Below are 69,809 nucleotides of genomic sequence, written 5' to 3'. Positions count from 1 at the left end.
CAAGGGTTTCGCGATCCGGGGGACAGTCTCCATCTACTTGGCGAGATCGATCTCGTAGCTCTAGAGCCGAGGCTTGGAGGGATCGTCGGGGTTCCAGGCTTCCAGTGGTAGATGGAGAAGGTCCTCATCCGCTTCGGCTGGGCGGACGGGGGCTCGGATTGGGAGGAGTGGGCCTACGCCGGGACCAGCCGCGCTGCCGTGGACGAGGCGGCGATGGGGAGCGGTGGACGGGTCGGGAGAAGGCAGCGGGCGGCGGCGATGGGGAGCGGCGGACGGGTCGGGAGAAGGCAGCGGGCGGCGGCGATAGGGAGCGGCGGATGGGTCGGGACTCGGGAGAAGCCAGCGGGCGTCGGGCCGGCGGCAATGGGGAATGGCAGATGGGTCGGGAGAAGCCGAGAAGGCAGCGGGCGAAAAAGGTCCTCTTTTATTTTAAGTATTTTATTTTTGGTTATTTACAGTAATATTTAGTTAAACGGGTAAGCATAAATCAACCCGACCTGTTTAATCGACCTGTTTAATAAACAGGTTAAATGGGTCGGGTCGGGTGACCTGTTTATTAAACAGGTCGGATTCAGGTTGTAATTTTTGACCTGTTTAATAAACAGGTCAGGTTCAGATTTATACTTTTCTGACCCGTTTAATATCTGACCCGACCCGTTTATGCCTGACCCGACCCGATTGCCACCCCTATGTGGCAGCAACCTAGTAGTAGGTTCAGGGCCGGTTCAACCTTTAGGCGACTGAAGCAGTCGCTTAAGGCCCTGGCCTAAAGACTCTTAGCTATAAATGCAATGAGGCTCCCAAAAGACTCTTAGCTATGTATATATTAAGGCTCCCAAGCCTAAAGATTCTTAGCTATAAATGCAGCATTGAGGCCTCCAAATCTAAAGACTCTTAGCTATAAATGCATTGTCCAAGCTTCAAGACTTTTAGCTATAAATACATTGAAGCCTTCAAATAATTTTCAAATATATTTATTATTATTATTAGTGAGTTCGTCTTAGGCCCCAAATGCATTAAGCCGCTCCTGAGTAGGTTGGCCGTGGTCATAACCATAAAAGCATTATATTCTTCTTTAGGTATTCAGAGAAATATGTGGCTTACAAGGAAAGAACTCTGGAGGCTACCTCTGAGATAATCTGCTGTGCCTTCCAAGAGACAAATAGCTCTACCTCGACATCAGCTGCAGAGGATCTTGTTCAAGATCTAACACAAATTATTCCATGAACTCTTTCTAGTTCGCTAATACTAGTGTTTGCCATTGCATGGTACAACGCCATGAGGGTAGGCTCTCCAACAAAAAGTCATGCTGGCCAAACACATAAGTGAGCAATAGGCCTGCCTCCTGCACTATTCGTGCACCATCTATGGAAAGCATTTAATAACGATATACACATCCACCAGGGTTCTATAACCAATAATCTTCTATACTTAAACTGTTACAGAAGATATCAGGTTCTTAGTCCATGTGAGACTCTCAGTCAGACTGCTCTTTGGCCTATTAACATGAAGATATTGTTCAGTCTACATTCGAGCAGGGCAGCAGAAGCTTAACCCTTGTTTCATCTGTTTGACAAGAATTAGCTATTTATACTTTATCATCAGTTTCAACAAGTAGGCTTAGTAATTAATGTATACATAAACAATCATAGAGCAATCTAGGAATCAAGAAATGAGTATGGATCTCTTAGGCAGAAATTAATTCAACAGATTAATCTTTTCATTTTCAATGAATACAGTGTCTACTGTTACATTAATGACATCATTGTTGGTGGTTTCTAGAGTAATTTACATAATTTCCGCCATGAACACTAATTAGGACATGATATTTTTTTTCCCCCTGCCACTCAAATAATTGATTGCTTAGAATGAAGAATCAGTGTTTTTGCTACTAGCCTGATTCCAGCGTACTGCTCATAAGCATACGTCTCTACACAGAAATAGGCATCTACACAAGTTCCTGGAACAAATAAGGAATCAAGCGCGACGTCATCATACTTGGCGAACACAAGCTTCAGCATGTTTCCAGACAGCTTCTGGTATATCTCTGTTGAGTAGGTAGCAGCATCACCATTTGCCACTATGGGTATGCTATAAACAGACAAACGATAGACAAATCAGCAACTCCAAATACTGTCAAAAAATAATAATAATAAAAATAACAGTATACGAGAACTAGAGGTTATAATCAAATGCAGTCCCACATAACTGATAAAGCATGGAGAAACAAAGCACTGTTTAGCAGAAATGGATAGATGCCATAACAGCACAATGGAATTTAGGCGCCTAAAACCATGAGTTGCAATACAGGACATGCTTCCACCGGCTGTTTCATGTGGCTGGTATGAACAGAAAAAAGGGAAAAGGCCAGCTTTACCAGTTTTGAAATTACAATATGCTTGGACGACTTGTTTAGCCTAGAGTACGAATACTTGGATGAGATGCTGAAATACGTAGTCTCTCTCTCTCTCTCTCTCTCTCTCTCTCTCTCTCTCTCATATATATATATAAAAAATAAATCCCTGATGGTTGAAAAGCAGAGGCCCTAAAAAGGTTAAATAGAAGTGCAAAATCAGTTATCCAGAAGCTTTCTTATCCCACCACTTTATGTTAGAAATAAAAGGTGAAAAAACAATAAGATGCAAAAATTACAGAAACTTACTGCAATCGAATGCTATTAGAATTTGGGTAGCCATCCTTCCTTATTACAGGTTTCCACTCAGACCTGCTACTAGAATTCTGAGATGATTTTTGGGCAAGAAGGTCACAGGCCTCCAAAACCTTGCATAGACTTTCTGGGATATCAACCACTATATTCAGTTTTGGCCGGCCAGCATGGTCCATAAATTTTCTACTTGGCCCAAATTGGACTCTCAGTCCCATGCAACAAAGCTGTAGAGGGCCATCTCTGTGTTGTATAAGTAATTTGTGATCACAATGACTGGAAGGGACTATGGATGCACTGATATCCTGCACTGAGACTTCATCAGGCTCTAGAAATCCAGCGAAACTGTTGCAACCCTCAGAAGCAGGAATAATGGTGCAGAACATCTCAGGTGTCTTGATAGAAAATACATCTGGGAGACTTGCCTCCTGCAGGAACTTCAGAAGTCAGCGTACCAAACCAATAAAAAGACATCTCAGTCATGCAGTTGTATGAGTCGCATGCTTCAACAAAATTAAATTTCATCAAGAAGATAGAAGTGCCAAGTAAAGGAGAAGACAGAAAGACAGTTTTAATGTTCCCAGAGCAAAAATAGTGCTCATGCCTAGATGCAAATATACAATCTGGGAATTTTTAAATTAATGATCCGCCTCATTCATCAGAATCCAATAATAGTGTAGATCATCAATTTGCATAAGCAGCCACAAATTTTTAGCAATAGCCACTTCAGTTTGCCTTAAGAACATTAAAGCCATTCCCCCACAGAGAGAGAGAGAGAGAGAGAGCATTATACCTTACAATCATCCAAATCATTTTGTCTATAATGTACTTTAAGAAAAAAAATGTCTCGATCATAAAAAAGATTGTATAAATGATGCATATTCTTAGATGCAATGTTACAAACCAAAAGGGTAAAGAAAAAAATAAAAAAAACAATGGGGAAACCACTCCCTAAGAATTGCTTAGATGATCATATACAACGTGACATGAAGACAGTTTGTTTTATAACAGTCATCATGATGGGAATAATGATTGCATTACCTAAAAGCAGTGTTGACCGTTGACACTAGAATCATGCCAATGTCAATATTTTTTTAGGTTCCTGTGCATGTATATCCTCATGAATTTCCAATTTTGCATGGATACCTTTCCAAAAATACTATTTGTAGATATATCCTTCAGAACCTTTCTATTTGCATGTATATCCTATCATGGTCCATTGATTGCATCAGCTTAACTAGGGTTTGACAGAGTTAAAATTTAACAAGACTTGCAATTTGATTGTCTTTCCCTTGGTCTAAAATGACGAATACTCAACTTTTTTATGGTTGGGTCAGGGGCATTTGAGTCCTTATTGTTAAATAACTGGTCTCTAACAATGTTGGACAGCAGGCTAACTGCACGGGCAGGCATGTAAATAGAGAGGGTTTTGAAGGGTATACCAGCAAATAGTGTTTTTGCAAAGGTATCCACACAAAATCAGATATTCATGAGGGTTTACATGCGAAAAACACTTTTCTATACTTTCTTTGATCTTCAAAATATAATACAATGTAAATTATTTTATGTAATTTTGAATATGTTAGAGAATGAAAATTGGTAAGAGAATCTTAATAGATTTAAGACTCCTTGAAAATGGAATTTGAATTCCAGTTAGCTAGGACATAGTATTTACTAGGAGAATCGAGATCGATTTTCATTTGGAGTTCTACAAGAATTCAGCATGTGCATAGCATATAGATATACAATAATGCAGCCTTCATCCAAAATAAGGACAACTGAGAGAGCCTTATGACCATGGAGATGAAAGATAGGTGAGGAATATTATTAGTTCCTATATCATTACCAAATTTGTTTAAAAGGGGGAAAAAACAAAGAGAGAACTTTGCAAATCTCAAGCTTCAGATAGAGTAGCTGCTGTACATGGAGAATCATGCAACAAAGTGTCATTCATGAACATTCTTAGAAAACATATTTTTATATCATTGCCAAATTATATTTAAAAAGAATCTCATGATTTCTAAGATTCAGATAGAATAGCTCCAACAAGTGGAGATCAATGCAAGAAACCTCTTGCACTTGAGGAAAGACTAGTATTTTAAAAGGTTTTATGCTTACCAAGAACAACACTGTAGCACAGCACTTGAGAACTTCGATATTCATTCGGACATCATCTAAGCTCCTGGAGAGAAAGGTCAAATAAAAAACTATCATTTTAGGATTATAGTAAAATTAATTGCCTAAAATTGAGCCAAAAGGACACATAGAAGTTCATAACCAATGAACCAATAAAACTCGTACAAATGATACATACACGAGTGTACACACACATGGAAACTATTATGCATTAACATTCATATACATCAACTAGTCTTACAGGTTTCATGGCAGGCCCTTTTCCAGCCAGTTACCTTGATCAAGAATTTGGCAATATTTCTCAAAGGGATGACACAAGGCTGATAGCAGCTCATAAATTGTAATCAAACTTATTCCGGTTATAACAGTTAGCTTGACCCCATATAAATGGAAAACAATGCAGACAAGGTTGTCTGGAAAGAAACATGAGGCTCTATCTTGTAAATTTTCTGTAGTTACGTTAATAAAAATGAACTTGTATGGATAATTTGACAACTATAGAAGGGAAAAAAAAAGTTGAATGATATAAAAGACAAAAACAAGCGCTCCATATAAATTCCAAGCAATTAAACAATAACAAATCTTGTAAGAATTGTAGCAAGTTGCATTGTTGATAGACCATAATAGATTTACTCGAAAGAGAATTGAAGAGTTTATAATTCTGACAACCTTGAAAAGGTTGTATTGTACATGCAGCTCATCTCCACCTTTTGCTCTCGAAGTTTATCTCATTAAATCCTAGAAGTGTTTGGGTTCCATGTCAAACCTTCCTAATTAAATCTCTCCTTCCACCTACTCCGCCTCCTTTTCTTTCCATTCTCCTGCCATCCTCATCCACTTTTCCCCCTCATTCTCCTTTCCCTTTATCCTCCTTTTCCTCCTTGCTGCCCCCACCTAGGCACCTGCAAACTACTTAGGTGCTATGCAGTATCCCAACCACTAGCACATCACACTGCTTTTAGATGCTTAGATCCTTCACATGTATTAGATCCACTGTCCTCCGTGGAGCCTCTTTGAAGCACCAGCCACATGCTCAAAATCTGGAGCCTCTTTGAAGCACCAGCCGCATGCTCAAAATCTTCTTGATTTTCCACTAATCTATCCTCAGTGCAAGTTTTATGCTACATGGCAGATGCCAACAAAACCTATCCCTCATTGCTTTAGCATTTATCCACACAATAATTCTAATTCTATTTACCCTCATTCTACAAGCTTGCACTTATTCTAATCCATACATCAATGCATACTTCAATGTTTTCTGATAATTATAATAGTTCAAATAATGGAGGCATATCCTGATCATACGCAAGGAAAGCATCTCTCCACTTCATTCATCACCTGTCGAGCTGCAGCAAGAAAGTTCCCTTTCCTGTTTTCTTTTGATAGACCCATCTAGACAAGACTTTAAAGTCAACATTATCATGATGCAAGAAATTACACCAAAGAATAAATGGAACGCAAGATAAACATTTGTTTCACATAGCGCAAATATGTAAATTGAAGCCGTATCTGTGCTAGAGCGTACCTGTGCTTCTGTTGACCAAGACCAAAATAAGATGCCAAACTAGCCAACTGCAGAGAAAATGTTTGCTGCTGGTTATCTAGAGCCCCAGGTTGAATCAAAAGCAGTCCTAAGTAAGCCTCTTATTTTCAGGATTGTGCATTTACCCAAGTCTTTTGAATTATATAATACAGATTCAAAAATGGAATGAAGTCTCCCGAAGCCTGTTCAAAAGACCATTGCCCAAAAGAAAAAAAATCCTTCTTTTCAATCCAAATTTGAAATGTTAACTTGGTTGACTAGCTGTGGGACAGTGGGAGCAGCAGAATGTTCGATGTCTCACTCGATAAAAGCAGGAAGCCAAGAAAGCATATTTTTTGAGTGTGTGGAAGAACCATAGCCCATTTGCCCTTACCTTCATGTCGCCGGCCCTCCTCCCAAACCTCTGGGCCAGCAACGGGAGGGTGTCAATGATCCCCTTGGGCTCCGGCGGAGCTCGTCCAATCTCCGCAAACGCCTCCCTTATCACCGCACAGTCAAACCCCGCGATGTTGTGCCCCGCCCACACCCGCCCTGCCCATCAAATGTTCGACAAAAGAACCACTAACAAAAACCCCAAACTTCGGAGCAAGGAAAGCACAAGATAAAGGGATACCGTGGAGGATAGCGAAGACCTGGTCGGCGACCTCGGGGAAGGAGGGCGCCGAGGCCACGGTCTCCGGGTTTATGCCGTTGCAGCGGACGGAGGTGGAGGCGATGGCGGACGGGTCGGCCGGGCGGATGAGGGTGGAGTAGCTCCGCACCTCCACCAGTTGCCGCGGTGACACCAGGATCGCCCCGAACTCCAGCAGCGAATATCCTATCCCACCCCCCCGCCCCGGCAACGTCGTCTCCACGTCGAAGAACGCTATCTCTTCTCTTCCCCCTCCTCCCTCCATCTCCATCCAATTTGCGGGCTCGGCGTCGGTATACCTTATCCGGCTCCTCCTCCATAGATACGATATCCCCCCTCGAGTTGCTTTGCTTGTCCCCGAAGTATTCCATAGTGCTACCCTTTGGGGAACCTTTTTTCTGGCGAATCGGCGGCCGCTTCCGGCGGTAAAAGAGGCACGGTCTCATGCGAGGTTTAGTCATGTTTGGAAAGCTTAGGGTGTCAAAAAAGTAATTTCCAACTCTTCAAAAATATTTTTAGATAAAAAAAATATTTGGTAAAAATTTTAAAAAGTTTCTGCTCAGATCAAACATTCTCCTGATAGGATGGAGGCCCAGTGGGGGCTGCTACGCGGGATAGGCTTGTTCCTTCCTCTTCCTTCCCTTTTTTTGCTTAGCAAAAAAAAAAAAAAAGAAGCTGTTTTAGCTTTTTCAAAAAGCTGAAAATAGCTTTTTGGAAGAAGATCTATTTTGGAGCCTTCCGAAAATGCTGTTTTTAGCTTTGTCGGAAAGCTGTTTTTTTACCAAAATATCCCCATTTAAATCTTACTTTTTTTTCTCCCAAAACTTTCATCCCGCCTCTTTCTCTCTCACCCATCCCCCTCCCTCTCTATCTTCCTCTTCCTCTCAACACCACCGCCTCTATTCCTTCTTCCTTTTTTTTTTTCTTTTTTCTTTTGTTTTGGGAGCTCGTGGCTGCCCACGGTGGCAACCACCACGCCGGCCACCACCCGTGGCCGGCCACCCCTCCGCAGGTAGGTGCGATGCCACCCGTGGCACGCCGCCGGCCTGTGGAGCGGTCGGGCTCGGCCGTGGGGTGGTCGGGCCTCCGCTATTTGTGAGATCGCGGCGTCCCAGTCGCAGGACTGGGGAGAAGAGCCGCAGCAAAGCCCCCATGGTGGCCAGTCGTGGGGCTTCATTGCATCACGGCCACTGCTAGGCCCCCTCCTGCAGCCGCTGGCCTCGCGGGAGGATAAGAAAGGAAAAGAACGGAAGAGAGGAAGGAAGGAGAAGAAGGGAAGGAAAAAGAAAAGAAAAAGAAAAGGAAAAAAAGAAGAAAATGAAAGAAAAAAAAAGAAGAAAAGGAAAGAAAAAAAGAGAAGAAAAAAATAAATAAATAAGGGAAGAGAGGAAGGAAGGAGAATAAGAGAAGAAAAAAAAGAAAAAGAAAGAAAAAGAAGAAAGGAAAGGAAAAAAAAAGGGGAAGAAAAAAAAAGAAAAGGAAAGAAAAAAAATAAATACACAAATAAATATATATATGAATGAACGAATAAATAAATAAATAAAATAAATAAGATAATAAATAAATATATTTCAATGAAATAAAATAATAAATAAATAACTAAATAAAATAAATAAAAAGGAAAATAATGAGTGAGTGGCAAATAATCTAATCTAAATAAATAAATAAATAAAAATATTAGTAATTATTTAACCAATTTTATTACCTAGCTAGAAAATTTATTAGAGAAATAAATGGTCATCAGAATGGTGAAAAATTAATTTACACTAATAATTATAATATTTTATACATTTATTATTGTATTATACTATAAATATAATATTATATTATATCATAATACATTGATATGTTATGTTAAATAATTTAATATTATATTAAATTATTATCCTATAATACATAATGTTATAATACTATATTATAATAATATTACATTACACTACATTAATATTATACTATATCATATATTTATGTATTAATACATATTATATTTTATTATGTTTTGTTGTATAATACTAGCAATGTCTTTTATGGTCATTTTGTCACACAAAAGTACTTTTTCAGTTTGTTTACCAAATATATGTTAAAGTGCCACAACACTTTAGAAATATAGTTACCAAACAGCAAACAGCTTTTTATAAATGCTCTACTTCAGAGAGCTCTACTTCTAAAAGCTCTACTGCCAATAGCTCCCCCAAACAGGATCTTAAGCTTTTTGGACATCAAATTCCGAGCTGATTCGAGCATTGCGGAGCAATCCTCGAATCCTACCAACTATTTGTCGGTGTCGACGTCCAGAGCCAAGTTTCTAAAACTCTTCAACATGCAAGACATGGAATGAAAAATATAGTTTAGAAAAAATCAATTTGGAATGTACAATAACATCTTGAATTATTCATGAATAAGCACTAAAATCAATGAATAATATTACAAGAATTCTTGATCAATTTTTTCATTGAAAATATCTCAGAGAATCATTCAAAAAGAATAATTCAACAAACTTTCAATACCTAAAAGTATACCTACCTTAACTATGTAATTATTCTAATATGCAAAGAGTAGCCACTTGATTCTGGATAAGATCTAATCACAAGTAGGTGACATAAAAGGTTAGTAAAGCAAAAGAAAGCATGAGATCATATTAGAATAATTCAAGTGAGAAAATGACAATTTGATAGCGACAAAAATTTACGTGAAAGAAAAAATCTTCTCTTTTCATCACAAACAAAAGCTACTTATCGAACACCCAACTTATCGTCACTCTAGGGCACCTTATAGGTTGGAAAAGAAGCGTTGACTACAACGTTTCGAAACTTGTTATTTTGTAATATTGGATATATTGGTACTATATAAATCATTCATTTAAATAAAAATAGATAAATTTAAAATTTTTTTTAAGCATAACATAGGTAAACAATTACGTCACTTACGCCCATTCCGAATGTCAGAAGTCGTACCCAGCATGGAGAATATTAAACGGAATTGCGACTCGGACTGGTACGTCGCACAGCGGGTGCCGACTTCTCGCCCCCCTCGCGACTCAAATCGCGACGAAGCGTGAGCACGAAGTTTGGGTTGCAGATCTAGATCCGCGGACTGGGTCCCGAGACGCGTCCTCGAGGCAAAAGAGAAGGGCAGAGAGATTAGAGGATCATGAGGCCGAGAAAGTAGCAGTCGCATAGGATCCGCGATCGATCCGATTCCGATACGCTACGAGAGAGAGAGGGGTCGGGGGGAGAGAGATGAGCAGCGGCGGGGAGGAGGCGAGCGGGGCGGCGTCGTCGTCGTCGTCGTCGTCGTCGGCGAAGCGGAGGGAGAAGGCGAGGGTGAGCCGGACGTCGCTGATCCTGTGGCACACCCACCAGAACGATGCGTCGGCGGTGCGGAAGCTCCTGGAGGAAGACCCCGGCCTCGTCAACGCCCGCGACTACGACAACCGTACCCCGCTCCACGTCGCTTCCCTCCACGGCTGGATCGACGTCGCCAAGTGCCTCCTCGAATTCGGAGCCGACGTCAACGCCCAGGACCGCTGGAAGAACACGGTCGGTCGCCGGTTATCCATCCTTCCGTACTTCCTATATTTCAATTCATTATCGTGATTTCTCGTCATATCTCTGGTCTTCATCAATGCTTCTGCTGCATTTGGATTCATCATCTTGTTCTCATTAGATGGTTTTGGACAGTCAATTTTAATGCATAATGCGTTCCGATATCAGTAGAAGAATAGGCATGATTAGTATAAACAATCCTCATATCGAGAATTGAAAGGCATATGATGACACTCCTGTGTGCTGAGGCAGTGCTGGGAGATGTTTTCTATCATATTGCTTGCTTATGCTCCTACGATAAAAATGTCATATAAGTTTTTCTTCTTATGTATCAGTATCCTTACATGGTAGAATGAATGATTATTAAGTGAAAAGTCTAGGTCTAAATTTTGCAAAAATAACACGTAGATTTTTTTTTCTTTCTTTTTTGTTTTGGGTAGAATTTGCTTCTGTTTGTCTAGCAGACTGGCAGGGTAACTAATCAATGGACGTTCAGTTTAGAGAGAACTTTTACATCGAGACCATTTTTATGGAAAGCGAAGGGAAAAGTAAAATCAATTATGGTAATTATTGAAATTTAACTGAAATTCATTTAGAAATTAGAACATTTAACTTCAAACTTTTTTGGGAAAGAAGACACCATAAAAGTTCTCAAGGTATTAATTCCTTGTGCTTCATAGCAACCAAACAAATATTCTTCCTGATTTTCATATTGAAGAAATACATGCTGCTTTTGACCATTCTCCATATGTGCACAAATTGTAAGTCATTATGTTTGATGCTTGATTTCTAATTTTTTGGATATAACTTGACTGTTGTTTTAGAAGGCTTCCTATCATCTTCTTTTCCAGTTATGCAGTACTTAGTTTTAAATTGCCTATATGTGTCTCATGCTTTAAATTGTAATTTGTTCTTCACAGCCACTGGCTGATGCTGAAGGAGCTAAAAAACACAACATGATCGAGCTGTTAATATCATATGGCGGCTTGTCTTTTGTAAGTTCTCTTGTCATGTTGGATAGGATTGAAGCCCAATTAGTGTTACATCACTGGATATGTGTATACTATATGTCTGTGTCTTACAATAACTAATTGTGATGCTATTATAAAAGGCCTTTGTTGTTTCTTCTGCAATGGAGGAATTGATGTCTAGATAACATATACTTATTTAAGTTTTGTTACTAAAGAATTTATGGTCTGTTTTGCTCTTGAAACGAGGTTCAGCCTTGGGTGGTATGTGGCTATTAATTGAATTCATTTTTGGCTGTGAGAACCTGGCCTGAAACTTTGTTACATTGATTACTAAATACAGTAAATAGCATCTTACCTGTCCTCCCTGTTGTATATGATGTGTCTATCCCATATCATTTCACTTTTTTTTTAAAAATTTTATGTGTACTTTATCAAGTATATTCTTTTCAGCTGTTTTAAGCTTTTCAAGTAATAAATAACCATTTGGCTAGTTTTTGTATTGCCTTTCTCTAGTGCTCATCATCTTCTTCTATTTTGATTGATTGTCATACAATTTCTATATTTTTATATCTTTTCATGAGGATAAGGAGGGGCTTTTTAACAGGAGCAGAACTGAATTTATATAATATTTCTAGCTCTCAGAGTTGTAGGTCTAACCAATAACGCTCCTGTTGTGGGAATAAATGGTCCGAACTTAGTCCCACATCGACTAGATAACGGAGATGTCTGTTCCTTAAATGGAGGGGGGCTACCCCTTTCTCTTCAGAGGCGCATTTTGCGGGGCAAAACCGTGCGTTGGGAAGAAACTATGAAACCCCCTTCAAAGCAGACAATACTTCTGAGGAGAAGTAGTCGCTTTCGCTGTCTAAGCCCAGTGGGGACTGAGCTCTGGGGTTCGGAGGGATACCCTCCGACCTCATCAATGGTGCTTTCGTTGAGAGCCCTTGACCCCGACACAGACCCATCCGCTTGGGGGCTATGTTGTGGGAATAAAAGATCCGAACTTAGTCCCACATCGACTAGATAGCTGAGAGGTCTGCTTCTTAAATGGAGGGGGGCTATCCCTTTCTCTTCAGAGGCACCTTTTGCGGAGCAAAATCGTGCATTGGGAAGAGACTATGAAACCCCCTCCGAAGCGGACAATATCTCTGAAGAGAAGCAGTCACTTCCGCTGTCTAAGCCCAGTGGGGACTGAGCTCTGGGGTTCGGGGGGATACCCTCCGACTTCATTAGCTCCTTTCAATGCATTAATCCCAAAAGAGGTTTTAATCTCCCTTGGCATAGGACTGACTGGCATTTCATGTACTTTGTATTGAAATTTGAAAAAAAATATATTAATAGAGAACTTAAATGATCCTTTTCAATTAAAAACTAAAAAGTGATTTAACGGGTGCCATGTCAACCTAGTGCTAGGTGCTGGTACTAGCCCAGCACGATATGAGCGAATCTATAGTGGTTGCACTTAAACCATGTTTGATATTCATCATCTATTTTAAAAGTGCTCACATCAGTATTCTTTTTTCAACATCTCTTTTACTTCCATATTTACGTAGAATTTTTTCCAAGATGAGCTGCATATTTGGAAATAACTAGTCCTAAGATATGCAAACTGAACACAAGCGAGACTTGTTTCAGACCAATCTTTCAAACTTGTAAACATTATTTAGTGCCAATTTGTACCGGGCTGTATAGGGCATACTGTATTAACTTGGTATAGCATTGATATAGTATGGAGGTATGGTATGCCTATATATCTACACATGGCATGGGTGTTGTGCAGACTCCATTAGTGTACCATGTATTGATACAGGTGTGTACTATAGTATCAGCAGGGCACCTATATGGTACCCAATGTAGAGACCTAAACATTCCTTGTAAAAACTTTTCATCCTTCTCCAATAATCCTTTTTTGTACATAACTAGTGTTTATTGGTGTTTCTATTTTGTTCACCTAAATTAGAATCATCATGAAGGTGCTTGTATCTCCTTTCCTAATAGCTTCTTTGTTAAGCCTTATGACGTTATTTTGTTTTCCTTTTCTATGATAAAAAGAATTCAGTTCCACTTTTAACTGTCATTTTGTTGGAAATGATGGACCCTAAGTGTTTTTTCCTTTCAAACAAAAAAGTGTTCCCTAAGAACAAAATAAGTCAATTTTCCTCTCTGCCAAATACATGCTATATGTGCAAGGCCATAGTTTTATTATTTCTAGGCTGTATATAGTGTTATTTGTTGTGTGCAAAAACATGGTGTGCCATTATAATAACAATTTCACACCAGATTATAACTGACACCTTGTAACAACGGCGATGACCAAATTCAACCATTTTAGATACTTCCAAACTATGAATTTGACATTTTATATTTAAAATAATTCCTAGTATGAGCTCTTCATACAATGATAAAAATTATATATCATCCTCACTAGCATCCCAGCTAGTGGTTGACTATGAAAGAAATCCTCCAAGCAAAGGTCAGTGAATTGATTAAGTTCTTACGATTGGTTGTTAACTTGATGCCCACCCTCGAAGATTTTTTTTGCCAAAGCATTGGCATAGGAAACTTTGGACAAAAAAGAGCAGTCATGAAACCTATAAAGATAATTGGTGGTCATGTAGTTTAAACTATTACAGCAAAGAGAAATTGATGCTTCCAAGTTAGAAGATCGAGCCTTGTTAGCAAGAAGGTGAAGAACTTTGTGAAAGAGGATAACTTTTCAACACTCTATGTCATGGTTTTAGTTGAATATATTTTCAGTTTGATATGGGTTTTGAGTTAAGTTTATTGCTATGTTTGGTTACCAAGATAAGGGCCGGAATGGACTGTGAATTCGTGTTTGGACCCAATGTTAGAGTAGGGTAACCTTTTGCATGCAATTTTGAACATTGGTTGAAAAAATCATGCATATTTTATATTCATGATCACTAAACAGTATTGAGTATCTATCACACGTCGGTCTTAAAGCCAGAAAAGAGTTCATGAGTGCTCTATTCCATTTTGATTCCAATTTTGATAATCCTATGAATGAAACATAACAAAAGAGATCAAGGAGCCTTTTTCATAAATATTGTCTATTTGGTTGATTAAAGCCTAAGATTAGATGCTCTGGATGGTCTACTGAATCTATATTGATCCAAATTTTTAGTTATAGTTCCAAGCCAACAATATGAGGGCTACTAAAGGAGTGGCTGACCACCATATGAAGCCCTACTATAGAGTGTTTCCACCACTCTTTGGGCGCAACAAGGGACCGGATGACTGTTTCTTAGGGCTGGCTATCGGAGGTACATCTCTAATTGGCCTTCCCTTTTGGCTGTGTCTAAAAGCTTTTAACCACCCCCTTGTATCAGACCAATGCTTGTGAGTTGCACTAATCCCCTTGCACCACATGGAAAAGGGAACTTTCATGTGTGTGAAGTAAGTGCCAGATGGCATCACTCCTTTTCTTTGTTTCCTTTTTTGTTTTAGGAAAAAGTAAGGAGAGAGTTTTTTGATAGCTTCAAGCTTAATGAAAGTCTGAGAGATGTTTTAGGGTTTTAAAAGGGGTCTCTATGTTGTAATACTGATTGTTACTCCTAGAAAATATATTCATACTTCTCGTCTTTTCTCCTCTTTAGAAGATTGGTGCATCAATTTTAGGCTGTGGATTGTGGGCCCTTGTTGTGGAATCAACTTGGACTTCAGAAATCAAAAAAGATCCAGAAATCATCTTTCCTTTTCATATCCAAAGTCAATTTTGGATTCATACAAATGTAGGTTGATTGCTTTCGATCAACTCTACACCTGCAATCCTCACATATTCCTGTAGACTTGGATAGATTGGGAGTGAAGATGACAAGGTTCGATAGATGGAACTAAGTTCTCATCAAGTTTGCGATATGACTAAAATGATAGGAGGACCAAAATAAGTTGTTGTAAATTCCAACAGGTGTTACATGAGCGTGTTGGTGTAAGAATGTAACCTTAGAAGTTAGCTTGTTGAGAGTGCGATGCTTTTTTTTCTTCTTTTTTTTTTTTGGGGGGGGGGGGGGGGTGGGGGGGGGGGGGTGGGGGGGTGGGGGGTGGAAGGGCAGAGTAATGTATTTAATTTATTTTAGAAAATGTACAAGCAGAGTTATCTATGTATACAAAATCATTAAGTTGTCTAGGGAGGGTCTCAGACCAAAACCAACAGCCCCCATGCTCTCCAGCAAAACAAGCCAAAAAATTGGCTGGTTGATTGGCCTGTCTGAAAATGTGTGAAACCCAAAACTCCTGTAGCTGTGACACCATGTGCCATATATCAAGAGTACATGGGTGGGCCTATGCAATGGAAGTTGGCTGCATTGTATCCATTTAACCATCATGAGGGAGTCTCCCTCCAACCAAAATCTGAGGGGTCATAGTTGCGAATTGCGATATTGCCAATGTCATAGCCTCCCACGTGGGACACAGATCAGCCATAGAGATCGTTATACCCAAAATTGGGCAAGCTCCAACTGTGTGAACCTTGCCTTGGTGGTCTGGGACTAAGTAACCCACACCTGCTACCTTGTTGCATTGCCTGAAGGAAGCGCCAAAATTGATCTTCAAAACCCTGGTGAGAGGGGTGGACCAAGGAAAGATGGTTTTTTTAGAAGCCCTGAGCTTGTGCATGTGTGTTTTAACTTTTCAGTAAGAAACTGTACCCCCACCATTGTTTGCGGCTTTACGCCATCTCAAATTCGTATGAACCTAAAAAAAATCCTCATATAAGTGACTTGATACATAATTTTTACCTTCTAGGTAGTTTAATTTTTTTAAATCATTATGGGTGGCACTGTTGATAGTTTACGAAAATACATGTATTATGATGCAAATACATAATGAAGTAGAGAAGGAAATGAAGGTCATACTAATATTTGATAATCCAATGATGAATTTATAGTCCTTGATGATCAAACCTTCATCGTTTTTTTAGTTTTGTAAAGGACTGTCAATCTCCAGAAACAAAAGTTACTGCATTCAGGTGAAGGTTTGTGAAGAAATCTGTTTAAGATAGCAATTAAATCCAAGGGCAGAGATTGGCAAAGGAACATCCATTGTTTCATGATAGAGATTCAAACCTATTGTTAGAGAATCATGAAAGAGATTTCAGGTCAGTTGTTATGTAACTGGGGAAGGTAGTTTTGCAAGTGCTTTTTACTATATATAATCCAATGATGGCGTTCAATGGTTTTGTGCAGATGATTTAGTTGTTCAATGGTTTTGCACATATGTACAGTGACTCTATACGATTCAGATAACTACAGCAGTAACTTTAGCAAATGCAAACTAGTTGTTGAATATATAGTTCATTACTTCATTTGCTTTCATTGTCTCAGACTAACAAAAGCTACTGGCTTCTCCATGTATGATGCTCAATTTCATATTGTTATATGATGATTTCATGAAGTCTGCATTCCTTTTGCAGTAGTATATTATTTAATTTTTTTTATTGTTTAAGCTTTTATAAGTAACTTTTTACCTGGATACATACTGCAGGGACAAAATGGGAGCCATTTTGAACCGAAGCCTGTTCCACCTCCTCTTCCTAACAAGTGTGACTGGGAAATAGAACCCTCTGAGTTGGATTTCTCGACTTCAACCTTAATTGGAAAGGTTTTTCTCTGCTATTAATGTTTCTGATATTTCATCATGTACCAGCTAATGAATCTTGTACGTTAATTTATTATTCAGATTTCAGATTAGTTGGAAGAAGCTGAAAACTTGAGTCTGAAATGTTCTGAAGGTTTCGGGTTCCCTTCATGTTTCTGAATCAATTGAATGCTGGAAGCTTGTTATCAGCTATTAAGCAGTATCTTTAACTTTTTATTGCCCAGAATCATATATACAGTTGTTGTTCATAGAGGCTAAGAACTTGCCTTTGCAAAAGGCTTAACCTGCATTTCTCAACTATCTGCTACTTGAGAGCACATTTTTGTTGTTGAATATGAATGCATCAGTTTACTCCTGTATGTACCATGCATATTGTCTCTCTAGTATTCTGTATTAATCACTGCAGGACTGGGCTTCCAGGTCCACAGAAGATTCTTAATATAAAACCATGAGATGTCATCAATGTTTATCATTTACATTTGGAACTTCAAAGCTCAGACTATGTCTGAAGGTTGATACCAACTAAGTCATTTTTCGAAACACTACCTTGCAGAATTCCAAACCATGCAATTGTTATGATCTGAACATTCTTCTTGTTAAGCAACTAAAACTCTGGGCATGTTGATGCTGGAAGAAATCCACTAGTTCCTTAGCAACCATCAAATGTGGATGTGTTTAGGAGTTTGAAATGAGTGCAATAAAGCAAAACCAGAAGAATAAAGGATCAAACGTTGAAGGTCCAGTTAAATTTATGGCTCACCATTATGATCATTATCATAAATGGCCTTGATAAGAGTTCAGACTGAAACAGGAATTTGGGAGAAATATTTGCTTGTACGCTGGATATTTGCCTGCCTTTTTGTGAGCTATTGGTATTTGTTATTTATTTATGCTTCAAGCTCCATATAGGTTCGCCGACCTTACAACACTTCACCATAATGGTCCATCAAAATGTGATTTGCAAAAAGTGATATTCGAGATATCATAAGTCAAGAATTATTTGAAGTCCTAGAAGAATCATGACATGACAGATTTGCCAAATGTGAAGTACCACTGAAACAAGATGTTATTGTGATGGCAAAGCAAAAGGAATTGCTCAAACTAGTCACAAAACACCTATGTCCCAAAGTGTTAGCACTTGTGGAAACCCAAAATTTGCAGTTTGTAGTTAACAATAGTCATTTAAGGAATGCGGAGTTGATGTTGCTTTGAATCATAAGATTCTGCTGTATGCTTGGCTGGATCATTACTTTGTTTCACAAATGGTTAAAACTTTTCTATGGAAAATTATTTTTTCAATGAACTTGTGATATCTAGGCATAGTGCATATGCTCCAATATGAACTTATTTTCCTCTTAGAAACATCTATTAAGCAACAAGTCATTCCGGTTACCTTAAATCAAATTAGTTTTTGGGAACTTTATGATGTTTTAATTTTCAAGTCTATCCTTGTTTTCTTTTAGTAATAATAGCTCATGATTGCAGGGTTCATTTGGTGAAATTTTAAAAGCTTATTGGCGTGGAACGCCAGTGGCAGTCAAACGCATTCTTCCATCTCTATCAGATGATAGATTGGTGATGTAAGGCATTTTATTGCTTTGTTCATATTCTGACATACACAATTTTGATCTCATAATTTCATGGCCCTTTTTGTTAAATGCATAAATTGCAGAATTTGTTTCTTTGGGATATAAATACTCAAACTTTTGAATCACTATTCAACTTAGTATATTCAGTTAGCTTAATAATAGTATGTTATTCTTTAAAACATTTGTAATTGAAAAGATTCACAACTATGATACACCCTCAATGTACCTGCATTATCCTCCAAAATAATATAGATATATCTCATCTTTTGTTAATTTTTCCCTAAATTATTCACTCTTTTGTAGAAAAAATTGAATTTTCAATTATGAACTTATTCAAAATCTTTTTTTACATGGTTCTATTGTCAAGAATTTTTTCATATTTTATTGAAAGGAAAACTATGTAAGCAACACTAATTGTGAACTAGTGTAAATGGGTAAAAGTTGATTTAGATTTTGGATATAGATTAATCAAGTTCTTTATTTTTTTCTGGATGTTAGCAAATTCTGAAATGATATAATAAAAGCTTTAGAAATTCTTAATGCGACAAACTTTGCCATAGAGGCATCACTTCAATATGCAACTTTTGTTGTTCTTGTTTCCAAGAATGAGGATGTAGTGGAACTAAAGCACCAGAAATTTATTAGTTTGTTCAATGGGATCTCATTACATGAGGTGGAATTGACCCCATGGAAACAGCATATCCTTATAGTCTTGTGCTTTCATGATTCAGGCAAGATTTCAGGCATGAGGTTAAGTTACTAGTGAAGTTGCGCCATCCTAATATTGTTCAGTTCCTTGGAGCAGTCACTGAAAGGAAACCTTTGATGCTAATAACAGAATATCTGCGAGGGGTATGAATGATGCAGTCTGTTTAAAGCTAGTCTGCTGTTGGTAATATTCTCTTGTTTCTGAAGCAATGCTTTGTGTCTATTTTGTTTCAGGGTGATCTTCACCAGTTCTTGAAAGAAAAGGGGTCACTTAGTCCATTAATGGCTGTTAATTTTGCACTAGATATTGCCAGGTAAATAAGATTTTCTTTTCTTAGTATTTGCTATTCATTTCATATTCATTGAAGCATTAACAGAAGTGCTGCTCTCTTTTAACGAGATAGAAGGCAATGGCAAATATGAATGACAAATCCACTATATAGGCTTAAATACTCTTTATTATGCACACTCTTATGTTAGCTTCAACTCTAGCAGTGTTTGCAAGTACAAAGCAAGAATAGTGTTAGCAGATCTTCTAGACTCATTTATTCATATCATAGAGCAATTCTGTTTTGATATTGTTGGTTTCTTTCTTTCTTATCCATCCTTTTTGGTCAGGGGCGGCTCAATGCATTTGGCGGCCTAAGGCGAACTTTCTAAGAGAGGCCTTTTTTTTAAATAATAATAATAATAATAATAAATTTTAATAAGTGCAAAATATTTTAAAAATTTATTTAAAAATAATCCGTCTAGCTTTTTGAGATGCAAAATTGCTAATCAAACTTTTGTACTCAAGATTCATTAAAATACTATTTTCTATCGATAATATAGCTAATCCATTTAATCTTTCTTGTGACATAGTTGACCGCAAATAAGATTTTATCAACTTTAATTTTGAAAAACTTCTTTCAGCAGAAGCAACTGTTACAGGTATTGTTAACAATATTCTGTAAGCAATGCATGCATTTGGAAAAGAATCTGTTTTTTTAATAAAACTTAAAGTATCAATAGGGGTACAAGTTTCTATTTGTAAAATTTCTTTTAAAACGTTTAACTCTGAAAATAGATCAAGACCATCAATATCAGAATATTCACCATGCTTTAAATAGTTTTCAAGATTAAGACAACACCTTTTCAAATTCTCTTCATTCAAAGATTTTAACTTTCTAAAATTAAACAAAAAACCAAAAAAATCTTCATATATGGTGAATTGTTCAAACCTACTTTGAATTGAAGAAATAGCTTGATCTACTACATATAAAAAGTAATCAATTCTAAAAGATTCTTCAGCTGATCTTATTGTCTCATCATCAGTATTTTCATCAAATTGTTTTTTTCTACGGATCACACGTTTTTCACGAAATGTAGGTTCTATTTCCATTTCATTTGCAATTTCTTTATATGAATTCAAAGCATTCATAAATCCATTTTCTCTATAACTTTTTAAATAAGAAAGAAGACCTTTTAATTGATCTATAGCAACATCAATATGCATGTCTTCAGATTGTAAATTCTTACTAACTGAGTTAACAGCAAACAATATATCGTACCAAATATTCATGCCTAATAAGAATTCAAAATTTTCAATCTCATATGTAGCTAAACATATGGCTTCACTCTTTATTTTAGGATCTTCACTAGTTTCCGCTAATTGAATTAAGGCATCTCTTATTTTAGGAGCTTGATGTTTAATTGCTTTGACACTTTCAATACGACTTTTCCAACGTGTTTGTGATAAAGGTTTAAGAGTTAATGTAGATACATTATCTTGTAAAATTTTCCATCGTTTTGTAGAAGAAGAAAATAAGGTATAAATTCGTTGTATTACTCCAAAAAAAGATATAGCCTTAGGACATGAGTTAGCAGTATCACATAATACTAAATTCAAGTTATGACATCCACATGGTGTGTAAAATGCTCTAGGATTTATATCTAATAATCTTTTTTGTACACCTTGATGTTTTCCTTTCATATTAGATCCATTGTCATACCCTTGTCCTCTTATATCATTAACCTCAAGTTTATGTTTTTCTATTATATTTATAAGTTCATTAAAAAGGCCCTTTCCAGAGGTATCATCTACTTCTAAAAATTCTAAAAAATATTCTTCTACTTTTACTGGACTTGTTGAAGTATCTACACATCTTAAAACTAGGGTCATTTGTTCCTGATGGCTTGCATCAGGAGTGCAATCAAGTATTACAGAAAAGTATTTTGCTTCTTTAATCTTTTTAATTATTATAGCTTTAATTTCAGACGCTAATATTTGAATCAATTCATTTTGAATATTATGACCTAAATAATGATTGTGAATTTCACCATGTTGAATGCGTCGAACATGTTCTTGCATTACTGGATCAAATTCTGCAATCGTTTCAATAAAACTTAGAAAATTTCCGTTATTGCTTTGATAGATCTTTTCATTCTTTCCTCGAAATGCTAAATTATTTTTTGCAAGATTTTTTACAACAGCAATAATTCTCAATAAAACTTTTTTCCAATGATCCTTCTCTTGGTTTATTTGTTCTTGGAGACTTTTATCAATTGTCTTATTTTTTATCAATCCACCTATTCATGCTAATGATATGCTCATTAGTTGTTTCATGACTTTTAAGCTTGATACCTAGATTTTTCCAATCCCTACTTCCTTCATTGACTAATTGACTCGTGCTAGACTTTGAATCAAATAATTTACAACAAAAACAATATACCCTATCCAAATCCTTTGAATACACTAACCATCTTCTATCATATTTTTCGCCATTAGGTAACTTACGAATATAATGTATAGTAGAAAAGTGTCTATTATTTTCATCCCTAGAAAAATGAAGATCATAATCTCTAATTGGACCTCTTTCTACTAATAGATCTCTCAACTTTGTATCAATATTTTTCCATTGACCAGGATCATATATAGAAATAGAACTAGTTTCATTAAATTCTACACTATCCTTATTTATCCTATCTTCATCTAATTTCTTATTGTGTTCTTCACTAGATATTGTTTGGTTGTCAATCTCAATTTGTTCCGTTCTTTTTATATCATCTTCTAACTCTATTTCGTTTTGAGTTGAACTTGATGTAGTGTTTTGTTTATTTGTGACAATAAATCTATCTAAAGCACCTTTTTGAGATTGAATGAGTTTTTCGATTTTTCTTTTCTTTTTGAGTTTTTCATACCCACATTCAAATTTTCTATTAGACATTTGAATCCAAAAATAATATTATCAAACCAAACAATTAAGACAATCACTACAAACAAATCAAAATAGAATAGAGTTGAAAATGATAAAACCCGAAATGCCAATAGAAGGGGTGCCGGACTCGACGACGAACTCCAGTCCCAACAAGCGGTGCCGGACTCGACGACGAACTCTGAACTCAAATCCCAACAAGCGGTGCCGAACTCAATTTTAATGGAGACCCTAGACATGAAAAACTATTATCAATTTTTAAGAATAGACATAAAATTTATTTTCAAGAATCCGACAATAAAAATTTTGATAGCATTGAAATATAAATAGTAAAGTGGAAATGGGTGCCGGGCTGCCGGCTGCCGGCACAGTTCCGGCAGCCGGCACATTCTGCCCAAAAAATAAATCCCCCGTTCCCCACTCCCCGGACGGCCAGACCCAGACTGCCAGACACCCAGGGGCGGAGCCGCGGAAACAAAGGGGAAAACGGAAAACAGGGGCGGAGCCGCGGAAACAGGGGCGGAGCCGCGGAACGGAAACAGGGGCGGAGCTGGACTGCTGGAGAAGCCAGAAGGAGAAGGAGAACTCACCTGAAACAGGGGCGGAGCCGCGGAACGGAAACAGGGGCGGAGCTGGACTGCGGAGCCGCGGAGGGCCGAGAACGAGAAGGAGACCTGGAGAAGAGACGCCGGCGTCAAGTCTCAAGAACCGATTTATCGAGATTCGAGGAACGGGAAGCCGGGAAGGAAGAGGAAGAACTGTTGAGTGACTTGAGGATTAGGGATTTAAGAACTCAAGGATGAAGAAGAAGACGCCGTCCACTTTGGTTATTTGGGATTTAAGAAGCAAGAAGACGGTGGCGTGCCAGGCGGATGGTTGGATGGAGAAGACGGGCTACCTAGTTGGCTACGCTAGGGCTTGGGCTAGTTGGCTACGCTAGGGCTTGTTGCCGTTGGCCTGGATGCCGGTTGCGGAGGACCGTTGGTCGCTGGCTCGCTGCCCGCTGGTCGCTGGAGCCTGGAGGAGGAGCTCGCTGGGCGGAGGCCGGAGGCGGAGGCCTTCCTTTGGTCCGAGGCCCTAGGCGACCGCCTCGATCGCCTAGGGCTCGGGCCGGCACTGTTTTTGGTAGAGGTGGAGAAAACTGTCTCCAAAATGTATTAAAGAAAATGTTAATCCAGTCTTGCCTAGGGATCATCCAAGTGCTTAATGTTTTCACAAGAATAGTTTTGTATTCATTTGATCTATTTTGAAAACAGATTCCTATTTCCGAGGATTGTTTGTTTATTTGGTTGTGCTGACAGCTTACAGCAGCACCTACGTAGACAGGTGGCTTCTTATGCACTTTTTCTTGGCTTTATGTGTCTACAGGGGCATGGCTTATCTTCATAACGAGCCCAATGTTATAATCCACCGAGATTTAAAGCCTAGGTAACTTCAGTCTGTGATTATTACATGCTGTTGTTTTGATTGAATATAGAGCTGATTTAAATTAATTTGCTTCAGGAATGTCCTCTTGGTGAACTCCAACGCAGACCATTTGAAGGTTGGAGATTTTGGACTTAGTAAGCTGATCAGAGTACAGAACTCTCATGATGTGTACAAGATGACCGGAGAAACTGGAAGCTGTAAGTTCTACACCTGTTTATCAGATTAAATAAATTATGAATTTTGGGCTGATTTTCATGTTGCTTTTTGAGAACTGAAGATCGATATATGGCTCCTGAAGTATTCAAGCACAGGAAATATGATAAGAAAGTCGATGTTTTCTCCTTTGCTATGATACTATATGAGGTAAGTTGCCTTGGAAATAACAATTGACTGGCAAGTATTTAGACTCCATACTTTTTACATATCTGTGCTTTTCTGCTGCAGATGCTTGAAGGAGATCCCCCATTCTCAAATTATGAACCATATGAAGCTGCAAAATACGTGGCAGGCGGACACCGTCCAACATGTCGAGCGAAAGGATATGTTCAAGAATTGAGAGAGTAAGTACAAAGTTTAGCTATTGAACAGCATAGGTGTCCCTCAACAACTAGTTACTGATTTTTTTTTAATTCCACCAGTCGTTTTGTAACCCTCGACCTTTGATCATTTTCCTCAGCTAACATTCTCAATGCATCATGTGACATTTAAGTTTTGGGTTATCAAATTCTGTAGGTTGACAGACCAATGTTGGGCTGCTGATATGAACCAGAGGCCTTCTTTTCTAGAGATACTCAAGAGGCTTGAAAGAATCAAGGAGAAGCTGTAGAGCATCACTGGCACATTTTGTAACTCAGTTTCTCAGATTATGTTTTTCTCTTGCATCATTGGGCATGCTACCTTGATTGGTATGGGAATTCATTATGCAGTATACTCAGAAAGTTTATCACATGATACATTAGAAAATTGACCGATGAACACCTGGCCATGGGCCATTTGTTGCAAAACAATGTAATTTGTTCCTCCTCTTTTCTCCAGCCTTTTTTTTTCTTTCCAATTTTCACTTATTTCTGGTTGGCATTGTTGTTGGAAGTTGATCAAGGTAGCTATTGAGCCCTTTCTATCATTGCTCACATTGCAATATAACCAAGAATAGGCCATCAAATTTGCTGTCTGTAAAGTTACTTTCTAAAATTTGCGAGGTTGTTTTCTGTATGAGACATTCCTTTTGTACATTGAGATCTTGAATGTTACCAAACAAATGTTAGTTTGCTTGCAGTGTTGTGCTGATCTGTAAACGGGACATTGTACTATATTAATATGGTTTGCATATGTGTCGATCTCTTTGCAGCTTTCGACAATTCTACATTATAACAGTTCCAAATCACATCCTTCATTATACTATACAATTATGGACTCGCTTGTTTTCTGGTGTAAAAATGTCACGCCTAATCAGCTTTTGTGAATCTGTGAAAAGTCAGTGATCCATTTCTTATGCAGCAGGACGATGTTCTAACTGTGCTACCCAAAAAGAAATCGAGCAGTTCCACTGGCCAGAAAGAATGCAAGTAGTTCCACTTGTTGTACAAGACACTGTGACTTCTGCCCAGATTCACCTCTACCTGCAACGTTTTTTTCAGTGGAAACTTCATATGCTTATCATAATCGGCCTTTATACCTAATCCACATCCTCGAAGACACAGGTAACTCCTTAGTCCTGGCTTGGTTAAATCAATAACATTCAAAAGAAAAATAACATAGTTGTAGTTGATGAAATGAAACTAACAAGTTGAGATTAGATTAAAATCATTGCCAAAACTTCAGGCTTAAACCAGGATTTTAGTTTAGGAATCCAATAGAAATATATTGCGAAGAAAGGCTCTCAGCGAGGGTGACTTCCATTTTAAGAGCCTAGAGATATTCAGTGCATTGAGTCTGTAACCTCCTATTATATCCCAGGCTTTCTCAGAACAATTCTATAAAAACGCTTGGCTTCCCAGATCAGCTAGCTAGCTTGATGACTTGGATATCTATTATTCAAAGCCATATCACTGCATTAGGACTATTAGAATATTTCTAGCAACAAGTTAATCAGGATAGAAACAAGGCCATCAATTCTAACAACAATGGCAAAAATTATCAACAAAGTATTCCAGGAACCCACATGGCATGATCAAGGGGCTCCCAAGGAATGCTACCGAAAAGACCTGCATTTTTTGGCCACAAATATTATGCTGGCTTCAGAGATTAAATTTGAAGGATATATTATAATCAAATAGTCATGCCCTTTGTCCATAAGAGCATGGTTTCTTGAATGCTGTAATAGAGAGGTTAACATTAATTATTATTTCCCTGTAAGATGGGCATCTGTTTTTCCCACCTGATGTTAGTAGGATAAAGAGGACTGAATTCCATACGTGTATGTATAACCAGGGTGCATGTTCTATGGAATGTCACATGACTTTATACAGAGAGTGGTATTTTCACTGCCATTCTCTGTGTTGATCTAGGTTGATAAATGAGTACATCAGAAACTGTTCAGCTTCCTCATCAAGCAAGTCTCTGGATCATGATTTGTCATATCGTATCTAACCAAACAGTATGAAGCAGACCGTATTGTACCTATTTGGTATCAGTATACAGTATGGGGTACCGATATTTGGTACGCCAACCAGCTTCTGTACCAGACGTACTGACAAAGTAATAGGATGTTACTGGGATGGGATCCGATACCAAAATATTGTACCTTGCTCTAGACCATATAACTCAGATGTGGTAGGCAGCAGCCAGGCCCAACCAAAGCATCCGTAGACAAGTTTAACAAAGAATGAATGCAGGAAAACCTCCACCTTGTGTACAAAAGAAACCATTAAACATATAATGATTTTTGAGAAATCAAGCATAACTCTTGCAGGGTTTAAAACCGTCTAATCTTGCAGTCACCCAAAGAAGTTTATTCACCAATTCCATGTTCATCCTAGCATCTACAATACCAAGATTGCAAGAAATGTATAGCTGGACCCCTAAACAGCTATATAAAGTTTATTGTGGAAATTTGCTAACATAGAATGTAGAAAGCTGGTCACTCCCCACACAGAAGTTGATACCTGTACTCATAAAAACAGGCGTTTCTTTCATTCCCAGGTTTCCCAGTTATTCCACCCAAACAGGTTTGATGCAGCAATCCATCCTTCTGTACTCAAAAACAACTCTGCCGAAGGGAACCCATGGCTGCCCAAGATATGGGTATGAAGTGCTACCAGTCCTGGAATAATACATCCGCATGGTTCGAGTGTGAGTACCATAAGAGAGAAAAGTTAAATACTTATGCAGCATAAATTTTTTTTCATGAATATCCTTCTAAAAATTTAAATTTACGTACATACCTTCTTAAAATTTATATTTATTTTTATGCTCTCATAAAAACACTTTTTTTGACACAAATTCCCCTAATATAATGGTTCTTTTAACACCATTAATAAAAATCATATTTATTTTAATTAAAAATAAATTAAAATCTTGAAATTATTTTTTTCCTTCATCGCAATCGTTTTATAATGTTTTTTTTTTTGCACATCTACCCACTAAGAATATTTTAATCATTTTAATTTAAAACCGCTAATATTTAAATGTATTAGATAGCGTGGGTATAAATGCAAAAATAATAAAAAAAAGATAAAATAACAAAATAAGTATTTTATGAGCGTATACATATAAATATCAATTTAAGAAGAATATTCATGCAAAATTTGATATTTAGAAGGATAAATAACATGACCTTTTAGATTGATGAATACCTGGCCCACATTTAAATATGAGAACAAAGTGTCCAATATTCTCCTGCACCTAAGAAATCATAAAGTTCAACAAAATAATCAAATCCAATAAAAACATATTAATTATAAGATATTGAAGTATTTGTTAGACTTTAGATGGTCTAATGGACCGGCGATCTGGACTAATCCCCGGATGCTATCGTTCGTAGCCGTTGATTTCGAAAGTATCTGGTTAGCTCGCCATCGATACGAACTTCTGCCGTCCGATTGACGCGTTAGACTGAAACGGACGGCCAGGATCGATCAAATGCCGAGCCACGGGCCGGTATAAAGGGCCGGCCACGCTCGCCGTTTTCAGCGTTCGCGTTTTTCTGAGGGGCTTCTTCGCGTTCTCCCACTTCGAGGCTGAGAAGAGGAAGCGGAGACGAAAGCGAGGTGCGGGAGAGAGAGGGGGCTGGGGCGGGGGGTGGTGGGGCGGGGAAGGGGAGGAAGAGAAGAGATAGAGGTCTCCATTCTACTGTTTCTCTTCACGCGGGAGCGGCTTCTCGGCTAGGGATCCAGGTTTTGTGTTGGATTTTGGAAGCGTTTCCGGTGTTTAGTTTTTGTTTGTTTGTTTTTAAACCGACCTCGCCGCGTTCTTTTCGTTCTCCGCTTCTCTTTCTCGTTCTCTCGATCTAGGGGTGGTTTTGTGGAGTTAAGGGGGTTGATTTCTGGGGCACATTACTGCTCGTAGCTTTAGGTTTGGTGTAAGGGGTTGTGGCTGGAGGAGAGCTAGGGTTAGGGCTTTTTTATCTTATCTATTGAGAGTTGGGTGAGTGGGCTTGTGTTATTCGTTTATTAATTTAGGTTTTGGGGTTTCTGGTGAAAGCTAGGGTTTTGCTGCGGACTTTTAGGTTTTTCTGATGAATCTTAGACCTCTGATAGGAGGTGGGCGTATTGATTCGGTCTGCAATGGGATACTGATAAAGCTAGTGAAAAGAAGAAAGACAGAGCTTGGGCGACTTATTTTGGTGGAAAATTTGAATTGAGTACCATCAACGTCCAGAAATTATAAAAATCCGCCGAGAAGTTTTGAAATTTATATTTTACAAAGATATTCATTATGGTTCGGAAGAAGGGATTCTGTGGCATGGTGGTCATGTAAAAGTTTGATTGTCTTAACCCTCGGAGAAAAAATTGTTTATGTTACATTGCACCAAGGTAAAGCATTGAAGAAAAAGCTTGTGATTTTTGAATCCAATGATGGGGAAAACGCAGAAGTTCTCAAAGGCATACTCTTCGGGCTTTGTACCAGACTACCGGCATGCAGTTGAGACGGTTGGTGAGTCAGAAGGGTTTGGTAGCTCGGGCCGTGCTGACTCGGATGACTTTTCTGCTCCTAAAAGGAAGTGTATAAGCTTAAGTATGGAAAAGTGTGATGGCTTCAATGTCCCATTGGAAGTAATTTCTCTGTCCAAGTTGTCTATTTCACAGAGGAAGGAGTTGGAGATTAGATTGAGAGGAGAGCTTGAGCAGTTTCGGTTATTCAAGAGGAAAATACTCTCTAAGAGTATAACAGGTGCTAATGGGGTTGTCAACTCGTCCTCCAGTGATCGGCGTGTGAAGAAACAGGATATTGTGCATCATAATGGTCCACAATTGAAGCATGGGAACTCGGGAAAGTTTGAATCTGCTAAGCAGGGTCTACCGCCTCCTATCAGCAACTCATATGCCATGTTGATGAAACAGTGCGAGGCACTTCTGAAGCGCTTGATGGCACACCAGTATGGATGGGTATTTAATACTCCTGTTGATGTGGTGAAGTTGAACCTCCCAGATTATTTCCAAATTATTAAGCATCCAATGGATTTGGGAACAATTAAGCGTAAGATAGCTTCAGGTGCTTATTCTAGCCTGTGGGGTTTTGTGTCAGACGTGAGGCTCACATTCACCAATGCCATGACCTATAATCCACCTGGTAATGATGTACATATCATGGCAGATGTCATGAGTAAGTTCTTTGAAACAAGATGGAAACCTGTTGAAAAGAAACTGGCTGCAGCTGATGCAGCTGTTAAAAGAGAAACAGAAGCTGCCAGGCCAATGATGCAGCTGAAGAAGAGAAAAGCATCTCCTGTGAATCACAATATTGTTGTGCCTCAGACTGTTAAACCAAAGTTGACAGACGAGGAGAAGCAGAATTTGGGTAGGCGCCTAGAAACTGGGGAGCTTCCAGAACACATCATTGATTTTTTGAGGAGCCATGCTGGCAATGCAAATCAAACAGACGAGGATGAGATGGAGATTGATATTGATTCCTTTGGCGAGGATAGTCTGTTCGAATTAAAGAAGCTTCTGGATGATCATTTGCGAGAGAAACAGACCGGGCAGCAAGCAAAAGCTGAGCCTTGTGAAATGGAGGTGAGATTGATTGGTTAGAATTTATAAATGTGGTATTTATTCCATATGTTCCTAATTCTGCACTAATTTTTCTTGCAGATTCTAAATGTATCTGGACTTAGTAATTCTACAATGCATCCCTGCCAAGGTTAATTTCTTGTTCCATTCCTAGCTTTTCTTAATGCAAGATATGGTTGTACATTAGAGACTTCAGATCTTACAATTGTATCATTCTTTCTTGTTTGTGTGCAGGAAATGAGCCAGCTGATGAAGATGTGGATATTGGTGGCAATGACCCTCCTATTTCAAGCTATCCTCCGGTGGTGATAGAGAAAGATACAGCACTTAGAAACAGCAAGTGTGGTAGTTCAAGCAGTTCTATTAGTGACTCAGGGTCATCTTCCAGTGGTTCGTGCTTGTTTCTAAGTCTTTTTTTTTTCTTTCATCTTACTACATTATTCTGTTGCTTAATACCTGTGTGTTTTGATGCAGCAGTTCTATTGTGAAATTTTATGTATTTTTTGCTTGTGCAATCTATGCCATATAGTTTCTTATGCGCTGATCTATATCTGCAGTGTTGATGATTTTTTTCCTAATTTTTAGGTGTTTATTTGTATTGATGAATGAAACTCTGCATTATTTTCATTACTTCTAGGTTGCTTTTTGCTATTTCTTTGATGGTATCATGTCATTTCCCTTTAAAATGTGTTTCTGTTGGGTTTGCCAGTTACTTTGCATCGGAGTTCAAGTTGACATTTCAGACAATGCTGATTGATAGTTTTAGCAAACAACATCTATTATAACCCCTAGCACTTTTGATGAAAATTTTCTTCCTCCAGATGTCCTATGCTTTATATCTAGTGCTACTAAATTCTGGCTCAGTAGTTACTTATATTAAAAACCAGAGTTTTGTTTAGTTTCTTGTTAAGAACCTGTGCTTGGGCAAACACACATCATAAAACCTGACATGTTTAAACCAGTTCATTAAACTCTTTAATGTGAAAACGTTTTCATGATACTCAAAGCTGAAGCAGATCACTGAACAAACCCTGAAATAAGCGCAAAGATTAAGTGATTTGATAACTTACTGATTTGATACTGGTATATTTTTTTTAATCTCAATGTCCTTACTGGCCAGCCTTCTCAAGGCACATCAATTTTGTAAAGAGACAACTAATTAAATTGGTATTAGGCACATACAGAGTGGCCGATCTGAGATGGGAAGGAAGAAGTGGAGGAAGCTGGATGGCCTTGATTGTACACACCTGCTTATATGTGAGGGCAAGCTAGGCAGCCTTGGTGGTCGATTGCTGTACATCACATCTATGTAGGAGTAGATGAGGAAAGCTTTAACTTGTATGTAAATTCACATACAGAAACAATAAGTTGTGCATCAAGCATTTAGGGTGATGGTTGACTACTCATGCATTAGAGGGATGTGCTTGTTATATATATGTGACTAATAAAAGGATGTATTGCCTTTATAAACTTGGGTTGATCTTAGCATCCCATGGCTGATTCTATTTCGGATTTGATACGGAATTGTTCATGGGGATAAATTGCTGCAATAATCCTCTAAGTTAGAGTAGAAGGGAAGCATGAGATAGGAGCATTTCTATGATTTAGCAGGGAAAGAGGGAAGGAAAGATGGCTACCGTTGCCACAAAGAAGAAGAAAAAACTTGTGTCATTTTTTTGTATTGCTTCTTTTTCTAAAAGAGATTGCTTTTGAAGCAATTTTGTGAATGAACTTTTAACAGATGCTTTTGAAGCAATTTTAGAAGGAAAGAGCCTGCATACCGCGGCTGCCTTTTAAAAAACCGTATGCTATTTTGCTTTATACTTTGTTCATTGATGTTAAAGTAGAAATTTTTGGTTTTTCATTGTCTATTATTGTTAGAAGTGAACAGATTTTCTTGAGATAATCAATAAGTAGTGATGTTAAATTTAATTTGCTATTATTTCGAGTAACTAGTGTTCTAATAAGTTGAATGCTAGCTACTAACAACATGGGTACCTTTTAATTCCTTGTTTTCAAGTGAATTACCACGTTATTTTATGCCCGTAGGCTTGGATGGTTGTAGTTAATCTTGTGATTGAATTTAAATTTATGGTTCTCATGTATAATCTTCATCTACTTTGATGACCTTCTGTTGCTTTAATCTCAAACCAAGGGATGTGGGTTACAATGTTTGAAGGGTAGATCTGTGCCAAGTCCCTTATCTTCTCTGTTTAGAGTAGATATTTAGGGCCTATTTGGATGCCAGGAGATCTTTTCATTGCGAGAAGATCTTCCAGCTGAGAGTTCCCTCTTAAAAGCATGTCGGAAAGTTAAAAGAGTGGGCAGCTGGAAAGATAACCGATCCTTATTTTTTTTAGGGATAAGATAAATCCTCTTGGAAAAGGGTTAGGTTATCCCAGAAATAGGGATTAGTTGTCCTGCCAGCTTTACTAATCTCTTTTCATCATTCCACTTCCAGAAAGTTTCAAAGCGGTAAGTTTTCTTGGAAGATCTCAGAGCACTTTAAACAGGGCCTTAGAAGAAAACTAGGAAGCACTATCCGTTGCATGGACCTAACATGAAATGACTTAACTACCAATAGACTGCAAGTTTAATGGGTCAGCCACGACTTGATTATGGCATTGGTTATACTTGACCAGAATTGGTTGGTTAGTGTTGATTTGGACCCAAAATTGAGCACATAGTGAAGATATTCAGGTTATAGTTGGATCAATTTCTGTTTATGCTTCACTTAGCTTTGGCATTTGCAGATCAGACTCTTATGTTTTGAACTATCTTTTGGTGAGTAGAATGAAATTTACTGCAGTTGATCCAGTTCATATAGAATGAAATCTACTGCTGCTGATCCAGTTCGTAGTGGCCCTTGTAGAGTGCGGTTGAGTAGAAGGTTTAAGACCTGAAACAGACCCACAAGGTTGGACCATGGGCTTTGGTTGAATCAAAATTGATTTTACATCATGCTGGACATGAATTTTGATGCCTACTTGTTCCCTTGATTGCAAATTGGTAACCCCCAAAATATCATGCATGTGCCTTACTTGGCTAGGGGCTGCATGGTTGAGTTATTATGTTATACCATGCCAATATATGGTAAGCATTGGCCCATAAAGGTACACTAGCTTGTCACAAGATACATAATTGACAAGCTAAGATGTGCATTTATTAAATTGTTTTTTAACCTTTGAACAATAATGGTTTCTTTATTCTAATATATGGATATGCTTTTGAACGACTAAACATAATTCCTTAGTATCAGATGTTATTGTAAGATTGTAAAACATCCTAAATGTTTGTGATGATTACTGTGTATTGCATAGATTAAACTTCAATCTAGCATTCAGATTGGCATTAAATAACCACTACAATTTGATGTTAAGTCTTTGATTATGGTATAGTTGTAGTGGGCATTACTTTATTTACTAATTAGCCTGTTTCACATATGTTGTGCACGTATAGATATAATTTGATGGGGGCACAAAAAACCACTATAATTTGTGCATGTGTAGCTTGTATATCACATATGTTGTGCACGTGTAGATTACACTTTAGTCTAAAATTCAGATTGGCATCAAATAACCACTATAATTTGATGTTAAGGACTCTTACAAGCTTAAGTCTATGATCATGGTATAGTTATTAGTGGGCATTACTTTATTTACTCATTAGCTTGTATATCACATATGTTGTGCACTTGTAGATATACTATTGGAACTTCATATATTTATGATGCTAGGCTTGATGCTGGCTTATGTAACCTGTACACTTTTTTGGCATCATTGGGGGCACAATTACCATTGCTGCCACAAGTACTGCAACATGTATTGCATGAGGTTGTCGTGGAGAGGTGGCTGTAACTGGGGTTCTAGGCTACAGGGTATCTGCCTCCATTTGCTAGTCATGGCCTGCTTGTTATATATATGGGTGGGATGTTGGATATGACTTTGATAATTAGATATTGAGGATAATGAACCACATGTGGAATAAATAGTGAATTTCCCTAAGGGGCTGTTTGGAGTCCAGTCAGTGGAGTCGCATGTAGCTCAAGTTACAGATGCAGGCAACCCGGCTTGTTTGAATGTTTGCAACTCAAATTGCATAGTCAGTTGAGTTGCTCGTTATGCTGCAACTCAAGGCAATTTTGCAATAGGTCGACTTGTGGTTGAAATGGCTGCAGGGCAAGTTGCAGCAACTCGAGTAGGATCTTAAATTCCAGTCGTCCTTCTCCTTCCCTTCTCTCTCTTCTCATGCCCCGTATTCAAGTCCCTTGCCGTCGCCCTCGATGCTGCCATTGGCCCTCATCACCTCCTAGAGGCCCATGGCCCCTTCGCCTCCGACTTCATCACAGTAGGCCCCTTCTCCTCCTCCTGCTCTTCTCCCTTGCCTTGCTCTCTAGTCCCTCCTTGTCATCGCCCTTGATGATGTTGTTGCCCCCCGCCACCTCCAGGAGGCCTATGGCCACCTCGAACTTCACTGCAGTAGGTATCTCCTCCTTCCCTTCCTCTCTCATCCCTCATCCTGCTCTCAATTCCCCCTTTGTTGCCACCGTCAATGCCATCGCCAGCCTCTATCACCTCCAGGAGGTCTACAGCTGCCTGCTCCAGCTCAGACTTTACTATGTTGCCCTACCCCTCCACTCCGCCTCCTTCGCCACCACCGCCTAACCCCTCCGCCCCTCTCCTTCACCTTCTTTGTCCTCTTCAAGGCATGCACCACCACTGCTTTCTCCCTATGGACACCTAGGTCTCACCTAGGTCCTTGTTGTCGGTAGCTTTAGTGTCAATCAATTCATCCAAAACACCCTCATCGTCATGTACATCAAGTGCTCCGATCTAGCGTCCACTCGCAAGATGTCTGGTGAAATGTCTATCAAAGATGCCCCTCTTTTCCCAAACTTTCCTTGGAACACAGGTAGTGAGCCTTCTTATAAGTCAACTAATGCGTCATAAGTTGCAATGTGACTTGAGTTGCAATGCAACTTTAACTACAGGGCTCCAAATAGCCCCTAAGGGAAAAATACATGGCCCTTTTTAAGTTGACTAATTGTCTTTTGTGGATTTCATCCAAGTCATCTAGAGGCCCTCTCTTATGGTCCCTTCCGCCCCCGAAGATGTCTCCTTAGAGGATTAAAGATCCTAGACATATTGTCCCTTAAAGTATAGTTTATTTGATTCTCAGTGTTATGGTTATTTGGGAATGTAAAACATGTTTTTGAAATAGGAAGGTAGGATTCAGGACTGCACGTCTGTCTTGGCCTATGATGTGTGCATCAGAGAAATATACCTATGCACTGGTCAATATGCAGCAATATGGGCTAGGATGGTTGAGACAACTTTACAGACTTGCTGGGTGTGGATCATAGTTTTAATCAGCATGGTAAGACTGGCCTTCAAACTTTTTTAAGTTAAACTTCCAATACTGGTGAGCGTCAACTACTGTGAGAATTTTTTCGGAATATCAGAACTTTATGCTATGCATGTTAAGTAGAAAGGGTATGAGAACTCTGCTATGTAGACTAAATGCTGCAAGAGCTACGTGAAGCTATAGGTTGCTGAGAAAATTGAAATTTTCAGATAACTAGTCTGTCTTGTTACTCCTGCAACGGAAGTTCTAACGTTTTTTGAGCTATTGGTTCTCATGTTTTGTCTCTCATCTATCTGTATTATTGATTCATGATGATTGATGGGAGAGAAAACCTATTTCTTTTGTTTCAAAGGATTTACAGATGTATCCTTCGACAGGGGGGGCCTATCCATCCAGTACAAATTCCTGATTTAACTACAGTTTATCTGCATGACTCTTTAATAATACACTCTATAGCGCACTTTATGTTGCATGCCAGAGGTCTTTTCTCGTTTTATTTTGTTATTAATATTGGTGCCTGGTATGTATAGATGCTTAAAAATTTGTTCTTGCAAAATATACTTTGTAATTCTAGTCTTTTGATCCTTCTGCAGATTCAGACACTGGTAGTTCTTCAGGAAGTGAATCAGATGTAAAAGTTGCTAATCCTACAAAGGTTATTAATGTGTTTTAGCATTTGAAATTACAGCATGAGCTGTTGCTTGAGATTATCGGCAAATTTCTAGCCTTATCATTCCATATCTGTTTGATATTATTATCAATATGAAACATATTTTTGTTAAATCTATTTCTACTTGCGTACTTCAGAGCATTTTTCTTACTCTTTAAAAATTGTAGTTTTTGTCATGTTTATGTAGGGAAATGTACGATCTGGGGCATCTCTGGACCAAGAAAAAAGTGATATCTTAGACCTGCTAGATGCCAACAGTAAGTTATTAGATGTCACCTTTAACCCAGTGTAAATGGTTATGCTTATAAATTTTCTTGTATCTGGAGATTGATACTATTACGTTCTTTCATCATTTTGTTGTCTAAAGTCATGCACTGTTGGCAATTTGTAGGATCTTCTAATAGGTTACATCAACTAGAACAGGATGTGCATGCTGTACCTGCATCTGGCGAGGTAAATAGCCAGCAAGAGGGTAAGAATGAATTTCCAAGAAGAATACTGTGAAATTCAGGATCTCAAGCATATACTATGCACAGATCCCCTCACCTTTTTATTATGAAAATTTTAGGGGAGAATGCTCCATCGCAGAGGCAAGTCTCCCCTGAAAAGCTCTATCGAGCAGCTTTATTGAGAAATCGCTTTGCTGATACAATCCTCAAAGCTCGTGAGAAGACCCTTGACCAGGTTGGTTAGAAGAGTGACTAAATTTTTGCCATGTCACTTCTGGTTGCATGTTATACTCCAGAAGAATTTTATCATGTGCATAATTCATGTAGTCATTTTTTTGAGATTAGGGTGAGAAGAGGGATCCAGAGATGCTTCGGCTGGAGAGGGAGGAGCTTGAGAGGCAAAAAAGGGAAGGTAAGAGTCAATGAGACACCTGCATTTTGTTTCACTGAATTTTTTTTCTTTCATGTCATGTTGTGAATGATTTACTTATAATCATATGACAACAGAGAAAGCTAGGCTGCAAGCAGAAGCTAAGGCTGCCGAAGAAGCTCGAAAGCAAGCTGAAGCAGAAGCTGCAGCAGAAGCTAAGCGCAAACGTGAACTCGAGAGAGAAGCAGCACGTCAGGCCTTGCTTCAGGTGTGTAAAACTTTGTTTTCAGGCACATCATGATAGCTTTTGTTTGTTATTCTGATCTTGTATTTGATGGTGGACATTCTATGCATTATGCAGATGGAGAAGACTGCCGAGATCGATGAGAACAATCTATTTCTAAAAGATCTAGAGATGCTTAGAACTGTTCCAGCTGAGCATGTACCTAGTTCTGTTGGTGAGACAAGCCCTACTCACACGCAGGAGGGTTTGGGCTGTATTAAACTTGGGGGCACTAACGCTTTAGAACAACTTGGGTTGTACATGAAAGTTGATGATGAAGAGGAGGAAGACGGTGAGTCAAGGAGTATACCTGTTAATGATGTTGAGGAAGGAGAAATTGATTGACCATTTTTGCCTCTTCCAACTACTTATACGCCCATGGACTGATTAATCTCCACAATATTCTACTGATGAGGCAGACTGGGCCCACATGCATCCTGAATACAGTTTTTCTATTTGGTCAAAGCCAACCACCATCAAGACTGCCATGGTTTCATTGCCGAGCAGGCTACTAAGGGCGTGCTTCATTGGTTTCTGACATTCTGTTTTGGTTTCTTGCTTGTAATTTAAGTGACCTTCAGTTTTGAAGTTGAGAAGCAGGTTGGTCCCATCGGGAAGCTTGTATAGTTTATGTGAGGGAAGTATGGACTAGTTATGATAGGATGCTGTCGCCATCAGTTGGAAATTGGTGATTGATTGCAGCCCAGTCTGACGCTGATGCTGCTGACTCAAAATAGGTGATATTTATGTGCTGAATTGAGGCATCAAATTATATTCCATGCTGCCTATTACAATTTGGGAGCTGTAGGAGGTTTTGTAGATTGCTGTTGATATTGACTGTTTTTATGCTTTTGCTCCCCATAACTGTACAAAGACAGCTGATAGATAAAAACAAAGTTCGTTCATTCTTATTGCAGTTATGATCCTCATACATTGATGCTCATAGATGTCTCCGGCTGTATTTTTGGCTCTGATGTGTTGATTGTAGGTTTCTTTCTGTTCCTGCTTTCCTCCTTTCTGTTGCAGAAGTTTCATGAGGTTGAGAATTTGGTTATTTGATGGGAAAGTGGAAAATGCTCCACTCTGAGTGAGGAATTAAATGTTTGTGAAATAACTGAACAGTAGTGAGCCATTGTTGAACAGGGTAGAACTGTTTAATAAACAGCTGACAGAATAATGAGCAGTTTGTGGATAAAATGGTAGCTCCAGAATGTCAAAATAGTTAGAAAAGGAGTGCAAACAAGCAGATGCTGCATTTATAACAGGTATCATAGGAGTAGCTGCCTCAGCTATCCTCTTAGAGGTTTCTTTTCCCTCATTGATTGATGGAAGGTGATGACATGTCTGCTTTACTTTATGTGCAACTTGGTCATGTTCTTCCTCAGCAATGACAGGTTTTGACTTAATTACCTTGCTCAGCATGTTCTGGCTACCAAGTTTGTATCTTTATGACCAATGTTAAGGTTTCATAGCGCCGTGTCCCCCTGTAATGTTATAGAAAATCTTGGCTCCTCTTAACCCTGGAGTCACACTGTTGATCTTACTGTTATAATTAAATCATCAGTAAAGTGCCACTCCTGGGTACTTTGAAGTAGTTCGCACAGTTTACCACTGATTCACACCTTGGGAAGTCACCAGGGTTCTTTCAGGCTGGCGATTAGCCAACAAGCCATAGGATGCATCCCAAGGAATAATGGCATAGAATAGGGAGAATATCCCGTTCGCTTGAATAGAAATATGAAATTTAATGAGTAGACAATATTAGAAATCTGACTTTATTGAGTTTTATGATGCAGGTTATTGAAAGCAACCATTTTCAAAGTCTATCATCCATGTTTCAAAATTTTGAAAGCATTGTTGTACTGTGTGGCTGTTTTTTCGGTGAAATGATGTGGTTATTAATAAGAGGCTGCTTCCAGACGATATTAGAAATCTGACTTTATTGAGTTTTATGATGCAGGTTATTGAAAGCAACCATTTTCAAAGTCTATCATCCATGTTTCAAAATTTTGAAAGCATTGTTGTACTGTGTGGCTGTTTTTTCGGTGAAATGATGTGGTTATTAATAAGAGACTGCTTCCAGTCCTACAGTTCTCCCTCCTCTTGGATAAAAATCCACAAGCATCCATGCAACAATGCTCCAAACACAAATAAACATGTCCTGCTTGCCAGTCCAAGCCATGGCTTGTTTCTTTTATGTTTTTTATTTTTTCCTATTTGATTTTTTTTCTTCAAAACTGTTGCTGGCTATGAGCACCACTGAGCTGCCTATCTTGCGTTGTAATTGGAGTAATAAGCCTAGACGTGCTCGTGTGCATGGATTGTTGGGAAAGGTAGTGCAAAGTGGCTTTTGAGGCACTTTCTTTATCATCTCTAGCTCTTTCTTGACCTCAATCAGAACACAACAGCATGAGGCTTACCTCCTCATTCTCGCTCTCTTTCTCAAAGACAGCATGTCTCAGTTAATAAATATTCTTTTTCAACTTCCTCATTTCATTAAGAATCTTGGGATCTTATCCCTTGATGCTATTATTTATCACAGATGCCAAGAGCCAACGTAAAAAAAAAATGAAGTGAATCAGTACCATCGGAGACAACTTTTATCTCTCTACGAAATTCTGCTCTTTGTTTCATGGCTTATTCGAATATCCCCACGATTCATTAAGAACCTCAGACCAAAACAAATGCTGGAGGGGGGGAGATATTGCTGTTCAATAAGGGCACCAAGTTAAGATAATTTAGTATATTCACAGCTTCATTTCTCAGATAGCGAGTCATGGTAAGATTGTTCCATCATGATCTGGAGGTAATGGATTCGAAACATAGAACAATTCACCCCTCATGACAATTAAGACGATGATAGGTTTGCATCCTTCTGTATTCTATTTCGACTAATAGAAGAAGTCTTGTCTTTGGAAAACAAACGACAATTGATTCTAAAAGTCATCCGAGGCCCGCATTATAGATTCAATTTTTGATCCTTGTTGAGTGGTTTCCTCATTTATGCAGCCCTCTTTTCTTTTTGACAACATGCCTACCCTTTCAGAAAAGAATTACTGCCAAATAATACAGTCTAGAATAAGACTCTCACTTAAAGCTTGACAATGAAAGGCATTATGGTGCATGGAATTTACTAGCATGCACAAATAATAATTATAGTAATACTTTTTGACACACAAAGGAACAGCTAAAAGGATGTTTCTTTGAGACAACAGCATTCATCTAATTCCAAGCCAATGCTAATTGTTTTTCAGACATATGCTACCCCAGTCTATCATCAAATAAAAGGCTCTCAGTAACATGAATGAACCTTTCATCATTTCCATCACCTGATTTCAACCTGTTCCATTCTCAATTCCTTTATATTCTTGACTGGCAGCTTACGAGAAAAATTGATAAGTCTTTGCTTGGATTATGATTTGCCTTAGTCCACCAATGGGTGATAAAATCATCAACAGGACACCGAGTATGATGCAGAACTGAAGCACACGAAAACAAAATAGGATTAGCTTGATGCCCATAAAGCAAGTGAAAAGGAAACTTCCTAGAGCGATCAGGCTTACCCAATTAGTGATCCAAGAAAAACTACCCGGTCTAGGCTTGCAGATGGCAAGCCACATGATGCAGGGAAGCTGTGGAAAAAGATTTAAGATTGGAATCAGTACTTCTGCAATAATGGAAATTAAAAACTTGTGACAGTTTCTGCATTTGAAACACTGCTTATGTTCCCCTAGTACCTCAATGGTTCATGAAAAAAGTATGTCCTGTTTCTTGAAGGATATTCTACTATTTCATAACGTTTTAGGGGCTTACGAAGTATGTAGTTGGGGCGAATGCAAATCCTCCAAAGAATCCAAGTAGCCCACCAAAGAAAGGGAAGCATATAGCAATGAACATTGTAAAAGCTGGGCATGAGGTATAATAATAATAATAACAAAAAAATCAGCAAACTTAAATGTCACAAAAAAAATGATGTAAATATGTGTTGGCCTAAAGGAGAGGGGCATCACCAACATATACAGAGCGAGCAATTAATCGAAGCATAAGACTCGGCGGAAAATGGAGTTTCTTCACCAAGACAGTTTCGATCATGTCAAAAACTGGCATGGCATAAATCTGCATCACCAATACAAGAAAAAAATCAGACTACCAGCTACTGCACGGATTATAAAAAGGAACAAGAGAGAAACGGGGTTTACAGGATACATTTTTATCTCTTTATGTCCCTAGTGAACAGTTTAGGTTATGAGAGAAAATCGAAGAGGTGATTATCAAAAATAAAAATCAAGGAAATCTAGCATTGTTGCCAGAATCATGAAAGAATCATCAAAAGATATATATAAACAAACTTCACAAGATGCAACCATTTTTGCCAACTGCTGTTTTAGATAAATTTTGACAAAGCATTTTACAATGAATAATAAGACATCAATAAAAAAAATAAAATCATTTATAATCACTGATAAGAACATGTTCAATTTATTAGTATCATTATGCTGAAAATAATTTTCCCTTGTTTCCTTGGGCAAAGAAAAGTGACTTTTACTCAATACATGGGCAACCAGTTAAAGAGTTATAGGTGACATGGTAACTAATACTTCTTTCTGCAAAACACAGTATCTTTATCATGAAAAGATCATGTTAACATCTAAATGAATTAAATCCCTATCTCCTTTTGTTTCTCAAATTCATTATGATGCCACTAATTTGAAAATATTTGAATTGTTTCTCTTATGAAGACACTGTATTTGAAAATATTCCATCTTGAAGTGTTAAGCCTTTTTTTGATTGTTTGCTAGAATATTTGAAGATATTACATCTGATCAGAAGCCAAATTTCCTTGATTGTTTAATGTGATTCAAGTTTTCAGAATATCAATTGCAGGCACCCTTACCTGATAGCTCCCAATGACATGGATGACAACAAACAAGTTGGCCATGGCAATCAGCCACCTTGGCTTATCCAGGGTAATGAGGATGTTGTCCTCGACCCCATTGCCGAAGGCCCAGTACCCAATCAGAGCAACAGGGAAGTAGCAAATGGCAACGATAATATAGGCAACAATGACACCCTTCCACATAGGCTTCTTTGATGGCTTCTCGGCAGTGGAAGGTATAGTTGCCTGGATCTCCAAGACCACATTGTGACCGGCATATGCGAAAGCAACATCTCCGAGTGCACTGAGGAAGTTGAAGAAAGTTCCTGTGGTGCTCGAAGGTTTGTAACCATACTCCACATCTTCTTGCCTCCCTTTGGCCGCAGAAGCTCCCCAAGCAATGGTGGAGTAACTGATAAGAGTTAATGAATAAGTCACAGAGACAGCAATTAAATTGTAGATATTAATTCCACATTAAAAAAAACAGATATCAAAGCTTTGAAACAGCTAAAATTTTACTCACTCATGCTATATTTCTCAAATGTTTTCATTGAAAGGCTGATAAACCTCAAATGTTGAAGCAAATAGTCCTTAAGGTAGTACATTTTATATATTTTAATTTTATTTCCAAATGTATAAAATCTTAAGCTTCTTGAATTCAAATTACATGAAAATTAGCATCAGGAATTTGTAGGAACATGTATTCGCAGGCCAAAAAGAAGGCAAAGTGTCATGAAGTTTGAAATTTCTACTCAATAAGAGAGAGTTTGAAATTCTACAAAAGTTCTATTCAATAAGAGAGATTTTAAAGTTTCAAGAGACAAACACATACCTTTTGTACTTTGTAGTCTCCTCTAAAAACATGAAGTAGCATATAATAAACTGTTCTTTTAGTGTACAACAACACATTCTTTACTACTATCAGAAGAATGGAGAGAGAACAAGTAAACTCACAATATTTCAATCACTTCTAATAAAGATACTGTCACTAATGATTTCTAAAATATTGTTACCCAACATGTAGCAATATAGAGTCAGAGAGAATAATCAGGTGCTTTGGCATCATAGAGAAGAGTATATGCCTGAGGGACATGACAGCAGCTGCCAAGGAGACACCCGAAATTGAGTTGAAGTTGGGCAGTTGGGAGAGAACAAAGTGCAGTGAGGCGAAGATCATGATGAAATAGGTGACTTTGATGTTTTTGCAGTCAGGGCAGACAACATCATGAAACTTCTTTAGAGATTTTCCGCCTGTGACCATGTAGACGATGTTCACGCCCACCTCCACGACAAGTTGCTGAGGCACCACAATCCAAAGACCAAGCTTGTCTCCGAAGGCATGCTGCCCCAGCTCATGGTATCGATCGAATCGCTTTCCAGGTACCATCTCATGCATCTCTACCATTTGCCAGAGAGTATATAAGGTGATGATCCATGATAGGATTAGGACTACAACGCCTGGTCCCCTGCTCAATTATGCATAAGGAGGATAAGCCATTAATCTTTCGCAGGAAACCAACACACAGTTTTCTTATTGGATCCATATATGAGTTAAGAGCAAATATGAGTATCATAAGATCCTCAATACACAGTTTTATTATAGGATCCATCTGCTGAGTTAAGAACAAATATGAGTATTATGAGATCCTCCATACGTAAATGCACTTTTATAACTTAGCCAACTTACCTTGTAAATATATTTTATATGATTAATAAGAATGAAGGAGATGCCTCACTCCATCATTCATCAAAAGAAAAAAAGAGAGAGTATTATGAGATCCTGTTTCAGGTAACATTAGATCAAATGCAGACAAATCAAAAACAGTTGCAACGATTACAGAGGCTGCTAAGCTTTTCACTGGCTTTAAATTTAACTCTTCTCTCTAAATTAAAGAAAATATTTGCGAAGAGATTTAGCATATTTGTTGTCTAATTAACAGAGAGGTCATGACTAATTACCTTGCTAATTAGGCAAAAGTAGAAGGTGAATATCAACATGCTAACAAAATAAACAAAAATTCTAAGCTGGCAGCACGAACTATTTTAACACAAACCAAGAAATAGATTCTGCTGAAAAAAAAGATTTTTTTTTGATGAAATAAAATAGTTTTATTTTGTATTCTAGGATATTAAGGAAAAGTTTATTCTTCTAGCAAGGCATGGTCCATTGGCATGAACAACTATTATTGTTGTCACTTAGTTGTAAGCCACAACAGTTGACCTCTTGGATTCATATAGCATCAAACTGTAATCCCTTGTGCATGGCAGATCTAAACCTTCTTCACTTTGTGATATTAGTTGCATGATGAACCATAACAGGAAGTTTTGATTCTTGAAAATGACAGCAATCATGAAATCGAGAAGCCCTTATCAAACAGAAAGAATAACAAAAAAAAAGGTTAAAAAAAAAAACTTAGAATTACAGAAGAAAAGAAGGTAAAAAAAAAAACTTACAATAAAAAAAAGGAACTACTGAAAGGAAAATATTCACCTTTTTATTGCAACATGAAATATTCACCTTTTTTCAATGATATCAACAATCAAATATTTGACAAAAAGAATAGAAATTACTTTTATTTTAAGCAGATTCTGAAACGATCAACACCATTCTATTATCTGAAACAGATCGATCCTAGCCAAAAACTTGATTTAAAAGAAAAAATATCTATATCTATATATATGTATATATATACCCCACAAAATAAAATCATGTAATAAAAATTAAAACACTCGCTCCCGCTAAAAACAACAATCGAACACCAAACCTTCAACACCATGATTTGAAGAACAGGGTTTCTTTTCCCCTCCCTACCATCCAAGTTCAGACATAGCATACGGCAAGCTGAGGACGCCGGCGCCGACCATGGCCGTCACATTGTGGAAGGCTGAATACCACCACTTGGCATTCCTGGACGACGTGATCGGGAGCCAGTCGTCGACGGACTTCTCCTTCGCGTCCTGCGACTTATCGTGTTCCCCTGCATCCATCGAGCCTGGTTCGACGAGGCAACGAGAAACCCAACGCCACCTCCCAGAGAGAGTATATGAAACAAAGTATACCCTTCCTCTACCTCTGTATTATTATTTGGCTACTTCCGATTTTATGGTCGGTTTTAAATTTAACGTCAAGGTCACGCTCGAGCGTTATTTCAGATCTTTGGTATGGATTCGAGGGAATTTTAGATCTTTAAGATTCTATAAATCTTCTACGTGGCATGCCAAAAGGCCGTCAAAGAGTTATTTTCTTTTAATTTTAGCTGGTTTTGTTTTTGTGGTTAGATTTAACTAGGGGTAGCAATTTAACCCACGGTTATGATCCGTAATCAACTTTTTTTTTCAAAAAAAAAAAAGTTTAGGTTTGGCATGTTTCGGTCCTAGGCGGATTGATCTATGTAGATCTATTTATTAAATAGTTCGACTTTAGTTTTAAAATTTGGATTTTTGACCTATGTCATTGTTGTATCCGATCATGACCCATCTTTTCAGGTCTTTTTTAATATGTGTAAAATATATTGAACTTATCTAAGACTTGTTTAAGCCGTCTAGCTTGATTTGACTTATTTATTAAATATGTTATGCTGGTCGGGTCGGGTTAGCTACTTGCGAGAAAGATTCAATTCAAATTTGGATCCGACTTAATGGGCTTTGAGTTGGTACGTTTTTGATTTTTGATCCCTCGAAGGTTTGATAGGGGCCATATTTGGAATCTTTGGCTAGATGATTCTGTGAATCTACATCATGGGGGTTAAAGTTGAGGGTTTCAAATGCCAAGAAATTAGCAATTTGAGATAAAAGTCTTTAAGAAGGAAATAAAAATAATATGCTAAATCTTTATTAATAATTTGATATATTAGAACCAAGATATCAATATAAGATGTAACATTCGATATCTCTACTAAGATTTGGGTCAAATTAACCATTCAACCATATAAATTCGGTTCGAGCCAGGCGAATAGGCGAGCCACTTCGGTATTCAATTGTGATTGGAGCTAGACCAAGTTTCCGACCTGCATCAAATTATAAGTGTGAAAAGGTCTTAAGATGCTTAAATATCCCCTTCAATGAAGTTGGATTCTACTGAGCCCACTTGCAGCAAACCAAATGGGCTCTCAAGGGAGCCGGAGCAGCGAAGATGTGGCAATAGGCCTATTACAATTGGCTGGCAAAAATTTGGAAGGTTAAGGCTCACATACTAGAGTCCTTCATTTTATTGATTTTATTGGGTGTATCCATACCCGTCCTGCATGATCCACTCATTTAGCACAAAAAAAAAAAAAAAAAAGAGAGTCCTTCATCTTAGACTCTGGAAATTGGCATTGGGCAAACTTCCAGCATCATCCATTTTGGCTTTTGGAGGTGTGATGCCAGTTTGTCTGATGCAACAACCAAGATGATACCCTAGAACACATATTTCTTCCAGGATGGTGTGGTGGTTGATTAGGAATCCAGCTCTTTCAAGATTGAGATCATCTTAGCAGGCTATATTGATCTACATTGGGTAATAAAAACACTTATGTAAAGATGAAGCCATTAAATTCTTGATGTGTGATGCTAGCGTTACTGAAAAGTTCTTAAGATAATAATATGTGCTATGGTTGGTTTGGAGTGCAAGGAACTTAGATGTGTTAGCTTTCAGGGCTATCATATTTTGGACTCATTTGATTCACAGAATTTTTTTTTTCTGAAATATTTTTTTTTCTAAAAAGCTGGTTCCTGAAAATATGATGCTTGAAAAAATAGTTTTGACATGTTTGGTTTATCATAAAAAAGTGGTATGTTTCAAAATGGTTTATGTTTATGATTGAGTATTTACTTTTCTAAAAAGTTATGAAAAATATCTGTTATACCATTAATAAATAAAAAAATCTTATTCATTAATCTTGATTGCTTAAGAATAATTTAAAAAAAATTCCATCTAGTGAGAAGTAGCTTTTTTATGTCCTTCATTGATTTTTTCTCATAAAATATGAAAATCTTATTTTCATAAAAATATTATTTTTCTCCTTTTTTTTGAATTTTTTTTCTGAGAAACTGAACCAATCCGTTAAAGATTAACTTGGATGGATCGGTTGGCAGAAATCAAGAGCCAAGACAAAGTCGACTCCAGAGTTTGAGCACTTCAAATCAGACACTCTTTAGTATTACTCTTAAACCTCGGATTCAACAGTCTGGCCCTGTAGAGGAAAAGCAAACCTATTTCCCAAAAATATTCCACTACAATGAAGCTTAATTGTTTTGTCGTAATAACTGCTATTTAATAGAAATAATGAGCATCATTTGATATTTCTATTGTAACAACTACTATTTGTCCATCATTATGTTATAATAGCTGCTATGGAATGGAAATAGCACCTATCATTGGATATTTCCATTATTTATCTAGGGAAACTTTTAATGGCAAAGCTGGTAAAGTATTCAACTGTTTAATTTTTGTATATAAAAAAAAACTCTATATGAATCATTCAGCTACATCTTTTCTGTACAATTTGAACATTTATCCTAATTCTTCTCCTCAATTTGGTGGACCGTTCATGCTGGAAACTTAGTTTTGCTCCCTCCATTGCCCAATAAAAGAGAGGTGATATTATGGCTGATACTATTTTAGAGGTTTATGCATGAATATCTTTCTAAAAGTTTAAATTCAAGTAAATATCCTCTTAAAATTTATATTTATTTCCGTACTCTCATAAAATATTATTTTTGCACAAATGTCCCTAATATAATAGTTCTTCTAACACTATTAATAAAAACCATATTTTTTAATTAAAAATAAAATAGATTTGTGCCTTATAAAATATTGTATATATATATTTATTAAGAATATTTTAGTTATTTTAATTTGAAACCGTTAATATTTTAACAACATTCTTTTTTTTTAGTGCAACGGCGGCTCACACCCTACGGGTATGAATACGGCCTACAAAATCAGAAGCAAGTAAATCTAAAAGAGACTCCGGCACAGTGTCGGGCTCCCGCACAATAAAGCCACCAGAATGGTGAGCCGCATAGGAAGCGACCCAATCGGCTGCACAATTCGCTTCCCTGTAGACGTGTGTAGCCTGATGGGTTTCACACGCCTGCAAAAGTCTGCGAATATCCATGAGTAGCGGTCTACCTTCACATATTAACAACATTAGATGATGTGGGTATATATGTAAAAATAAGAATAAAAGAAAGGGTATACATGTAAATATAAATTTCAAAAGGATATTTATGCAAAATTTGATATTTAGGTACCATTGGTATTTTAAAAAATATTATTTTATTGTAAACTTAAGAGTTAAGGAGGACTGAAATGGTAAATAACACCAACTATTTGTACAGCCGAAATAGTGAAATAGAACAACCTACTACCTAATAAAACAAAACTCTCATCGCTGAAACAATCCACCGTCCAATAATCCTCCTAATTAAATCTCACCCGTTCATATTACACGGCATCAAAATCGGGCGTCAAATTATGCCCGAACGCCGCCATTTCGACGGCGGATACAACGACCGCATTTAAATATCTATGCGAACGTCAGAAGACCCGCCCCTCATCCCCTTATCTCTCCAACTCCTGCGCCTTGCCGGCTAGGCTTCGGATTAGGGTTTTCGCTCCATCTCCAGAGCCCGCCTCCTCTCACTCTTTCTTTGCATTCTCGAATCGCTGAAAACTAGGGTTTGGATCCACTCCTTCGATCGAGAATGGCGTGTTCGTCGGCCCTCGGCTCCTCCGCCGCCTACCCTTCCTGCCGGAAGCCCGCTCCCCGAATCTCCTCCTCGGGATCCCTCTTCTTCGGCTACCGCCCTTCGGGTTCCCTCAATGGAGCTGTTCTCCGAGCACGGAGTTGCAGGGGAAGGGAAGGACGCGGCCTTGGCCGCCCCCTTCGGGTGGTGGCCGAGAAGGTCGTGGGGATCGACCTCGGGACCACGAACTCGGCGGTGGCGGCGATGGAAGGGGGGAAGCCGACGATCGTTACTAACGCCGAGGGGCAGCGGACCACGCCGTCGGTCGTCGCCTACGCGAAGAACGGCGACCGGCTGGTGGGGCAGATCGCGAAGCGGCAGGCCGTGGTGAACCCGGAGAACACGTTCTTCTCGGTGAAGCGGTTCATCGGGAGGAAGATGGCAGAGGTCGATGAGGAGTCGAAGCAGGTCTCTTACCGGGTCATGAGGGATGAGAACGGGAATGTTAAGCTCGAGTGCCCTGCCATTGGAAAGCAGTTTGCAGCGGAGGAAATCTCAGCCCAGGTCCTTTTCTTCTATTCTTGTTAGGGTTACTCTCAAGCTCTCCTTTTGTCGTTTCCCGCCAAGATTTTGATTCGTTGTTGTTAATTTATTTGGTTGTAGTTTGTTTTACTGAAAGTTTTGATCTCGAATGAATTGTTTGAGAAAATTTCCGATCTTTCTCGGTTTATAATATTAAAGAAAAGGTTATATGAAAGTTGATGTATTACAGTAACCTTTTCCATTTGCAGTATGAGTTTTTTTTTGTTGAATTTTATCTTTTGTGGTTTCTAGCGCATGCTTTCACGGTTAGTTATTGGCAAATCTTTATCGAAAATTATGTTTTGTGGTTTTGATGATATTTCTTATACCTGTGTTGCTGTTGAAAAGATGGAAAGTGATAAAGTCTTAATATAAGTAACATTCTAAACCTAGATTAGCTTTGAATATATGATACATGCCATCCTTCCAGTGACATGAGTTTGCCTCTATATCAGATAGTATGAAAAATCATGGCTTCACTGAAGTGGGGATGTTACTTTCCTGTCTGTTTGTTTCAAATTGGTTTTGTTGATAACTATCTCCGTTTGCTTCTTTTTAGTTTAACATTTTTATTTTTACGTGAAACATGAATACCATCTCTGCTAGTTTTCAGATATTTGTCTCCTCAGCTGATTTTTATTCTATATCAGGTATTTGGAAGAGTTATTTTGGCAAAACTCTTGCTCCAGAATTAATTTATTACTCAATCAATGAATATTGTTTTTTGCTCATGCTCTCAGGTTTTGAGAAAACTTGTGGATGATGCATCGAAGTTTTTAAATGACAAGGTCACTAAAGCAGTGGTTACCGTTCCTGCATACTTTAATGACTCACAAAGGACAGCAACAAAGGATGCTGGTCGTATTGCTGGTCTAGAAGTTCTTCGCATCATTAATGAACCTACTGCCGCATCATTGGCATATGGATTTGAAAAGAAGAACAATGAAACCATTCTAGTATTTGATTTGGGAGGTGGTACATTTGATGTTTCAGGTATAGAAACCATTCAAAACTTTATTCCTTCAACAAAATAGATTTCCCCATATATTCTATGGACTTACGTGCTTTTCATGTTTAGAGACACAAATATGTATTTCACTTTTACTGGTTGAAATGTTCTCATGTTGTGAAACTTTGCATAAGATATTAAATGAAATTTTCATGGAGGTTAAGGGCTTTGAAGATTTGAATGAAATTGTGGGTTCACACCTAAAGATTGTAGAGGCATATGACATGGAAGTAACGATTAATAATACCTTTGGAAGAGAGAACTCACAGTCCAATTTGTTGATTTTCCTTGACTTATGCGGCTTCTGTTGTTTGTATTAAAGTCTCGTGCAAGTAAAGTCGTTACATGGTGTAATGGCCAACTTTATTGTATGTTGATAACCTAGCATCATAAGAATATAAAACACATATTTATAAACTAAAGTGGAGTTGATTTAATGGATGCTAATAGATTTTGCTATGGTCAGCCAAGCTTATGGAAGTTTCAGATTTCATATTCATAAATATTTAGGTTCAGATTTTACCTTCCAGATCATTCTTGTTACATGATCATGTCCTTACCTTCATCGTCATCAATCTTTCCATATTCCATGATGACCTACTCAAGCCACTCGAGATCTAATACTTTACTGCAATGTCTAATATTATCTGGAATTATCAAGTACCAAACAACATGTGTATATCATGAATGCCACACAACCCATGCATATCAGGAATCAGACAAAAACTTAGAAAATCATATTATTCATATTACTCATATATACTGGTTTTGCAATGTATATTCTTCTGAGATGATCATTCATAGCTTTAATAGCTGACATTTTTATTCTTCCTTCTAAATAATGGATTTAATTACCATCTGTTGCAGTTCTCGAGGTTGGAGATGGTGTTTTTGAAGTGCTTTCAACTTCTGGGGACACACATCTTGGTGGTGATGATTTTGACAAGGTTGTTCGAATGTTTCTTTCATTACCCAGCACTTGAGAGATGAACCCATGGTTTCATGCATTGGGCCAGTACCAACACCTCGCATGGGTTGGCATTGCACTCATGAGCACTTTTTAGAATATTTTTAATTAAAGAAGGGCCTTTTAAATTTTGGCACAGCATGGCACATGTGCCAGTTGGTGTATCACATGCCACCTGCACTTAGATTCTTGGGTGAGGCTGGAATGTTGTAGATTATAGTACTTGTTTCTAGTTCTGCTAGTGGACTGTGTTTTTTGTGGTGTGTAGCCTAGCCAATTTATGTGCATGACTGTCTGGTCAACTTTCTTTGTTTTGGTTCTGTTGCCTTACTCCTTGTGCCGTACTTCTTTGTGTGGTTATGCAATTATCTGAACATTTGAGGGCAAACAGGAATGTAGGAAATGGATAGGTAGGTTTCTTTCATTGCATCAATCTATGCTGGAACATGCTACTATATGCAGGCCATCCAATTTCCCCAGTGTGCTTTGTGAAGCAAAACTGTAGGTCTGGGTTGCTATATTGGGACCTACATTTTCCACAGTGAATTGGAGATAACTGCCTCTAGTTATGCCTTATTGAGACCTAAGTGACTGAATGCTGACTGTTAAGGTTATTATTTTCATTTCTGCACTGAATGCAAAGCTTTACATTATCTCACAATGTTATGTGATCAAACTGCTCTGAAAGGGTTGTGCACAATGTATTCTTTGTACAATTTGTAACCTTTGCAACCAATATGTTAATTTTCATGACGTCCAAAAGGCCAAAACATTAAGTCATTTTTTGTTTGTGCATGCTGTGTGCGCAGTCTCCTTCATCACTTTGCTAGCGTATGCCGTGTTGTTGCACATCATGTTACACATGTGCTTCACAGCAGTTCCTGATTTCTTCATATACAAGATGACAATAATGTTCTTCCTCATATTTGCACAATTTTACACTAAATCAGGGAACATGCACATAAACTTGTTTTGAAGATCACTAAGCAAACTCTTGTTCATCTGTGTTTGAGCAGAGAGTTGTTGATTGGCTGGCTGCAAACTTTAAGAGAGAGGAAGGCATTCATCTTCTGAAAGATAAGCAAGCCCTCCAGCGACTCACTGAGGCAGCAGAGAAGGCCAAGATGGAATTATCAACCTTGACCCAGACAAATATAAGGTGAGTTTTCATGTCCATTATCTCTCATACCTTTGGCAGTTTATCTGTTTTACTTTTCCTGATGTTCTTGGGTGATTGTTTTTTCTATTTTTTGGTAGCTTGCCATTTATTACCGCAACTGCTGATGGTCCCAAGCACATTGAGACAACTCTATCAAGGGCCAAGTTTGAGGAGTTGTGTTCAGACCTTCTTGACAGGTATATTTCATCTTTGGTCATGTCGATGAGGTTTTTATGGGTGCACAAAAAGAAAGGGATTGGTTTGTTATATAGTACCGTGCTCTGTTAAGCATAGTGGTTAATAGGACTATATTCTTCATAGTCGATGCCTTTCTGACAGTTGATGCATATATATGCGGTCTTACATGACAAAATTCTGCTATGTGAGGATCTATGATGGCTATGTGCTTGCAACTTAAAATCTGGGTGAACTGATAATAAAAAAAAAGACTGTCTTCTATACTGCCTAAATTCTCATTTGAAGTTGTTTGAAATTTATGTGTGGGTTGATTGCATGGTCTTAGATCCTTGCATACAAGTCTGACACTTGGTGTGCAGTCAGTGTGAAATATCCATTTGCCGCTATTAAAATTGGGTCCTCTGGCCTTTAAAATGTTGTGTCTATATTCTGCCCAATGTCTGACCATTTATTAGCTATTCTGATCAACCAATAGCTCATGTTTTGTATTGGTTTTTTAGGCTTAGAAAGCCTGTAGACAATGCCTTGAGAGATGCAAAACTCTCATTCAAGGACATAGATGAAGTTATTCTGGTGGGTGGTTCAACCCGGATCCCAGCTGTCCAGGAACTCGTGAAGAAGATGACTGGAAAGGATCCTAATGTTACCGTCAATCCTGATGAAGTTGTTGCTCTTGGAGCTGCAGTACAGGTTAGTCACTCCTTATTTAACATTCCTCCACCTTGTAGAGATGGGGCAGTTTGACTCTTGATTATCTGTTTGTAATGGGCAATCTAAGTTCGACCCACAATTTTAATGTCATCACTCATGAACATTCTTTTATTGGGCGATTGCTTGCCATATCTAGTGAATGTGCTATCTAAAACACTGGAATTGGTAGTAATGTTCAATGTTCGTTAAGTGAAAGTTGTTAAGGATGTTCAAAATGTTAGAGTCAAGTATATGTTTTATTGAAAAAGGAAAAAAAGTATCTTCTTTGATTGCAATGTTAGCTAGATGACAGCAGTTTCTAATTAGATTTCTACTGAAACATTGGGTACATGGCATATTTCTAGCACTTGGCGAAAAATTAAAAAAGAAAGGAACAAAGAAAATGATATTCTCGTGTTACATGCAGCAAGTTTATACTGATTGTTTTAAAGATGTTATTTGTATTCCCAACAACAATGTTGTTTTAATTATTGTTCAACTGTAATACTGTAATATACCATTCAATTCAGAAGATTTAGTACTGTTATCACTGCTACAATTGTGGGCTGACACACATCTAAAGTCTTGAATGGGTCATGCAATGATACACCTGGGAACCCAATATATAATTAGGTCTTCTTATTGTGCTCCAAAATGTTACAGCTTTGTGATTTGTTTACCGATCAAAAAGCAATACTGATGAACATAAAGTCATTATATTACATGCATGATTGTTGACAAAGGTGGGTTCTAGGTTATGGTGGTGGGTCTGGTCCATACAGCAATATGGATCATTTGACTGGAGACCTGAACCCATGTGCCCACTTATAAGATGCACTTCTAATCATTTTGAAATACGAGTTATGATTGAATGTGGAAGAAATACATATTTATTGTTTTGTTTAATTTCAGGCAGGGGTGCTGGCTGGAGATGTTAGTGACATTGTTCTTCTTGATGTGACCCCACTTTCTGTGGGCTTGGAAACCTTGGGCGGAGTGATGACGAAGATCATCCCTAGAAATACAACACTGCCCACCTCCAAGTCAGAAGTCTTCTCTACAGCTGCAGATGGGCAGACAAGCGTTGAAATAAATGTTCTTCAGGGTGAAAGAGAGTTTGTGAGGGACAATAAATCACTTGGAAGTTTCCGCCTTGATGGAATACCTCCAGCACCACGTGGTGTGCCACAGATTGAGGTAAAGTTTGATATTGATGCCAATGGCATTCTCTCTGTCACCGCTGTGGATAAGGGTACCGGGAAGAAGCAAGACATCACAATAACTGGGGCAAGCACTCTGCCAAGTGATGAGGTATTGTTTTCTTAATACTGCTAGCAGATTGTCATTATGTTTCTACCAGATATTGCATGTTGATTTTTTTTTTTTTGGTCCTGTAATCTAGACAACAAAGTGGGCAACTAATTGCACATTTTGGTTTATATCTACTTCTTTAATAGTAGTGTGGTTAAACATATAGTTTTTAATTGGTAGATTAACTATCATTTACAATCATTTATCAAAATTCTTGAAAATATTTTAATGCCGTAACTTACAGCAGAATTAGCTAAAATCATTTACTGGAATGTGGTCTGATTTCTCAGTTATCAGGTGTCTCTATTTGCATGCATATGTGTTTGATCATCAGTTTGTTTTCCTGTGTGGTTGTAATTACCTTCTTGCGTGCTTTATTAATAATATTCCCTCATCGAATTCTTCTGGTACTATTTACCTCTGCCATCTAAGTTGTGGGTCCTGGGTTTTGCTTATTGGGAGGTTAATCCTGTCTGAATGATGCATCTTGTCTTGCTTTATTTTGAAAATTCTCAAGCAAAATGAGTGCTATTTAATTGGGGATGTATGTGGTAGGTTGTATTTGTAACAATTGTGATGTTTCTCCTGCATCATAACATTGACAAATCATTTACCCTACCTGGAAATGTGCAGGTGGAGAGAATGGTAAATGAGGCCGAGAAGTTTGCAAAGGAGGACAAGGAGAAGAGGGAGGCCATAGATACGAAGAACCAGGCAGAATCTGTAGTCTACCAGACAGAGAAGCAGTTGAAGGAGCTGGGAGAGAAGGTCCCTGCTCCTGTCAAGGAAAAGGTGGAGGGAAAGCTTGGAGAGCTCAAAGATGCCATTTCTGGAGGATCAACACAAGGCATGAAGGATGCTATGGCTTCTCTCAACCAGGAGGTGATGCAACTCGGCCAGTCACTCTACAACCAGCCCGGTGGTGCTGGTGCTGGGCCTGCACCCGGCGCTGATGCTGGTCCTGCAGACCCTTCAGGCAAGGGACCAGAAGGTGGGGATGTAATTGATGCTGATTTTACGGACAGCAAGTGAAAAGGACGAACAACTTTTTCTTAGCACTCCTCAGAGTGAATTGGTTAAAGGATTCAGTATCTTGGTACAATTTTTCTGTTCCCGGGATTGTACGCTGCAGGTAGATGACTAGGTATTTGGTGCTTTTGAAATTTTTTGACTCGTAGTCAGATTGTGGGATTTTGAAATGAGGATCGATTGCGAGGCTACTTGATTATAATTGTAACTCATAATAGTAAATTATAGGTTAAATAAAAATTAGATTCTGTGCGGCAGTGTCTGGTTAAGTACCTTTAATGCCAAAATTAGTAAATAATTAAGGATATCCTCTTGTGGTGAATTTATGTCATCCTTCATGTTTAGCATGTCATACTTAAAACATGTATGATGATGGAATTATATAGATAAAGATCTGGAGAGAATTCTGATGCTTTCGGATCTGATGCCAATGTTTTGTATGCAAGCAAAACTTGTTTGATGACAGATTTGGCATTTATTCGGGAAGTAGCCTGCTGTCTACTTTCTCTGGGCGTTCGGCTTGAGACCATCTTGCAGTGTCAAAAAGTCTGGGTTTGATCAAGCTTACGTAGATATCAGATCCTGCTGGTAGGTATGTAAAAGGTTAGCAGCATGAGACCTTATTTTCAGCAGAGTTGTGACCATTACGGACCGATTTTGGACCTGCATCATTTTGGGATCCAAGGGAGGTGGGAAAAGCGTCCTGAATGACACCTTGCAGGGCAGCAACGAAGCAACGGGTATTCTGACGACGAAAACCCGTTTCTCTTCTATCACCATTGCCTTCAAACCTCAAAACCCACTTTGTTTTGTCTTCTCTATGCTCCATTACTACAACAGCCAGAAAACCCCTACTAGAGAGAGAGGTGATGGCCAGATAAGACGTTTTTTGGCATTCGTATAAAAAAAAAAAAGGAAAGAAGAGAACAAAACAAGAGGAGAGAACAGAAAACGGTGAGGTAGAAGACATACGGGAGAATAAAGAGCAAAGAGATAAGGTACAGATGATGGAAAAAAAAGAGAGGAGCGGAGATGGGAAAAAGGAGGAGAAAGGAGAAAAGAGGAAGGAGACGGGCCATTCGAGGAGAGGGACGAGAGAAGGTGGGGAGACAAGGGAGGAAAAGAGAAGGAAGAGAACAAGAACGGCCAGATACGGACCGGCACCTGCGCCGGAGGAACCCAGGGACGGGACGGCGTGCCCGGCCTTGCCACCCCGCCGGAGTTCTGTGTCGTGAATGCATTGAACAACAGATCATCAAGAGCGACACAATACTCCGCTTTCACATTAAATTGCCATGCAGACAATCACAGCTCATCAGCACCCCATGGCAACCAATTCATGCAATAAAAACACGATCGCAGTATTCATGCATGCACATCACAATTGAGGAGAATACAATCATCACCCCGCAAAACAAGTACGTTATTCTCACATGTAACATTAACATATAGATTGCCACTAACAAACACTCGAACCATCAAACCAGGAAGCCATAGATATCAAAAAGCTCAAAGATATGTCATGTACCAGGCAATAGCAGTATATTAAAGTTTAAACAAGCAAAAATTAACAAGATTTCAACATACTTTTCCGCTTCATATTAAAGCAGAGTTTTAGCATCAAAAGCAAAATGAGTACGGTTCCCAGAAAGAAATGGGGAACTCCGACATCATATCATCAAGCATTCATTTATTCTCCCACGCCTGACCGGAAACATCCACAACATCACGGACAAAGCGAGCATTTCTACTTCTTGCCGTGCATCGTCCGGATCAAGTCTACAACTCGCGAGCTGGGAAAAGGGAGGAAAAATAAAGGTCAATGCCTCGTATTAGAAGAGAAGATAAATGCAACAAGACAATCACTGAGGTCATATCAACGGTGTCTGTCATTAATCCAATACTACATATAATGCAAAGGATAAAAGACTGATTACCTGTAGCCCCACTCGTTGTCGTACCAAGCCACCAACTTGACGAAGTGATCATTGAGAGCAATCCCAGCCTTGGCATCGAAAATGCTTGACCTGCACCAATTAAAAACATAAGGACAATTAAAAATTACATTTTTCTGAATGTTTTAATGCATCGATCAGAGTCAAAATGCAAGCATTCAGACCAGCTACAGGTTTTTTTTTTTCCAAGATCAAGATTTGAACAAGGTTAATACCTGCTGTCACCAACGAAGTCAGTGGACACCAAGTCCTCCTCAATATAACCCAAGATACCCTTGAGCCTTCCCTCAGACTCTGCCCTGTGATGCATAAAACGAAACAAATAAATACAGAGGCTTCTGCTTTCGTTAGAGGATACCAATTCAGAAACCTGAGGTATTAGGTTTGCCGCAACCACGCAAACAAAAAAGAAAAAAAAGAAGAAAATGACAGCACATGAAGATTTCCCGGCATATACCAGCTACAGCAGGAAGAATTGAACCTCCAATGCAAAAAATGGCGCCATTCTTTTTTCTTATGATTATAATTTAACTATAAATGCACTAATCTCTTAATGGTGTCTACTCTGAATTAACGAATAAATTGCATCAACCAGAATGGAAAACCAAATAAACTTTAGAAAGGTTACAGACTATATTAAATAGAACAGTCAATAATCTTAGTGTAAATTCATTAGCTACAAGACTTACCTCATAGCAGCCTTAATCTCCTCATAGGTGGCCGACTTCTCAATCCTAACAGTGAGATCCACAACAGACACATCCACAGTTGGAACACGGAAAGCCATACCAGTCAACTTTCCATTCAAGGCAGGCAGAACTTTGCCAACAGCCTGTGTCAAACAAACGACAACAATACTACAATTATATTTAGATGTCAATTATATTCACATCTAACATTTTACATACTTTCACTTGTAGTGCATGGGGATGATCATGTAAAGATATATGCCTCACATCAACCCTCATTCAAACATGCCGAATATTCTATTGAATATATAGGCTCCCTCTCTATATACATCACCTCTCACTTGGTTGCATCAAGATGATCACGTAAAGATAAATGGCTCACATCAGCCCTCATTTAAACATGCAGAATATTCCATTGAATATATAGGCTTCCCTTCTATATACATCGCCTCTCACTGTGTCTAAAGGGGAAAAATAAGAACCAAATCAACCAAAAGTGGAAATGCATCCATCAGCTGAAACATGGCGAAAAAACCCAGTGTCCTTTAGTTGGATGTCTTGGATGGCAATTCAGTTATTAGTAAAATACACCATCCTCTTGTATACATAATAGAAGGATCCTATGTGCAGAAAACCAGTTTAAGAACCAAATCAATTTTATTTGAGGCATTTATATTTGGCTTTTATCTTATAAGGAAAAAAGCTCTGGTTCAAAAGGTTTCTCAACCCAGTCACACAAACAAGGCAACCCAAATAAAATTACGTTCAACCCAATTACAATATCTTTTATAGCCTCAAATTCTAAGCTAAAATATCCAATTATTCAGCAAAAGTAACAAATGAATCACACTGCATAATCCAAGGGAAAAAATAAAACCAAGTAAAAAGAAATATCATGACCAAGTAGGAAAATTTAGTCAAATCCAGCTTCATTCACTAAAGTTTTTCATTTGAAATTCAAGTCGTGTAGTAAACCCAGAATGTCATTATTTTAGATGATAGAATAGAATAAGTCAATAAAATCTGGATACTGGCATGCATTATTTTAACATTCTCCAGATCATAGCTATTTCCATCATATGCCTAGATGAGAAAGCTAAAGGTAGAAAATAGAATTCCCTCCAGGAACAAATACAGATTTGCATACAGCTTAATTGAAATACCTTGGCAGCACCGGTGCTGCTAGGAATGATGTTAAAGCTGGCAGCTCGTCCACCCCTCCAGTCCTTGCTGGATGGGCCATCAACAGTCTTCTGAGTAGCTGAAGCATACAAAATGAAGTTCATATCAAATTACAGCCATTGAAAGAATTGTAATCCAATTTAAAAATCAAGCATATATTTCAAGCAATATATACCAGTGATGGAATGCACTGTGGTCATCAAACCCTCAATGATGCCGAATTTATCATGGATGACCTATCATAATTTACAAAATCCAACATAATCAGCTAGACAGCTACTTGTCATTGGACACCACAAGTTGAAGATAAGAACATGGAACCATGAATTAGGGCAACTATACTACCTTGGCAAGAGGAGCTAAACAGTTTGTGGTGCAGCTAGCATTGGAGACGACATCAATGTCAGGCTTGTATTCATGCTCATTCACACCCACGACAAACATAGGAGCATCTTTGCTAGGAGCAGAGATGACGACCTTCTTGGCACCACCCTATTGTTAAACAAGATTTGTCCAATAAGATAAGCGAGTTGAATCTCATGCTTTTCATCATCAAATGACTAAAAAATAAAAAAGCATAACGCCAATCCTTAATCAACCAAAAACAAAAAAAAAAAAATCTATGCACAAAAAATACTTTCATGTTGGAAAACAAATTTGCTGGCTAGGCTCCAACAACACACTTTGACAAGTCTGGTGTCCATTAAAACTAAGGAGAACTTGATAGATTTCTAAATAGTAAACAGTGAAACCACAACCCAGGAACAAAGCTGAACACTAAATTGTTGCAAGATGTGCTAATGGACCAACATAAACCCAGAAACAACGTTTTAAACATCTAGATCTCGTTACTAGCATGGTCAAATAATACAACCTCACTAGATAAAAATGATACAAATGAAAGAGTACCTTCAAGTGAGCAGCAGCCTTCTCCTTGTCGGTAAAGACACCAGTGGACTCCACAACATACTCTGCACCAGTCTCACCCCATGGGATCTCCTCAGGGTTCCTACATAAAACCAAAAATAGTAAATACTACTACTATTACCAAACAAAATCAACAGTAGCAGTAGAGTCATCAGAACAGGCAGCAGAGATCAGCCTACCTAATGCCAAAGACAGCGACTTGTTTCTCGCCAAAGAGAAGGGTCTTAGAGTCCTTCACCTTGATCTCGTGATGCTTCCACTCCCCATGCACCGTATCATACTTAAACATGTATGTCTACAGTTCACGACCCAAAAAGGATTAAAAAAAAAAAACCGTTAGATACATAAATAAATGCAGCAACACAAACAGCCAAACCTCCGAGATTACAAACGGTTTGAACTTTGAAAAAAAATACTGTTTTAATATCATCTGGTGGAAGAAATAACTGCTATAGCACAGTAGAGCGATTACGGACAAGATCTAAGATTTCTTTAGCAAAACAGTAGAAAAAGGTCGACTTTTTTTTGTCAAATAAATCAGAAGCTTCCCGAGAAACATTAAAAACTAAATAGAGCACGATCGGATCATTAAAAAAACCGAGCTAAAACTCATTCATCACAATCTCGCTCATCAAACGATGCGGTTCGACAGAATTATTGAATATGTATTTCTAAATAAGATTAGATACTAAGAAATAGAAGCGAGTAATATCAATAATCTATGATCTACCAAAATAATTAACGCACAACGAAGAAAAATATCCACGCATGTCAGATCATCGGAGCCGGAGATCAGAAACGGCACAAAGGGGATATCGCTTCATACCATGTAGTCAGTGCTGATGAAGGGATCATTGACGGCAACGAGCTCAACATCACTGCTCTGGAGTGCGACCCTAGCGACCAAACGCCCGATCCTTCCAAAACCTACACACCATCAAACCAGATCCCAAGAAATCAAAACCAAAAACCCTCCCAAAACGCCGATCATCCAGAAAAATCAGCAAAAAGAGCGAGAAACCAACCGTTGATACCGATCTTGATCTTCTTCACAGTTGCTGCCCAAAAAGAAACAAAAAAAATAAGAAAAAAACACCAAAAATCAGAAAACGAAGAGCGCGGATAGGAGAAACTAAAGAGTTTACCCATCGCAATCGGAGATGAGAGAAAGAGAGGCGCTGAGGAGAGAGAAAAAGCAAGAGACGATGGTGAGCGAGATGTGGAGGAAATGGAGGGGTTTTAAGCTTCCGATATCAAGACCACGACGCCGTTAAGGGGCCGTGACGGCGTTTCCGCAAAAAGTAACGGAACGTCGGGTAAGAATGCCACTGGCATTGGAAGGGAATTGCGGATGTGCCACCGGATTTAGGGTTCCAATGGCGAATCTTCCGCTTCTAGAGGCTTCTAACACCTTTCTTTTTTTCCTTTTTTTATTTTTTATTTTTTTATTTTGGGCGATGGGTTCGGGTGGGTGAAAGCCGGCCACGTGTGATCATCCGCCGCCCAAGGGCTGGGTAGTTCTATATACACCCCCCCTATTGCTCAGGACACCCCCCAAAAACCAAAAAGAAAATACCCAAACTAACCTTTAGTGTAATTACCATATTGCCCTTGAAATTTTCTCATACACCCCCCTTCCTCCTCCTCCGTGTTTTGAAAAGAAAAAAAAAAAAAACACCCCTCAAACCCCCCTTAAACCCCTCCTCCCCCGTTCCCCCTTCTCCCTCTCGTCGCCGGCATTCTCCCGATCTCCGACCACCTCGCCGGCTTCTCCCGGAACCACCTCGCCGGCTTCTCCCGAAATTTTTTTTTTCACGGTTCGTGCTCCGTTCGGCACTGGATCGCCGAACAAAAGGCTTCTGTTCGGCTGAACAGTGCCGAACAGATCTGTTCGGCTGCACAGTGCCGAACAGAAGGCTTCTGTCCGGCACTGTTCAGCCGAACAGAAGCCTTTTGTTCGGCGATCCAGTGCCGAACGGAGCGCGAACCGTGAAAAAAAAAATTTCGGGAGAAGCCGGCGAGGTGGTTCCGGGAGAAGCCGGCGAGGTGGTCGGAGATCGGGAGAATGCCGGCGACGAGAGGGAGAAGGGGGAACGGGGGGGTTTTGGGCGTTGGCGAGGTGTTTTGGAGGGGAAGAGCGGGGTGGGGGGGGGTTTGGGGGGTGTAGAGAGCAATTTAGGTGAGGGGGTGGGGAGGGTGGGGGGTAATTTAGGAATTTTTAATTTTTTAGGGGTGTCCTTAGCAAATGGGGGGGTGTAGAGAGTATTTAATTTTTTTTTAATTTTTGGGGGGTGTCCTGAGCAATAGGGGGGGTGTATATAGAACTACCCCCAAGGGCTTGGTCTCTAACCGGTAGCGCAGCTAATTACCAATATGCCCCTTGGTAGTGCAACAATGGGGTCCAAGTTCTATTTGTAAGGCATAAAGGGGGGTGGAAGTCTGTGGGCGATGCATTGGATTCAATGGAGAGAACAACCCAGCTTGACATTGTTGAAGACCAATTTGGATTCAGCCCATCTTTGGATTGATCATGTTAAATTGTTTACTAGGCTCTTGGGTTTTTTTGATAGTTTTTTGTCGTAATTAAGTAATTCATTTGAGATTTGATGCTAGATATAGTTATTTATTTCCAATTGGTAGATGCAATTATTCATTCCAAATTCATTGATTTGAATTCCATCTTCTTTGAAGTATTATTCACTAAAAAAAATATAGTGCATCTTACTTTACATATAAAAAGTTTTATTTCTAATGATTTTGAAAATTTTATTAATCTCCTTCTTCCTATTCTCTAGATAAGATTAAGTTTATGTTTTTCAATATTGTTGCATGTAATATATCTTTCCTCTTTACCTCCTTTGGAAACGAATTAGAATTTTTATATTTCTCATAATTATCCAAATATCGATGCCTCTTTTGTTTAACCCTGGTATTAAAAATTTTATAATTGAAGATGGCTTAGAAACCACATTATCCCTCTCATTATATCACTTATTTAAATAGATCAATATCCACAAAAAGTGAAACTTAGCAAAACTATTTGTCAAGTAAAAAGGGAAAGACCCATCAGCTTGAATTACATGGGCCTAAATGCTCAGATGCCTCCCAAGTTTTAAAAGGGTGTAAACCATCAAGTTATGAACAAAATCATTGTTTATTTTATAATAAAATCATGACCATTATTTTCCCATTTCAATTGTGAATTGAATTTATTGATGGTAAAAAAAATAACAAATGTTACTTGATTGTGTTGCTATTAAATAAATGAAAATTTTTTCTAGTTGGCATGCAAATTTGATTTAAAATATATTTATATTTATTTCAAAAGTAAAATTGCCAAAAGAAGACCATTATTCCCATTATGGCCTGAATAGATTTCTGCAACTTTAGGCTAAACTTTAAAAGAAATTGTAACACCTTCCTGATTACAGCAATCCGAGGAAAGAGAAGGACCTGCCATCAGAGACCCCAGAAGACTAGTTTGCAGTTAAAAAGACCTAAGTTATTGGTTGAATCTTAAGCTCGTAAAAGTCGAGAGCAGCCTAGACTTCAAATGTGTCTTAAGGAACGAGGAAAGATGACAAGGTTTAACATACTGAACTACACTTATCTTTGAAGCATAAAACTTGCATAAGAAAAAGACACAGCAAGCTGAATAATAGATATTTATACAGAACAAGCATTTCAGTTAAATCAAGGAGGCAAAAGGCGTAGCCATTTTTAATGAAAATATTTTTCCTCTACTAGGAGCGGAAGATGATTCACATGCAGCGGTGACAAATTACCCCTAAAAAGGTTCGATCTTAAACTCATTTAACAGGTTGAGACGGCTTTATCTCCTCTGCACTGCAGCTTACATGTATAAAGTTTATGAGATATATTCAAAACAATAATTCAAATATAACCAACTAAAGGTCAAGTCCATGGACCACTTAATCTGTCTTGGTAATATCTTGTCTAGTTTCAGGCTAAGCATGATCTTTTTCCTCCCATAAAGATACTAAAACTGAAATAACCATTCCTTAAGGCAAATGCCCCTGCCAAATTTGTCCTCTAAACACAAGGTATGAAAAAACCAAGCATAACAGATCATTACCATTCCTTTCTATTCATCTAAAACCAAATTTAACATGGCTTTAGAAAGGAAAACGTCCGAGTTAGAGATTCACCTAACAAAGCTAGCTGTCTCATCTTGGCTAAAGGGTAAATCTTGGTTTTGGAGTAGTTTTAGCAACTAGTTCTGCAGAATTTAGATCAGCAAGTTGTGAACCAAAGGAATGACAGCATCATCTTCTTGACAATCCTGTAATCGTGGAACAAGCACAACACTCAGCTGCTTATCATCAACCCTGAAAAATACCAAGATGAATGTAGCATTTACCAGGAATTTATAGTAATTCAACGACCATTATTACCATAGTAACACAATAGGTTACACCACCCTAGAAATTTAAACAGGTTTCTAATCCAGAATTTTGGAAACGGAAATTAAAGATCCCTCGATGCACAAGGCAAGCACCGTTCCAGCCTTTCCTGGCTTCAATTTCCAGATCATAATTGCGCAAACTTATCATCCAGCAAGGCGAGATTACGACGGACGATGCCATATAAAAGAACAAACGTTGCCTCAGCAGAGCTGTGTTTTCAAACAGAAATGAGCTCTACTAGTAGTATCCTTCATTATTTTTCACCCATAATTAAACTAAAACTAGAAGAATAAAGTTTTGGAAAGTGATTTGGCCAAGTCGCTCAAGCAGCTGCGGCCTCCAGCAGCTCCTTCTCTGCCCGCTCCCGAATCCTTCTTTCTAGTTCTGGCCTGAAGTGCCTGATCAGCCCCTGCACTGGCCAAGCAGCCGCATCCCCCAGTGCACATATTGTGTGCCCTTCAATCTGCTTCGTGACCTCCTGAAGCATATCAATCTCCTCCAGCTTCGCATTCCCCACCTTAAGCCTCTCCATGATCATCCACAGCCACCCTGTCCCCTCCCTGCATGGTGTGCACTGCCCGCAGCTCTCATGCTTGTAGAAGTATGACAGCCTAGCTATCGCATCCACCACATCGGTAGATTTGTCCATCACGATCACTGCTGCCGTGCCCAATCCAGACTGGACAGCCTTAAGCGCATCATAGTCCATCAAGACATCATCACATATGTGCTTAGGTAGAAGAGGCACCGAGGATCCGCCTGGTATAACTGCCAACAAGTTATCCCACCCTCCTCTGATACCACCACAATGCCTCTCTATCAGCTCTTTCAATGGTATGCTCATCTCCTCTTCCACAGTGCAAGGTTTGTTTACATGACCTGAGATACAGAACAGCTTTGTTCCCGAGTTGTTTTTCCGGCCAAAGCTAGCAAACCATTCAGGTCCTCGCCTTAGAATCGTGGGAGATACAGCCACCGTTTCCACATTGGTAACAGTTGTTGGACAGCCGTATAAACCTGCATTAGCTGGGAAAGGAGGCTTCAGTCTCGGTTTCCCTTGTTTTCCTTCAAGGCTTTCCAATAGAGCTGTCTCTTCCCCACAGATGTAAGCACCAGCACCGTGGTGAATATAAACATCAAAATCATAACCTGATCCACATGCATTCTTCCCCAGCAGTCCAGCTTGATATGCTTCTCTTCTTGCCTTCTCAAGGGTTAAACGTTCATTTACGTACTCACCTCGTATGTAGATGTAAGCAGCAGTTGCCCGCATGCCAACTCCCGCAATCAGGCACCCTTCAAGTAGTTTGTGTGGGTCATGGCGCATGATTTCTCTATCCTTACATGTACCAGGCTCACTCTCATCAGCATTAACAACAAGATATGAAGGACGTCCATCAGATACCTTTGGCATGAAGGACCACTTGAGGCCTGATGGAAAACCAGCCCCTCCACGGCCTCGAAGACCAGACTTCTTCATTTCATTGACAATCCAGTCAGAACCCTTGAGTACCAGGTCTTTGGTTCTATACCAGTCCCCCCGCTTCATTGCACCTTTGAGCAATGGGTCATGCAAACCATAAAGGTTGGTAAAAATACGATCTTCATCTTTAAGACCACCAAAGTGGGTCTTCTCTGGAGGTGGAGGAGGTGGGGGAGGCTGTGGTGTACTAGCTGTTGTCGCAGCCTGGGTGCTAAATGACCGATAAGCAGAATTAAACCTGTCAATGTTGAAACGATGACACGGTTGTGCCCTTGGTGGGTAAAAAAAGTTCTTGAGGGCTCCCTGACAAAAAGAACAGACACAAATAAAACTGAACTTTTAGCATCATAACCTTTCCAGTCAGAATAGTTAGTGCTGCTGGAAACAAAGCACAAGCCAATAAGCAATCAACAGTTTATATATGACGGACGGGTAAGAGGATCACTCCAAGCACACAGTAAAATTTGGAAGATAACTAGAAAGGTTAAGTTGTACACAGAAGGCGCATAAATTCGATGGAACTAAATTCCTTTCCTACTGAAAATGATTTTAGAAAGAGATACTGATACAAATAAAAACAATATCTCATCTCATCCACTCCCCATAGCGTAAACAAAATATGGTGAACTCCAGAGATAATAATTTAAGAAATTTACAGAAATTCACAAATTGTTATATCTAATCTACAAAACGCATTTATTAGAAGCATGGGATTTTCCAAAAAATATAACTGGCTTACGGAAACTTAATGCTCCTAGATAAAAACTTTAGCGGGGCTTTAGCCAGTCAGGCACCCAACCATCCTAGCTTCGTTCTCGCAGAAGTGATGCTCCAACTATTATATTATTATGGCATGAAAGAATCACAAGAAAACCCGATAACACCTTCGGGCCAGAATTTGCTAGTCCTCCTTTATCATCTTTCATATAAAAAAGCAATTCCTCATCACACAAACTTTTTACATTCTTCCTCAAAGCTTCCAACATTTTTGTTGGCAATATTCATACCCTTTCCTAGCCATTTCCAATATTTTTTTGCAGCTGTCTTCACCAGGCCTTGTTGGATAACACCGCACATCATCAAGGCCTATGTTTACTCTGCATCCCCATAATTGAGCCGTGAGTTCTCTTCCATTTTATCCTCAGTTACTGTAGCTCTTCGATTCCTCTAATGTATGCATATCCAACCTCGTCATTCATAGTTTACCAAACACCTGCTTTAGCAGCCTCATCTTTGCAATAGTCTTCCAGCGTGCACAGCCCCATTTCACATCCCAACTGTTTCCTGAACTAAGAGACATGAGCTAAACCATCATATAAAAATTAAAAAGGGGGAAAAAAGGATGTGGTCATCATAATTGGTTTACTGACACCATTGGTTAGCTAGGTGTTCTCCTAATCATAGGCAAAATTGCTAGTTTAGAAAAAGAAAAAAATAGTTAAGGCAGCACCATGCCAACATAAAATATATCCCACTACACTCTAGCAAGATGAACCATCAAAAGATCTGCCTACATGCAGAAAACGTACAGTTGATTTTAAGATTTTCAAAATTCCAAATCACCTACCACAACAAAAATCAAGAAAACCAGTAGCCTGTTATAAACAAATTTCTGTCACTGCTTTATTCAATTTTCACAACATCACCTCTAAAATCTCTCATGACACTTCAAGTACCACATCACCCAAAGTTCCATATCACCTTTACCAAAACTCTTCATTGGATGCTGTTACCACAAGCATTGTTGTACCTCTAATTTCTCTAGCAACTGCTAAGTATTTCTGCCAGAGTATGCCGTACCGGCCCATACGGGCCGGTACGAACCGGTCTGGGCAGAGACCGGTACCTAATCAGCATGGGATCCGGTACCAAAAGCTTTTCATTGAAAAACCGGCCGGTACGACTGCCGTACTGGTACGGACCGATACGGGACCCGTAAGTACCCGTCCGAGCCGCCACCGGTACGGCGGACCTTGATTTCTGCATATCTCATAGTGGCTCAGAAATTCGCATTAAATAACCAAAAATTAGCACACAACATTGACCAAATGGAGTGGGACAGCGATGGATGAATGTTAACCCTTGGCACTAAATGCAAGTTTCTTTTTAATCCTTATATTTGAGGTGCAATGGTGTAAGGAAATTTCCCTGGTGATGGACCCTTCCTCCACTCCACCCTCTTTCCAACCAAACACCTAAAGTCTCACTTTGGCAGAAGAGAGTTCTCAAAACTCAGTTCGAGCAAAGTGGCCGCTTTCCACTCAGTCACTTCGATGCAACCAAGCACAATAATATGTTTTGGAGGCTGACATAAATTTAGATCCCCAAATAAACCAGTAAGGATATGATCATATCAGACACTTATTTGCATTATTATGATATTGGAGGATGTATTAAGGATTGCAACAAGTTCTTAACAAGAAGCTATGTCTTCTATATGATCCATCAATTTTCTTTTAAGGTCATTAAATAATAGATATGGAACCATTTTTGATTTCATGCTTTGACAACTCCATTATCAGATTACAAAACACCTTTTCTTAGGAGAATTGGAGATCATATTCTTCTCTCTCTTTAGTAATTGGTGGAGAAGAGAGAAAAGATTTGATGCTAGCTGGCTGCTATAGCTAGCTTTTTCCTTTGAACTTATTATATCTTATTATAAAAATACCAAATTGTTATCAATTCAACTCTAACTCAACATCCAAAATCGTGGATCAGCCACAAGCCCTAAATCTAGATCCAAATTAAAGTAAGTTGGATAGAACAATTCAATGTTTTAAAAGGCGATTGTAGAATGCACGTAGTCAAAAGGCCACATAGAGCATACAAGTTATATGGGTTGCATATGCAGTTAGTATTTTTAATATTTAACATAAATAAGAAACATATGCTATAATAATAATAAAACTAATGTTTTTCATAAATAATAGCAATATCAACAAGAGTAATATCTAGCAATTGTTGTTTACTTCTTAGTATTTAATTCTTAGTAGTAATATGACAACATAGTAAACATATTGACAGTATTAATATACACATATTTGGCCTATTTGAAACTTGCATCAAACCTAAATATTAGCTTGAACCTACCTTGTTCCTATAGACTTGCATAAGAGTGGCCAAGTATGCATCCATGTAATGCTAAAAGACCCACATATGTGGTTGCACGATGATAGGCTGCATATATGCAACCGCATAATACCAATACTACTGCATATCTCACTGCTTAGTGTTAAGCAAACCATTATGTCAGCCCATATGCAATACAACCACAAACAGTAACTGCATATAGGGAATGTTGTGCAGTCATGGTCAGGA

The 69,809-nt window shown here is 38.6% G+C and overlaps 7 protein-coding genes across 10 annotated transcripts in view; 3 read left to right on the top strand and 4 right to left on the bottom strand.

Moving 5' to 3' along the window:
* Nucleotides 1-1,694: 1,694 nt before the first annotated feature.
* LOC103714480 (protein NEN1-like) lies at nt 1,695-7,410 on the bottom strand. Of its 2 annotated transcripts, XM_039131451.1 has the most exons (7): nt 6,958-7,410; nt 6,718-6,875; nt 6,470-6,526; nt 6,327-6,373; nt 4,784-4,847; nt 2,663-3,093; nt 1,695-2,091 (listed from the first exon to the last, which is right to left on the bottom strand). In XM_039131451.1, exons 1-7 carry the CDS (start codon nt 7,244-7,246, stop codon nt 1,848-1,850), a joined length of 1,290 nt encoding a protein of 429 aa, XP_038987379.1. In that variant the 5' UTR covers nt 7,247-7,410; the 3' UTR covers nt 1,695-1,847. The 2 variants fall into 2 exon arrangements, with proteins under 2 accessions (XP_038987379.1, XP_008799970.2); XM_008801748.4 differs by lacking the exon at nt 6,470-6,526 and having other exon boundaries at nt 6,958-7,409.
* A 2,594-nt stretch (nt 7,411-10,004) lies between these two features.
* On the top strand, nt 10,005-25,301 carry LOC103714502 (integrin-linked protein kinase 1-like). The gene is made up of 11 exons (XM_039131450.1): nt 10,005-10,514; nt 11,441-11,515; nt 16,994-17,110; nt 18,593-18,687; nt 19,428-19,548; nt 19,639-19,718; nt 23,967-24,026; nt 24,102-24,223; nt 24,304-24,389; nt 24,471-24,586; nt 24,759-25,301. The coding sequence occupies exons 1-11, from the start codon at nt 10,215-10,217 to the stop codon at nt 24,850-24,852; spliced, it is 1,266 nt and encodes a 421-aa protein (XP_038987378.1). The 5' UTR covers nt 10,005-10,214; the 3' UTR covers nt 24,853-25,301.
* Nucleotides 25,302-28,271: 2,970 nt separating this feature from the next.
* Nucleotides 28,272-38,263, top strand: LOC103714479 (transcription factor GTE9-like). The gene is made up of 10 exons (XM_008801744.4): nt 28,272-30,199; nt 30,278-30,326; nt 30,431-30,586; nt 36,154-36,215; nt 36,418-36,487; nt 36,622-36,702; nt 36,799-36,914; nt 37,025-37,091; nt 37,187-37,317; nt 37,411-38,263. The coding sequence occupies exons 1-10, from the start codon at nt 29,039-29,041 to the stop codon at nt 37,675-37,677; spliced, it is 2,160 nt and encodes a 719-aa protein (XP_008799966.2). The 5' UTR covers nt 28,272-29,038; the 3' UTR covers nt 37,678-38,263.
* A 2,191-nt stretch (nt 38,264-40,454) lies between these two features.
* LOC103714501 (lysine histidine transporter 1-like) lies at nt 40,455-45,263 on the bottom strand. Its single transcript, XM_008801768.4, has 7 exons — nt 45,021-45,263; nt 43,291-43,674; nt 42,227-42,620; nt 41,343-41,448; nt 41,146-41,237; nt 40,896-40,964; nt 40,455-40,811 (listed from the first exon to the last, which is right to left on the bottom strand). The coding sequence occupies exons 1-7, from the start codon at nt 45,194-45,196 to the stop codon at nt 40,713-40,715; spliced, it is 1,320 nt and encodes a 439-aa protein (XP_008799990.2). The 5' UTR covers nt 45,197-45,263; the 3' UTR covers nt 40,455-40,712.
* A 3,508-nt stretch (nt 45,264-48,771) lies between these two features.
* On the top strand, nt 48,772-56,147 carry LOC103714478 (stromal 70 kDa heat shock-related protein, chloroplastic). The gene is made up of 8 exons (XM_008801743.3): nt 48,772-49,444; nt 50,203-50,455; nt 51,339-51,418; nt 52,455-52,597; nt 52,696-52,794; nt 53,296-53,485; nt 54,398-54,796; nt 55,430-56,147. The coding sequence occupies exons 1-8, from the start codon at nt 48,899-48,901 to the stop codon at nt 55,826-55,828; spliced, it is 2,109 nt and encodes a 702-aa protein (XP_008799965.1). The 5' UTR covers nt 48,772-48,898; the 3' UTR covers nt 55,829-56,147.
* Nucleotides 56,148-57,298: 1,151 nt separating this feature from the next.
* The window catches only part of LOC103714477 (glyceraldehyde-3-phosphate dehydrogenase 3, cytosolic), a 20,767-nt gene continuing 8,256 nt past the window's right edge, over nt 57,299-69,809 (bottom strand). The window contains exons 2-13 of the mRNA XM_039131449.1: nt 61,724-61,748; nt 61,604-61,636; nt 61,405-61,505; nt 60,758-60,873; nt 60,561-60,660; nt 59,997-60,143; nt 59,827-59,887; nt 59,633-59,730; nt 58,470-58,612; nt 57,996-58,079; nt 57,763-57,852; nt 57,299-57,618 (exon numbers count right to left, since the gene is read on the bottom strand). Of these exons, the coding sequence (XP_038987377.1) occupies nt 57,573-57,618; nt 57,763-57,852; nt 57,996-58,079; nt 58,470-58,612; nt 59,633-59,730; nt 59,827-59,887; nt 59,997-60,143; nt 60,561-60,660; nt 60,758-60,873; nt 61,405-61,505; nt 61,604-61,636; nt 61,724-61,727 (1,023 nt within the window). The 5' untranslated portion in view covers nt 61,728-61,748 and the 3' untranslated portion in view covers nt 57,299-57,572. The remainder of the gene's footprint in view (nt 57,619-57,762; nt 57,853-57,995; nt 58,080-58,469; nt 58,613-59,632; nt 59,731-59,826; nt 59,888-59,996; nt 60,144-60,560; nt 60,661-60,757; nt 60,874-61,404; nt 61,506-61,603; nt 61,637-61,723; nt 61,749-69,809) is intronic.
* LOC103714475 (NADH dehydrogenase [ubiquinone] flavoprotein 1, mitochondrial) overlaps nt 64,919-69,809 on the bottom strand; it is a 13,189-nt gene continuing 8,298 nt past the window's right edge. For 2 of the 3 annotated variants that reach the window (XM_017844590.3, XM_008801739.4), the window contains exon 3: nt 64,919-66,791. In XM_017844590.3, the coding sequence (XP_017700079.3) occupies nt 65,328-66,791 (1,464 nt within the window). In that variant the 3' untranslated portion in view covers nt 64,919-65,327. The remainder of the gene's footprint in view (nt 66,792-69,809) is intronic. The other variant, XM_008801738.4, reaches the window with a different exon arrangement.

This window comes from Phoenix dactylifera, chromosome 11, assembly GCF_009389715.1.
Source record: "Phoenix dactylifera cultivar Barhee BC4 chromosome 11, palm_55x_up_171113_PBpolish2nd_filt_p, whole genome shotgun sequence".
Taxonomy (NCBI): Eukaryota; Viridiplantae; Streptophyta; class Magnoliopsida; order Arecales; family Arecaceae; genus Phoenix; species Phoenix dactylifera.
Note: the sequence above shows the minus strand (reverse complement) of the source record. Positions and strands in the feature narration are given on the sequence as shown.

Coding starts and splice junctions, on each gene's coding strand:
- LOC103714480 (XM_039131451.1), bottom strand. CDS start 7,246: ATGGAGATGGAGGGAGGAGGGGGAAGAGAAGAGATAGCGTTCTTCGAC. Junction 4,848..6,326: donor CTTGGTCAACAGAAGCACAG/GTACGCTCTAGC, acceptor CTTTCTCTCCAG/GAGCTTAGATGATGTCCGAA. Junction 2,092..2,662: donor TCTAATAGCATTCGATTGCA/GTAAGTTTCTGT, acceptor GTCTGTTTATAG/CATACCCATAGTGGCAAATG.
- LOC103714502 (XM_039131450.1), top strand. CDS start 10,215: ATGAGCAGCGGCGGGGAGGAGGCGAGCGGGGCGGCGTCGTCGTCGTCG. Junction 11,516..16,993: donor CATATGGCGGCTTGTCTTTT/GTAAGTTCTCTT, acceptor TACATACTGCAG/GGACAAAATGGGAGCCATTT. Junction 19,719..23,966: donor TTTGCACTAGATATTGCCAG/GTAAATAAGATT, acceptor ATGTGTCTACAG/GGGCATGGCTTATCTTCATA.
- LOC103714479 (XM_008801744.4), top strand. CDS start 29,039: ATGATGGGGAAAACGCAGAAGTTCTCAAAGGCATACTCTTCGGGCTTT. Junction 36,915..37,024: donor GTGAGAAGACCCTTGACCAG/GTTGGTTAGAAG, acceptor TTTTGAGATTAG/GGTGAGAAGAGGGATCCAGA. Junction 37,092..37,186: donor TGAGAGGCAAAAAAGGGAAG/GTAAGAGTCAAT, acceptor ATATGACAACAG/AGAAAGCTAGGCTGCAAGCA.
- LOC103714501 (XM_008801768.4), bottom strand. CDS start 45,196: ATGGATGCAGGGGAACACGATAAGTCGCAGGACGCGAAGGAGAAGTCC. Junction 42,621..43,290: donor GCTGCTGTCATGTCCCTCAG/GCATATACTCTT, acceptor AACTCTTATCAG/TTACTCCACCATTGCTTGGG. Junction 41,238..41,342: donor TGCTCGCTCTGTATATGTTG/GTGATGCCCCTC, acceptor CCTCATGCCCAG/CTTTTACAATGTTCATTGCT.
- LOC103714478 (XM_008801743.3), top strand. CDS start 48,899: ATGGCGTGTTCGTCGGCCCTCGGCTCCTCCGCCGCCTACCCTTCCTGC. Junction 53,486..54,397: donor CTCTTGGAGCTGCAGTACAG/GTTAGTCACTCC, acceptor GTTTAATTTCAG/GCAGGGGTGCTGGCTGGAGA. Junction 54,797..55,429: donor GCACTCTGCCAAGTGATGAG/GTATTGTTTTCT, acceptor GGAAATGTGCAG/GTGGAGAGAATGGTAAATGA.